Genomic DNA, 72,089 nt, shown 5'->3' with positions numbered 1-72,089 from the left:
AAGCTCACTTAATTATGCTGAGCTTTGTGATCTTGGTTGCTGTCTATGCTGCGTGCAGCAGCCAATGACAAACTCATCTTACCAGTAGCGTTCTGCATTAGCACCTCCAGGCAGGCATTCATTGTGCCTCTCCAAGAAGAAGTGGTGCTTGCAGTTGTCATTCAATTGACAGTTGGGGTAGTGTGGAAGAGAAGTGGGGAGGGCAAGATTTTGTGCCCCCAATACAATTTGGAGCTTGGGGCAACCACCCTCTAGTTCCCTCCATGCTAAATCACTGTGGTAAAAGTATAACTTGAAAGGGAATCTGTAAGATCAACCCCACAAACTACAGAATATATATGGATATACAGGTCTTTGAAATGTAAAATCTATCGAAACCTTTATATCTTCTATCTGTTGCTGCATTCCAGAGTAATTACAATTTTAATTCATATGCAAATTAGGTGGTAAGTGCTCTGGTGTGACAAAGCACTTTCCAAGGCTCTGCCTCTGGAGGTTGTTTGTTTAGCTTGAATCATAGCTAAGGTCATACTAATTTCTTGAGAATGCAGCAACAGATGGAAGATATAAAGGTCTCTATGGATTTCAATTTCAAAGACCTGCAAGCCCAGAAATTCAGTTTAGGAGAGTGGGGGGTTGATCTTACTGACAGTTTCTGGGCCCTTATGCAAAATCTGAAATGGGCCACATGAAGCAAAAAAAGGGGGAAACATAAAATAGCCAGTGGGCGACACAATGTGGAAACCTTACTGCAACGGTAAATAAACCCCTTACACTGTGCAGATAATTGATTTGAGTTCCCCTTTAACTTAAGCTTAGGTAGGAGTTCAGGTTATGACGATGTTTCGAGTTACTTTATTAATTGCTTTGCAGGTCAACTTATAATATATCAGCACATTGCCTTTGAGAGAAGTTAGGACCTTATGTAACCTGTGTACATATAATAAACTGACCGTATGGTTCTGGCCCCTTCATGGGAACATAAACTTCTAAAAGGGGACATTTAACTTTTCCCATAAGTAAATTGGCAGAGCAGAGTGCGGAGTCTCAATGATGCTTTTGTTGCAGATTGTTACAGAGAATAACAAGCGCTGAATGAGGGTCGTGATTCATTCTGCTGCACAAAGGACAGAAGTATCCATCTTGGTTTAAAACCAATGATCTTTTAAATAGTCAGAATATCTGCTAATAAATCTACATTAAGAAAATTTGTGATAGGGCCCCATCTGAATGCAGATTAATGCAGGGGCGGACATATTGGTGCAACCTGCCGCTCAAGGGTCCGAGAGGCAAGGGGGGCCATTTCTACCTCCAAAGCAGGTGCAATTTTGAATTTTTAGGAGCTCTTGGCTGCAAAGGGCCCAGATATTGTTCTTGGCACTCCCCAACCCAGGAGAGATATTTCTACCTCTGCAGATGTTTTGCGCAATAATATTTTAACCATATCATTATATTATTGCAGATTTTCCCACTCCGCACTGTATAAACTTTAATGCTTATTGGATGAAGCAGATCAGGTGATGTGTATTTGTGTAATGAGGAGGATGTGGTCTAAGGATATAACACCCTTCATCAAGGTGTGCAGAATTATTAGGCAGCTTGTTTCCCTCAGGTAAAATGGACCAAAAAAGAAATTTAACTAACCCTAAAAAGTCAAAAATTGTAAAAGTTTTGCAGAAGGACACAGCGTTCTTGAAATTGTTAAGTATTGGGGTGTGATTGACGCGCCCAGGGGATGGGGACGACTCAGCGCCCGGGCCTTGTTTCCTGGGTCTGGGGGATGTCGCGGTGGTCGGCTCCCCCGTAACCTGGGGTCACTCTTAAAAGAAGGGGGGAAGTTGTATGGGATAGGGATGTTCGTGACGCCACCTGTGGTGTCTGGTGAGGATCACCAGCGCTGTGACAGCCCTCTGTGGCCGTTGTTTAGGCAGCTTAGTTGGTGCGGCTCCCCACAGGTGGAGCGGGACCTCAGGGCAGCGTAGGTGAGGGGATGCAGGACAGAGTGGACCCAGCCCGGTCAGAGGAAGAATAGGCACACACACGACAGTTCACGACCTTTACTGGTGGTGTTTCAGGCACGATCCAGGGCACTTTAGGGTGAAGGCTGCATATCAGGACTCTCCCCAGTGAGCGGGTGTAAGGCCTCCTGTTCCTTGCCTTTCCTTGATAAGTTTCTGACCTGCCTGGAGCTAGGCTAACTTGGTCTCTGTTTTGCACCTGCTGACCTGGTGGTAGGGTCTTCTATTGGAGTTCACACTCCCTGGTCTCTGGGGCCTCCGTGACTCCTGACCCTGGTACGTAATCAGCTTTTGGTGTTCCTGGGACATATAGTTCGCCAGGGGTTCCGGTTGTTTCTGCTGGGTGTAAGGAATCCCTGCAGACGCGGACCCGGTGTCCGGTATATGTTCTTGGGGTGAGCGGGTAAAGCTCCTCTGCCCCCTATGTTACTCTCTTTCCACTCGCCTTCGGCCACACTCGGGGCCCTCACTAGGCTTCACACGGGCAGTAGGCCTCGCTACTCTTCACCGCTCTTTTGGCGTCGGCACGCCCTAGGCTCACTAACTCAAGCTCTCTGAGTCTGGACTGAACTGACTGAGCTCCACTGCAGGCTAGCTTCTGCAGGAGCTCCTCTCAACAGACTGACCTGACAACCTCTCTGGCTGCAGCAGACTCCAGAATCTAGACTCCAGACTCTAGACTGAACTGCCTAACTCCACCCTCCAGTTTATATATCCCTATCCGGGCACCCTCTGGTGGTGAGAGGTGGTAGGGTGGAGGTGTGTGAATGCTATGAGGGCCTCTTGTGGATAAATCCATCAATGCACCCCTCTCGGATCTGTGGCACCTATGCGCAGCAGGGCGCCACATGATCACAGAACCAGCAAAAGTTTTGTTACAATAAGTCTGTGTGCCCACGATGCATTTTATTAAGCGTTTCCGCAGCGGCAAAAACGCTGCAGAAACGCTTAAAAAACTCATGGTAGAAGGCCTGCCATGTTCCCCAATGATAATCCGCATGTGCTGTGCACATGCTGCGGAAATTTCCGCTGCGGATTATCATTGCGGAAAAAAACGCAGCACTACCAATTATTTTGCGGAAGTGCTGCGTTTTCACCGCCATTGACTTGCATTAGATCGCATGGATTACGCATCACTGTATATGTAGATGCGCATTCCATGCGTTCCAATGTGCGGATGGTACCCAGGTCTAGAAGAGAGGAGACTCTCCTCCGGACCTGGGTACCATAGAAAACTGTAAAAAAAAAAAAGAATAATATAAAAAATATATATATACTTACCTTCTGGCGGCACCAGATGCGCTCCTCCTTGCTTGCCGGCAGTTCGCGATGGACTGAAGGACCTGCGCTGACGTCATAGTCATGTGACGGGTCATGCAACGCTTCAGTCTACCGCTGCCGGCAGCCAGGACGGAGGGAATCAAGACTGCGGGGTCCATCGGAAGGTAAGTATAGACATTATTTTTTATTTTTAACCATTGTTTAGGTCACACTATATAAATCCATGCCATTTGCATGGATTTATATAGTGTGACCAAGATGACAAGCACTTTCCAAGAGATGCTAAAATCGCTTGGAAAGCGCTTGTCAACCCGCATGCGGAAATGCATGTGAAGAACGCTTCACATCCGGATGTCTCTGGCAGGAAAATGCATGTACAATCTGCATGCGTTTTTTTTCTGCCAGGGAGATGCAGAAATGCTCAGGAAAAATCCTGAGCATTTCTGCATCGTGGGCACATAGCCTAAGGTTGAAAAAAACATATCAAGGAAAAAAGATGCACAATAACAGCCAGAGATTTGAGAAAAAAAATCAAATGTGTTGTGACCAGGAAGCCATTAACCTCCAGTGCCAGTGGCGGACAAAGACTGTAGAGGGCCCCTGTGCAAGAACAGTACATGGGCCCCTTTATGTGTCTGTGATAGAAGCTGCTTGCTCCTTTGGAGATGGAAATGGACCCCTGTATCCCTTGCGCCCCTATTCGGTTGCACAGGTTGCACCAATGTTATGTCCGCTCTTATCCGGTGCTGTCATATTCCAGAGCTCCAACCTCCCTGGAGCCCAGAAGTACAAGGTGTTCAGTGCTCAGAGACATGGCCGAGGTAAGGGAGGCTGATACCCGACCACCACTGTACAAGACAGAAACGTCAAGACTGGGTCAAGAAGACAGATTTATAAAAGGTTTTATGAACTGATGAGATGAGAGTGCCTCTGGTTGGACCAGATGGATGGGCCACGGCTGGATCAGTAATGGCCACAGACCTCCACTTTGTACTCAGACACCAGCAATGTAGAGGTGGGCTCTGCTATGGGCTGGGATTATTAAAGATGAGCTAATTAGATCTTTTTGGATTAAACATGGTCTCAAAATCACCTCACAAACCTTCTGCCAGTCTAGAAGACACTTTCTTCAAGCAGTGGGACAGGAAAAAGTCTGCAGCTTTCTAGAAAACCCTGATTTTTCTGCAGGACCATGCTCCATCTCAGCATCAAAGTCTCCACTGCTCAGTAAAGGCCTTAAAGATGAAAGAATAATGACACGGCCCTTTCCTCACTGGACTTAAACCCTAGTAAGAACTTGTGGATCCTTTTTAAATGGGCGATTTATGATGATGGAACACAATACACCTCTCTGGTCAGTGTCTGGGAGGCTGTGGTTGGTGCTGCCCAAAAAGTTGATTGCAACAGATTAAGAAGCTGACAGACTCCTTGGATGGAGTTTATGGAGTTATTAGGAATTACTATATTGGTCACAGATTTTTGGGGAAATGTATTTTTTTTACTTTTTAAGCTGTTTGGTTAAAATTCTTACTTTAACAGTAAAATAAACAATTGAGATAAGAAAATTTGTATTTTTCATTTAGTTGCCCAATAATCCTGCTCACAAAGATATTCTCCTAAGGCTATGTGCGCACGTTCAGGATTTGATTGCAGAAATTTCTGCAGCGTTTCTGCATCTCTTGGCAGGAAAAACGCTGCGGAAAAAACGCGCATTTTGTCGCGATTTTGACACATTTTTTGATGCATTTTTTGGATGCGTTTTTGGACATCAATGAATGCTTTTTGGAGCTAAATAAAGATATTTGACAAAAGAAACGTGGGACATTGCTTCAACCCTTGGATTACCGTCAGAACTGGGGTGAGTATATTGGGTAATTTAAATGATTAAAGAATGTGTCTGCTGTATTTCAAATAAAGTGTTTACTCTGTGTCTGTGTATTTATTTAAATCTTTACTTTACTTTAATTAGCTTTTAGTAATGAAAGGGTCTGATTGACACCTTGTCATCACCAAACAAAAGGGCTAGGTGTCACCTAATCCCATATACCCAAGCTCATTAGCATTTCCATTCAAGTCATTTCTGGGGCACCTGAGAGCTGCTACTTTTAGCCTAGGAAGGTGCCATTAGGCAAACATGTTCCCTGGCTATTAATAACAGCTCACAGCTGTTTTGTTAGCCGCTACGTCCCCCGATCAGCACCCAGCAGCGCTTTGTACACAGCGTATTTTCGCTGCATCTAAAACGTTGTGTTCTAATGCCGCATGTTTATTGTGAATACTTGCGGATCAACCTCATATAATGACATTTCAATCGGTCAAAATCTGCAGCAGAGACTAGCTTGTCCGCTACAGAAATTGACATGCTGCGGGTGAGTTTGGGTACGTGGCCACGGTCAGGAGCCGCTGCGGGTTTGAAGCTGCGTATTTATACAGTGTTGAACCCGCAGCGTCCAGATGTTACAGCATAGTGGATTGGATTTCTAGAAATCCCATGTCCACTATGCTTGCATCTGAGGCTGCTGGTCACCTGCGGACAGTGACACGCGGCGCTTCTTTCAGGACCGTAGCATGTCAAATTCTCTTGCAGAGCCGCTCGTCTCTGCAACAGAAATTTGATCACTAGAATGTATTGAATGCGGTAAATCCGCATAGTTCAGTGAACACATGTGGATTTACCTGCGTTCAATAGAATGTAGCATTTTGGATGCAGCAAAAATATTCTGCATCCAAAGTGCTGCTACGTCCGGATCGTGGGCACATAGCCTAAAAAATAAAAAAAAAATAGTGTGGGCTTCTGCGTCATTTTTATAACCAGCAGAGGAAAAGCCGACCGCTGGGAGCTGATATTAGTAGCCGGGCAATTAGCCAAAAATGTTCCCTGGCTATTAATAACAGCCCGCAGCTGTTTGCTTAGTCTTTACAGTGGGACCCCTGAAAAAAATTGACGTAGGGTCCCCCTACAAAAAACTAACCAGAAAAGGCTAAAAAGACATCTGCGGGCTGATATTAGTAGCCAGGGAAGGGGTCATGGATACTAGCCCCCTCCGCGGCTAATAATATCACCCCTCAGAAGTCCCAGAAATGGCGCATCCATAAGATGCACCAAATCTGGTGCTTAGCCTCCGCTCTTCCCACTGCCGTGTAGCGGTGGCGAGTGGGGTAATGGGGTTGAGGTTCATGACAGCCTTGTATTGGCAGCTGACATGAAGCTCAGGTTAGTAATGGAGAGGAGTCTATAAGACACCCCCATTACTAAATCCGTAGTAAGGTTTTCACCGCTTTTTCAATAAAAGACTGCCAGAGTAAAGCATTTTATTGAAATTACACACAGTTTTAATAATTTTTTTATTGTGCTCTCAATCCCCAAAGCCCTCGAGCTTCTATAAAAAAAAATAAAAAAAATAAAAAACTATATACCTCACCTGTCCTCCGTCAGGACGTAATCCAGATTGTCCCATGGTGATCTGGGTCACTTCTACAGCAGCCACATCAATCACTGATGTGACTGCTGTAGAAGACAGCACTGTAAACTGACAGTGTAATCACTCCTGTCAGTGTATATGGCTGTGCTGCAGGCTGATGTCAGGTGAGTTCATCAGCTGAAGATCAGCTGATCAGCTCTGGTGACTTCATACTGCATCAATGGCAGTGTACGTGGGAACATTCTTGAGAAAGTTCCCAGGCAGCATCGGTGCCATAAACTGTGGTCCCGGAGCTCTCAGCTGATCTTCAGCTGTGAACTCGCGTGACCTCAGCCGGCACCGCAGCGATGTACACTGCCGGGAGCGAGCGCGCTCTCATCAGTGTACCGCCAGCTGTCGGGATGATCGCATCACCGGGGGACATCAGGAGTACGGCTGGACACCGGAGGACGCCAGACAGGTGAGGATAAAGGTGTTTTTTATTTTAATATTGATTTTTACATTTTTTATTTTTTTTTACCGCGCACAGACCCGGCTCGGCTGAGGAGACTACTTCTCCCCTCAGCCGCGAGGCTCTCGCTGTTATCAGCGGGAGCGGCGGTCGGATGGTGGGAGAAGTTGTCTTCTTCCTCGGCCTGGGTACCTTTCTTTGAGTCTTTTTGCGATGCAGAAACGCTACAAAGAATGGACATGCTGCGTATTTTAAAGCAATGACAATCCTGAGCAGAAAATTCCACATCAGGAGTGTCATTGCATTAGCTGGCAGACTACCTAGTGTTTTTGGTGCATTTCCGCGCGGAAAAAACGGCACGAAAATGTATCAAAAACGCACAGTGTGAACTATACTTAAGAAAAACAAATCTTTAACCCCTTTAAAGCTCATGACGTATTAATACACGTCTGTGCCCTGGACTTTAAGAGCCTGACCCGTATTAATACGTCATGGCGATCGCGCCCGCACACAGGCTGTACGGGCACGATCGCCGCTGGGTGTCAGCTGATTGTCACAGCTGACACCCGGTGCTATGTGCTGGCAGCGGTCCCGCACCGCTCCCGGCACATTAACCCTCGTAATGCTGCGATCGAAGTCGATCGCAGCATTGCGGTGGCTAAGGGGAGGTGATCGCAATACTCACCTCCTCTTCCGACCTCCAGCGCTGTCTGCCGCGGCCTCCCGGATGTTGCCATGACGACCCGATGTCGTCATGACAACATCCGGGTCACCAGACAGCAGGAAGATTTTTTGGTCATGCGCAGTACATGACCAAACTATCTTCTCACTGTGCAGCGCTGACAGCCTGCATAGCACAGGTATGGTGCTCCATTCCTGTGCTATGCAGGCGATCAGAATAAAAAAAGGTGAAAGTCCCATAGTGGGACAAAGTATAAAAATAAAAAATCTGTCAGAAAGTGAAAAAAAAAAAAAATTGAAAAAAAAAAAAAATAATCCACCAAAAATAAAAATATAATGTACCCATCAATAAATATTATTATGAAAAAAAAATAATCAAACAATAAAAGTACACATATATGGTATTGCCGCGTCCGGAACGACCTGACCTATAAAATTGTTCTACTAGTTAACCCCTTCAATGAACACGGTAAAAAAAAGTAAATAAAAAACGAAGCAAAAAACAATTCTTTATCATCATACCGCCAAACAAAAAATGGAATAACACGCGATCAAAAAGACGAATATAAATAAAAATGGTACCGCTGAAAACATCATCTTGTCCCGCAAAAATCAAGCTGCCATACAGCTCCATCATCCGAAAAAATCAAAAAGTTATAGCTCTCAGAATAAAGCGATGCAAAAAAATATTTTTTTCTATAAAATAGCTTTTATTGTGTAAAAGCGCCAAAACATAGAAAAACGATATAAATGTGGTACCGCTGTAAACGTACTGACCCGAAGAATAAAGCTACCTTATCAATTTTACCACACGCGGAGCAGAATAAAAAAATGTAAAAAAAACACAATTCCTGAATTGTTGGTTTTTGTTTATTCTGCCTCCCAAAAATCGGAATAGAAAGTGATCAAAAAATGTCACGTGCCTGAAAATGGCACCAATAAAAACGTCAACTCATCCCGCAAAAAACAAGCTGTCACATGACTCTGTCGGCCAAAATATGGAAAAATTATAGCTCTCAAAATATGATGATGCAAAAACTAGATTTTACAAAAAAATGCGTCTTTTAGTGTGTGACAGCGGCCAATCATAAAAACCCGATATGATTCTGGTATCTCTGTAGTCGCACCGACCCGAAGAATAAAGTCATCTAATCACTTATACTGCACTAGGAATGGCGTAAAAAATAAACGCTAGGGCTGGGGTTGGGGTTAGGGTTGTTGTTTTTTTTCAAAAGTAAAAAAAATAAAATTAAAAAAAAAGATAAAAAGATGACGATATGGCAACTAGTGTTGAACGCAAGTGCTCGCTACTTGAGTTTGCATCGAGTGCTCGGGTATGCATTGAGTATCGCGGGTGCTCGAGTGACATGCTCGAGTCTCCGCCCCATATGCTTCGCGGCCAAAAAAACCTTGCGGGGATTGCCTGCCATGCATGAGCGATCCCCGCATGTTTTTTTTTGGGTGTCTAATAACCGTGAAACATGCGGGCGGGGACTTGAGCATGTCACTTGAGCACACGCGATACATGGTGCATACCTGAGTTCCTGATGCAAACTCAAGTAGCGAGCACTTGCGCTCAAGACTAATGACAACTTATTCAATATGATGACCTAATGTTATCAAATTCTGTGTCGTACCTCTGGGTTCAAAATGTTCACTATACCCCATGATAAAATCCTTGAGGGGTGTAGTTTCCAAAATGGGGTCACTTGTGGGGGGCTTCCACTATTTAGGCACATCAGGGGCTCTCCAAACGCGACATGGCGTCCGCTCTCGATTCCAGCCGATTTTGCGTTCAAAAAGTCACACATTGCTCCTTCCCTTCTGAACTCTGCCGTGCGCCCAAACACTGTATTTTCCCCACATATGGGGTATTGGCGTACTCAGGAGAAATTGCACAAATGTTTTTGGCATCCATTTTCTCCTCTTACCCTTGTGAAAATAAAAAAATTGGGGCTAAAACATCATTTTTGTGGAAAAAGTTTGATTTTTTTATTTTCACGGCTCCATGTTATAAACTTCTGTAAAGGACTTGGGGGGGTTCAAGGTGCTCATCACACATCTAGATAAGTTCCCTGAGGGGTCTAGTTTCCAAAATGGTGTCACTTGTGGGGGGTTTCCACTGTTTAGGCACATCAGGGGCACATCCGCTAATTATTCAAGCAAATTTTACAATCAAAAAGTCAAATGGCGCTCCTTCCCTTCCGAACCCTGCCGTGCCCCCAAACAGTGGTCTTCCCCCACATATGGGGTATCTGCTTACTCAGGAAAAATTGCACAGCAAACTGCATGGTGCAATTTCTCCTGTTACCCTTATGAAAATGCAAAAGTGGGGGCTGAAAAACATTTTTGTGGGAAAAATGTGAAAATTTTATTTTTACGACTCAATGTTATAAACTTCTGTGAAGCACCTGGGGGTTCAAGGTGCTCACCACACATCTAGATAAGTTCCCTGAAGGATCTAGTTTCCAAAATGGTGTCACTTGTGGGGGGTTTCCACTGTTTAGGCACATCAGGGGCTCCCCAAATGCAACATGACGTCCGCTAATTATTCAAGCAAATTTTACATTCAAAAAGTCAAATGGCGCGCCTTCCCTTCCGAACCCGGCCGTGCGCCCAAACAGTGATTTTTCCCCACATATGGGGTATCTGCGTGCCGAGGGGAAATTGCACAACAAATTTTGGGGTCCATTTTTTCCTGTTACCCCTGCAAAAAATAAAAAAAATTGGGTCAAAAGTAACAAACAATCTCAGAATCAGGGGGATCCGTTGAAGCGTTCCAGAATAATTACCTCATAAAGTGACAGTGGTCAGAATTGTAAAAATTGGCCTGGTCATTAACGTGCAAACCACCTTGGGTTGTAAGGGGGTTAATGTCTATTATTAGAGCACTGTACCGTAATATTATATTACCACTTTGCATTGGCATTATTTGAGCACTTTATGAAGGGATCGGGCACTTGTGATGCTTTTAATTGAGCAAGGAAAGTCCGAGACGTTCGTGTGAATGAGTCCTGTCCCCTAAGCCAGGGTTCTCCAACTTCAGTCCTCAAAGGCCCACCAACAGGTCATGTTTTCAGGATTTCCTTAGTATTGCACAGGTGATTCAATTATTGCCTGTGCAGGTGATGCAATACTAAAAACATGACCTGTTGGTTGGCCTTGAGGACTGGAGTTGGGGAACCCTTCCTTAAGCTATTTAGACCCCTGTTGTCTGGATGTACAGATGTAGGTGCAGAGTTGAAGTCTTGCAGCACTAAATTGCTGAACTGTTGCATGACATTTTGGGCTTTTTTTTGTTAGTTGCACCCTCTACAGTGCCTCGCAGCAGCTTTTATGGTAGTACTGAAATTGCTTGTTCCACATAATTTCCATGATATCTGATTCGGGTGCCCTATAACTTGGCAGCAATTATAGGCATCAGTATAACACTTATGTCATGAGTTAAACTGGCAGAACATTGATGATATTTTTCTTGGACAGGACAAATAAAAAAGTAAACTTGTAAATGGAGGTTATGCTTAACTTTCGGGTATTTATTTCCAACAAAAACAAATCAAAAGACGATATGCCGATGTGACACTGAACGTTACATTTTCATTATGGTCAAACGAAATAATATATGACAAGATGGATTAGTAATAAAGCTTCGTTCCAGGAGTTAGATGGCTTTTTCTTCCCCATTTACGTCAAAAGCTGAATTCAGAACTCTGAATTTTCCTCTCTGTAGACGATAGTCATTAGAATCCCCAGCAATTCTCCTCCCTCCCTTCTCCATAGACTTCTATAGGCAGCAGAAATAAATTGATCTCCCTCTGGAGACAGAACTGTAGACAGATTTGAGCGTTTTTGTCATAGCTTTTACTGTTGATTTAAAAAATAAGTAAATAAATAAAAGTGTAGTTACTTTTTAACAAGCTACTTATCTATTCGTTGGCATCAAAGTTTAAAAATCACTGTGTAAATGAAATGCATAGATTTAAAAAAAAAATAAGGAAAAAAGGAAAAAAATAATAATTGAAAAACTATTTTTCAATAGTTATATTTAATTATAGAGGAAATCTGTTACTATTCTGGATTACTATAATTTTAAACTGGAACATTGCACTCTCCAAAAATATTCTCTCTTAATCACGGGGTCCTGTCGGAACACGTCATGTCAGTGAAATGAATGTGGCTGGCCTCGGCAAGTACAGAATGTTCATTTGGAGTCCATTAAAGCTGCAATCACTAATAAAAAATTAAAATCACAGCACAGTGCACATCCGAGGTGGAAACGTTGCCATCGCAACCGAGTGCTGAAGTCAATTCATTACAAAGTATTAGGTCTATGTAATTTAATGTGCAACCTGTCGCTCTCTAGCTACTGTAAGACTACAATCCCCAGCAGGCTCTTGCTTCTGTCATTTTTTACTCTTAAAGTTGAACTTCTCCAGTTGTGCCAAGCTATAAGCCTTAGCATGCCCTTGCAGCAGAGCCACAACGTGCAGACAACCAAGTCCCTGAATGGACATGTAGTTTCCTCCCTACTTTCGTCTTCCTGTCCCCCACCCCCACCTCTATATTAAACAGATGGCCTCCATAGCCAGCCACTGTTTGGGGGGATTTGATAGCCAGCCAAGTCTGTTCTTTGTAACCAGATCAAACCATATGGAGAGAATTAGGAATTGACACATTAAACGGTTAACCCTAGAAAATCCAAAAAAATGGAGTTTAGATTACAAATGAATGTAGCAGCCACTGAGCATAAAATATTTATCCATATATACAGTACAGACCAACAGTTTGGACACACCTCATTTAAAGATTTTTCTGTATTTTCATGACTATGAAAATTGTACATTCACACTGAAGGCATCAAACCTATGAATTAACACATGTGGAATTATATACTTAACAAAAAAGTGTGAAACAACTGAAAATATGTCTTATATTCTAGGTTCTTCAAAGTAGCCACCTTTTGCTTTGATGACTGCTTTGCACACTCTTGGCATTCTCTTGATGAGCTTCAAGGGGTAGTTACCGGAAATGGTTTTCACTTCACAGGTGTGCCCTGTCAGGACCCCTTGTGAGACCATATGCTGGTGCGGTTGTCCCTGGGTTCCTTCCAATGGAGGCCACACACAATACTGAGCCTCATTTTGACTTGTTTTAAGGACATTACATCAAAGTTGGATCAGCCTGTAGTGTGTTTTTCACTTTAATTTTGGGGGTGGCTCCAAATCCAGGCCTCCATTGGTTAATAAATTTGATTTCCATTGATGATTTTTGTGTGATTTTGTTGTCAGCACATTCAACTTTGTACAGAACAAAGTATTCAATGAGAATATTTCATTCATTCAGATCTAGGATGTGTTATTTGAGTGTTCCCTTTATTTTTTTGAGCAGTGTATATATTTATTAGGCTTACTTATATAGCACCATCATATTCCGCTGCACTTTGAGACATCATCATCAATGTCCTCATCGGGGCTCACAATCTACATTCCCTATCAGTATGTCTTTGGAGTGGGGGAAGAAACCGGAGAACCAGGAGGAAACTCACACAAACTCCTTGCAGATGTTGTCCTTCATGGGATTTGAACCCAGGTCCCCAGCAATCTTTTTCCACTCTTCCTTGCAGAAGCTCCACATCTGTCAGATTGTGAGGACATCTCCTTTGTACAGTACCCTCTTGAGGTCACCCACATATTGTCACTTGGATTCAGATTTGGGCCATTCCAAAACTTTACCCTTCTTCTGGCAAAGCTATTCATTTGTTGATTAGGTGGTACAGTATGCATCGTTGTTGAGCTGAAAGGTGAAATTCCTCTTCATCTTCAGCTTTGCAGCAGAGATCTGAAGGTTTTGTTGTAAAAATTGAGTTATATTTGGAACTATTCATAATTCCTTCCACCTTGACTAAAGCTCCAGTTCCAGCTGGTGAAAAATAGCCCCAAAGCATAATGCTGCCTCCACCATGCTTCACTGTGGGTATGGTGATCTTTTGGTGCCTCAGTGTTGGCTTTGGAATTAAGTCAAAAAAGTTCAACCTTAGTTTCTTCAGAAAATAATACATCTTTTAACCCTTTCAGATTCCAAAGACGCCAAACCGTTAAAAGAAATGAGTAAACCATTTCTTCAGATGATTACCGCTCTGAAGACACTTTGTACTTTACAATACAAATCAATGGGAAGGCTGAAAAAACGTCCAGAAGAAGCATTTAACCAGTGTTTCCACTTCAGAAACCACTAGCAGTTTCTTCATTGTACAGTACAGAAAAAAAAACAACAACCAGAAAACAACAGTCATAAATTAATCACAAAAACATCAAAAAAGTGCTCAGGAAACAACCAATAATGATTGAAAAAAGCTTGAAAAAAACCCCACCAGTGGTTAAACACAACAAAACCAGTGCGCAAACATCCAAAGAGACGCTTCAGGACAAAAAAATGTCGAGGTATCCAGAAGCGTCTTCCCCTTGAAAAACTCTGGTAGCACACGTCTGTTCCAGTTTAGTGGTGCTGAGCTGCAATACCACACGCAACCTATAGACATATGTGGCGCTATTTCTAGAAGAACGGAACTAAGTGTCAAATTAACTATTACATTTGCACCATTTTCACCTGTTTTTCATTTGTGCCTTATATGTTCTTTGATTTGCATCTTTTTTAAGTCTACTTTATATTTGTTCGCCTGTTTATTTTATGCTTGTCATGGTGTGCGGGGTTTGGGGTTCCCAGATGTTTGCAACTAATTCATTAATTTCGACTTTTTAAAAAGTAGTAACATTTTTGTACAAATCTACTCTAGTCCCTCCCTTCTTCGGTGGAGTGATTTTACATACGGCTGAAATTTTTGTGAAAATTTTGCAGCATTTTAACGAAAAATGCGACTTTTTGAGCTAAAAAAAAGTCACAAAAAAGTTTAAAATAAAGAGCATTTTATTTTTGTGCAATATTTATAAACCCCGAGTGCCATTTTTGAGAATTTGGTGCAAAAAAATGTCAACGAATAGCACAAGACAAAAGAGAAAAAACGTAAATAATAGATTGCGCATAAAGGGTCTTATCTAGGGCAACCTGCTACATAAACGAAAAAAAAAGAGAAAGAAAGAGAAAGTTGAATCAAGTTCACTCTGCAGTTTGTAGTTTCTCGCAGACAGAACTATCATGGGGAAAGCTGAGGTCAGTGTTAAGTGCTCAGCACCATGTGTTTGTGTTCCAGGCTGTCAGAACGTCTGCTCACTGCAGTCAGAAACCTCTTCAGACGTGTTTCCATCAGGAATGACTAGAGTATTAAAAGAAACTGTTCCGAAAACTCAGTGTGAATACAGCCTGTAAGGGTGTGTTAACAATGAATTTTTTTTTGCTGAGGTTTTGGAGCAGAAACTCTCCAAAAACCACAAGACTTGATTGGAGAGTTGGAGAGTTTCTGCTCCAAAAACTCAGCAAAAAAACCTCAGTGTGAATACGCCCTAACCCAATATCCACACGCAGCATTTTTGCAGCTTTTTTTTTTTCCTGCAGTCTTAAACAGCTGCAAAAACCCTACGTTCACAATGCCCATTTTGCAACTTTTTTTTTTTTTTGCAGCATTTTTTGGGTACGGGTTACAAGTATTCTTTGCCTACAGTATAAATTTAATAAATGTAGTTTTATTGACCAACACCGCCGCAAAAATTAGTTTTTGCAGCTTTTCTTCACTCTTTCATTCCTCTCTATGGGTGAAAAAGTGTTGCAAAAACGATGAAAAAAATTGACATTGCTGCAGATTTTAAAAACGCTGCGGTCCTGAAATGTAGTTACGATTAAAAAAAAAATTAGCAATATTGCATGAGATTTCTGAAATCTTATAGCTTTTACTCATATTGTAAAAAGCAGTCTTATTTGCATAAAAAGGCAGCAAAAAAACACTGCAAAAACGCTGCATGTGAACATAGCCTAATGGTGTGTGTGTGTGTGAAAGACGTTTTTCCTTACGTTTTTTTCATTGGATTTTTTTCCTTTTGTCTTTGTGTTTTTTTTTGTAATTTACATTTTAGATAGCAAAGTCGGCCAAATAATGAACATGCTACTTCTTTTAACGGCTTCATGGCTTTCGAACCCTGAAATGGTTGAAGGAAGTGAGCAGATCATTTTCTGCTAGCATTATGCTCAATACTTTATAAGTGAATGGTTATAAGTTGAAAAAAAAGTATAAGTTGAAAAAGAAAAGTTAAAAACAAATTAAAGTTTAAAAAAAGTTACAAAAAAATTAAAGTAAAAAAAAAAAGCCTTTGAGCCTTTTTAAGCTGTCTGCTTCTTCGCTTTAAAAAAAAATTCTAGCGTCTTCTTCATTGTTTAATGGATTAAAAAAAATGTCCAGAAAACGCCAATAAAAAGGCATCTAAAAATAACTAAAAAATGCTTAAAAAATAAAAAAAAACAAAAGAAGACACCAGTGATAAAAATGTTAAAGAAGTGCTCAGCAAAGAGCTACAAAAACATTAAAAAAAGAGACTCTTCAGGTTTACAAAACTCTCGAAAAAAAGGGGTATCTTTTGGACATTTTTAACCTGCTGGAAAAAGACGCAGTGTTAATATGCCCTAAAAAAGCAGTTACAAATTATAAGATGAAGTGGTTTTCCGACATGTTTAGGAGGACACAGGAGCGTGGCAGAGTCAAAAGTGACTCCATCTGCCTCATTATAGTGGATGGTACTGTCGAGGTTCAGTCCCGTTATTGAGGTATTTAGATGGAAACCCCAGTGCAGTGCTCAGCGAACAGAAAAGTGTGAATGGTAACCTACCAGTAGAGGGCTTTATACTATGTAATCCATACGCTAAACTTAAGGAAATTTAAGGAAACCCTACAGGAAAAGCAGATCCTTTGCAGCATAGTTATCAAGCGAAATGTGCAGTGCGCGCTGCGAGGAATCACAAGTCTGCAGTCACATAGGGCCACAGCAGACATGAGCCCCAAGCCTGGATAACCCCTTTAAATAAAAGCCAGTCCCGATGTAATGAATGAGCCGGTCAGTTTGCTTGGTGTCAACATCACTGGCAGAGGATAAACACTCCCGACCATTGTTTGCACTTTCACATTTTGTCGGCTCAGTAGACTGAGAGTGATTTATGTTCTGCGCAGAATTTAATGGGCAGATTGCTCCGTAGGGCAATGAAAATTATATAGTATCAGGAATAAGAAGGAAGGATAGTTTGAAAGTGCTCAGCCACCGGAAGCCAAGGAGTGTATGTGGAAACCAGCACAGAAAACACAGACGGGTAAAAGAAGAACAGAACAATCAGAGGTTTGTAAAGAAGTAAAGTAGAAGCAAAGATGGAGAAGAAAAGAGACGAGGTTACCACCTCTGACCGGCATTTAATAGTTTATATAGGAATACAATAAGTATAAGGGGGAATTCACACATGGCAGATTTGTTATTGATGGTGGGCCAAGTTTAGGAGGCATCCAACAAGACACTAAGTGTGCAATCCCCCGGATTGATTGTTGCAGCGCCATCTACAGACCGGATTCCCTCCTATCAGATTACGCCCATATAAGGTGCTCTCTACAGTAGTTTCCCTATCTCACATGTGCATTCTACAGCTAGCCAATCAGAGCGCTCGCTCTCGATTGGAGCTGGTGCCAAAAGAAACCACAAATGGCTTTTCAATGAATTTCTCCTATGTGGTCAGCAGGGGAGGGTCCCTGTGTCAGCAGGGGAGGGTCCCTGGGTCAGCAGGGGGCGGGTCCCTGGGTCAGCAGGGGGAGGGTCCCTGGGTCAGCAGGGGGAGGGTACCTGTGTCAGCAGGGGAGGGTACCTGTGTCAGCAGGGGGAGGGTCCCTGGGTCAGCAGGGGGAGGGTACCTGTGTCAGCAGGGGCGGGTCCCTGTGTCAGCAGGGGAGGGTACCTGTGTCAGCAGGGGAGGGTACCTGTGTCAGCAGGGGAGGGTACCTGTGTCAGCAGGGGCGGGTCCCTGTGTCAGCAGGGGAGGGTCCCTGTGTCAGCAGATCACTTTGGATTTTTTTTTATTAGTAAAGTAGTCTTTGTGCTCAAATGCAACAGTAATGCCCGCTCCCCACAGTAACGTGCACCATTTCTGCCCCCATACAGTAATAGCTTCCACCTTTTATGCCTTGATGTTGGAACATCTCAAATTGTGCTCCCATAAAGCATACAATTGATTAAAAATGTATTGGTATGGGAACAAAACTGCTCTGTATTTACACACCATTGTAGTCCATAGTTGTATATAGTGATCATCATTGGAAACAGTCAGCAAGCTTGTCAGATCAGTACACCCCTGAAAGCTTAGCAGATTATGAAACCCTCTCTTCCCCAAGAATAAATGGCAATTGCAATCAATCAGGGATGTGATAATCTTTAATTGCTTCAAGTTTAAGAGAAACATCGAGACCTTAAAGGGGTTGTCCGAAACCTAACTATATTTCATATGATTCGTTATTTAACGTAAAAAAAAACAAAAACCTAATCACTTTTTAATATACAGTACAGACCAAAAGTTTGGACACACCTTCTCATTTAAATATTTTTCTGTATTTTCATGACTATGAAAATTGTACATTCACACTGAAGGCATCAAAACTATGAATTAACACATGTGGAATTATATACTTAACAAAAAAGTGTGAAACAACTGAAAATATGTCTTATATTCTAGGTTCTTCAAAGTAGCCACCTTTTTCTTTGATGACTGCTTTGCACACTCTTGGCATTCTCTTGATGAGCTTCAAGAGGTAGTCACCGGAAATGGTTTTCACTTCACAGGTGTGCCCTGTCAGGTTTAATAAGTGGGATTTCTTGCCTTATAAATGGGGTTGGGACCATCAGTTGTGTTGTGCAGAAGTCTGGTGGATACACAGCTGATAGTCCTACTGAATAGATTGTTAGAATTTGTGTTATGGCAAGAAAAAAGCAGCTAAGTAAAGAAAAACGAGTGGCCATCATTACTTTAAGAAATGAAGGTCAGTCAGTCCGAAAAATTGAGCAAACTTTGAAAGTGTCCCCAAGTGCAGTTGCAAAAACCATCAAGCGCTACAAAGAAACTGGCTCACATGAGGACAGCCCCAGGAAAGGAAGACCAAGAGTCACCTCTGCTTCTGAGGATAAGTTTATCCGAGTCACCAGCCTCAGAAATCACAGGTTAACAGCAGCTCAGATTAGAGACCAGGTCAATGCCACACAGAGTTCTAGCAGCAGACACATCTCTTCAACAACTGTTAAGAGGAGACTTTGTGCAGCAGGCCTTCATGGTAAAATAGCTGCTAGGAAACCACTGCTAAGGACAGGCAACAAGCAGAAGAGACTTGTTTGGGTTAAAGAAAACAAGGAATGGACATTAGACCAGGGGAAATCTGTGCTTTGGTCTGAAGAGTCCAAATTTGAGATCTTTGGTTCCAACCACCGTGTCTTTGTGCGACGCAGAAAAGGTGAACGGATGGACTCTACATGCCTGGTTTCCACCGTGAAGCATGGAGGAGCAGGTGTGATGGTGTGGGGGTGCTTTGCTGGTGACACTGTTGGGGATTTATTCAAAATTGAAGGCATACTGAACCAGCATGGCTACCACAGCATCTTGCAGCGGCATGCTATTCCACCCGGTTTACATTTAGTTGGACCATTATTTAATTTTCAACAGGACAATGACCCTAAACATACCTCCAGGCTGTGTAAAGGCTATTTGACCAAGAAGGAGAGTGATGGGGTGCTACGCCAGATGACCTGGCCTCCACAGTCACCAGACCTGAACCCAATCGAGATGGTTTGGGGTAAGCTGGACCGCAGAGTGAAGGCAAAAGGGCCAACAAGTGCTAAGCATCTCTGGGAACTCCTTCAAGATTGTTGGAAGACCATTTCCGGTGACTACCTCTTTAAGCTCATCAAGAGAATGCCAAGAGTGTGCAAAGCAGCCATCAAAGCAAAAGGTGGCTACTTTGAAGAACCTAGAATATAAGACATATTTTCAGTTGTTTCACACTTTTTTGTTAAGTATATAATTCCACATGTGTTAATTCATAGTTTTGATGCCTTCAGTGGGAATGTACAATTTTCACAGTCATGAAAATACAGAAAAATCTTTAAATGAGAAGGTGTGTCCAAACTTTTGGTCTGTACTGTACTTCAATTAGAAATTCCCTCTACTCTAACTTCTCATTGCGGTTTTTAATTTTCTTACTTTCAACGATGTTTCATTCGAGTCTCCTAGCATGCACTGGTGATTGTGAAATGATTCTGAAACGTCATCAGGGGGCTGACATTGCGGTCACTGCTGTCCCCAACTGCAATGGATAATCATGAGGAACGACCCTTTCAGGGGCAGGGCTGTCCTCTGCCATACTGAGCATGTGCAGGCAGTCAATACCAGCACATGCTCAGTGTGCTGTCCCTGCTCACCACTGTGTTACTTTCATTGCGCTCTCTCACCAACTCGAAGGACGGCTGCAGACGAGCGTAGGAATAATCGTCCGAGTTTCATCCAGAAAATGCAAATGATTTTCAACTAATTTCCATCCATGTCTGATCAGTTTTCATACATCTACATTAAAAAAATGTACATGATCAAATAGTTTCCTGGGTTTATAATAAAAAGGTGTCTGTAAAAATCGAGTGCCACATTGATGATGTGTGTGAGATCCAATTTTTTTTTTTTTCCCCCCACACACCCATAGTCTAGAATGGGCGAGTCTCAAGTCTCAATCGATTTTTTTTTTCTCCTGGACAGACAAATTGTTGATCTGAACAGCCCTACTGAGTAACATGGGTCCGTGTGCTGTCCGATGTATTCGCTCGTCTATATGAGCCCTCAGGGGAATTACTATTTATGCAGGTCGTTCAAACGGAAGTGACCATTTAAAGAATTACTAAACCTAGAAATGATTGAAGCAAATAACAGAATAATTTTACAGGATTTTCCCCATACCTCTAATGCAATAACGGGCGATCAAAACATCGGATCTATCTCAAAATGGTATCAATGAAAACGTCAGCTCGGCGGGCAAAAAATAAGCCCTCGCCCGGCCTCATCATTCCTGTGCAGCTCTCACATTACACTTTCTTATACGTCAACATCATAGACATTTTCCAGAAATCACTGTGGGTGCGATTGCTAGATGACCTTGGATGAATGATTATCCTAACCAGGATCTGATGGACTGTGTTGCTCAGTGGAACGCATATAACACTGTGTGGAACGCATACACATGTCACTTCCGGTCACGTGACCGGTTTTTCCTTACAGGACCTGAATAGTGTCATTTGACGCTACTTCCGGTTTTCAGGTCCTATCCCAGAATCTAGTAAAGCGCGTTCCCACACCACTACCACCAATGATTGGCTCCTATTACAACCTTTCACCCCTCCTACCCCCTATTTAAAGACCCCTGGTGCCTTATCCTGCCACATGCTCTTGGACAAACGGTGGATACCGCGTCCTGCGTCCTTTAAAATACAGGTACGCCTCCTACCCTGGTCCCCTTATCCTTAATACTTATTGGGGCTTCATTTAATGTGCCATTTTTTTTCCCTTAGCATACTACTTCCTACCGGGCTACTGCCTCTGGTTATTTATTTTCTTCTACGGGTATGTTTTCCTTTTTTGGCTCCTACTATACTTAATGCCCCTATATCTCATAGATATTATATTAATTACTCCATTTTCTATACAGCTTACGGCACCGACCAGGCCATTACCTTTAAGTACCTACCGCAAGCAACGGGTACGCTTTTTTTCCTCTGCCCTCACACATTATGGGCTCTTCATTGTTCCTCATCCCACAGCACCTATCTGGGTATTTCTTACCTCATAGCCACCGATTACACTAAGTGTCATCACACATCTTACATTGTTCTAGACCTCTTTATTTTTTAAAAATTTTTTATGTGTTCCCCTAGTTTACAAATTTCTACAGACAGCGGCCCAAATGCATCACGCCTTTAATAAATCCGGTATGTCACTTTTTATTTTTTTATTTTTCCCTTTCCCTCCTAACCTAGTCCTCCTTCCCATCCCCTTTCCCCAGATCCTCTACTTTTTTTCCCGATGTTGTATTTTCTGTATGTACATTATCTATGACCAATTGAATGTTGATCTCATTCTGTCAAACTTATGTTATATGAATTGCATATTTCTATGTGGTACTCACTATTATATTTTTTTGCTTTTGTAGTACACCGATGAAGGCCTATTGTGACCGAAACATCTGTTTATTTGTTATTTACTACATTACTCTATTAAAAACCACTAAAAGAACCCATGAGTCTTCTGAGTGCCAGGTTGTTTTTCTGTATCTATACGGGCTTGAAACCCTACCTGGGCACCACCACCACTCCAGGAGTGCGGTAGTTTTTATTTTATATATCTGGTTTCTATATACCAGCACCCTGTGGTGTCATGACAACTAACACCTTCTTCTACAACGCCGAGGAAACTTCCAGTATCATCTCCAACTCCAATTTTTCTTGTGACTTCCTGAAAATACCACCCAGGGAAACAAGAAGCAGGGATTGGGAGAAGGAACTACGCCATTGCACCAATCTTGAATTACACTGTGCGACTCTTTCTGAATACGTTCGAGTTCAACGTATTCCAAGGGGACTTAGGGTCCCATTACGCCCTACTCTTTTTAGCAACCAAGAAGACTACTGTCTAAAGTTTGAACGAATGCTCGTTTGATTTGATGACCCTAACAATTGAATCTTTACAGAAGGAAATAGTCATATCGAAGGAACAAATCTCTAACATTGAATCCCAACTGACGTCTACGACCTCCGCGGAAGAGTTAAGCTCCTTAAAGATCAAGGTGAACCAGAACCTTGAACAGCATCGTCGAGACACAGAAAACAGGAAAAGGCTGAAATTTATCCGTGGTACGGAGGACTACCAGAAAAATCGAGTTTACAAATGGCGCGACTTTTCTACCATAAAACATGGACCGGGGTATCCTGGACGCTCCTCAACCGATCTATCCTCCTCCGGCTCGGAGACGGACAGACGAGATCAACCTTCCACCTCTACTCATCATTTTTTAGGTTACCGGAAGAAATACAACAGAAGAGGAGGAGGACGAGGAGAGGCGGCACCAACAGGAGGGGACAGGAACTTCACCAGAGTCACACGTTCCCAGGTACGACCCCATTGGTTGTGAACATTTCTTCTCGATCGCTTAGTATAGCGGAACTAACGGTATTACAAAAAGGCCTGTCCTTTTGCCCATCATATAAATGTAATACATTTGGCTTAGAAATGGAGTTGCAGAGGTTCTTTAGGTCCATCAGACTGAAGGCACATTTCTCCCAGACAACTGGTACTGACACCACCATACCCACTAACAACTCCGTTAGCATCACAGCAACCAGTTTAGGCTTGAAAAACAAAAGCACATATCGACCCCCTCAACATTATCACGCAGCAGAGACCTTTATCGATTTCATTAAACAATCCTTTCTAAAACTACGGTCGGACATTGACCTGGGCCGGGTACACTACCACCAGAATCTATCTTCTTTGGATAGACAGGCACTCAAAACACTTCAATCCGACCCCTCAATTACCATAAAACCGGCAGACAAGGGGGGAGCGATAGTGGTGATGGACACATCCTTCTACCTGGGTGAGATCCAGAGACAACTGAATGACAGCTCAGTTTATCAGAAGCTCTCACATGACCCAACTTTCACGATCAGGGGGGCCATTTCCGAAACATTGAAACACCATTCCCTAAACGGGACGATAGATATCAAAACCTGTGAATTTTTAACTAACAAATTCCCAATTACTCCAGTGTTCTATATACTACCCAAAATACACAAGAACATGGAGAATCCCCCGGGACGTCCCATCGTCGCCGCCACTGATTCTATTCTTTCACCTTTGGCCATTTTTCTGGAGAAAATTCTGACCCCTCTGGTTAAACAAACTGCATCCTTTATTCTAGATACAGGAGCTTTTCTTACCATTATTAGAGAAATCAAACAGGTCCACCCAGACTCCCTACTGGTCACTTTAGATGTAAACAACTTATATACCTCGATCCCACATGAAAAGGGTATCATTTGCATCAAAAATCTATTGGAGTTGTCCCAAACACCACCTGAAATTAGTCACCTCTGTCTAGACCTTTTACATTTGGTCCTGTCCAGAAACTTCTTCCTCTTCCAGGATACCTTCTACTTACAGAAACAGGGCACCGCCATGGGATCCAATGTAGCCCCACCGTATGCAAACTGCTTCATGTCATCGTTTGAAGAAGAGGTGGTATATACGAACCCACTCTTCCAAACCTATTCCAGGATGTGGAAACGCTATATTGACGACATTTTTTGTATCTGGGCGGGACCCATAGAAACCCTATCACTATTCTTTGAGACCCTTAACTCATCCTGGGAGGGCCTACGGTTCACCATTTCCTCTAGCAAGGAATCCATAAACTTCCTCGACACTACCATTTTAAAAGATAATCTAGGACACCTCTCATCGGACCTTTATGTTAAACCCACAGACAGAAACGGCCTCTTACATTATACCAGCCTCCACCCCAAATCCATCTTCACCTCGGTGCCCAAGTCCCAATTCCACCGCGTTGAACGAATTGTTAGCAATCCTACCACACGGGACATTAGGATCACCGAGATGAAAGAGAAGTTCCTCAACAGAGGTTACCCACCTGATACATTATCTCGAGCCCTAGAACCCACCAACAGACCCAGTCTTTCCACCAATAACTGTATGCCGTTTGTCCATACCTACCATCCTGTAGTCTCGATAATACACAAGAAAATACGACAACATTGGAACATACTCCAAACAGCCTACCCTACAGTTCAAGAATTCAAAGTTCCATTTTTACCATGCTACAAGAGACCTACTAACATCCGTGACCGCCTCGTCCATTCCGACGTAGGCACCCCCATCACTAAACCTCGACAAAGATTTCTGTCCACACCCAAAAACGGGACATTCCCATGTCTTCAATGCTACCAATGCAACAATATCATCCGAGGCGACACTTTTTACCACCCACACTCGGGGAAACAGTACAAAATTAAGGACTACTTTACCTGCAACTCTTCCTATGTTGTTTACATCCTTAAATGTCCTTGTGGTCTCATTTATGTGGGGGAAACCACCCAGTGTGTTAAAGATAGGATCTCAAAACACAAATCGACCATAAGTTGTAAAAACCATCTTCTACCGGTTCCATCACATTTTGCGTCAGCTGGCCATTCAGTGGCGCAGCTAAAATTTCAAGTGATTGAACACGTACCCCCTCCCAGACGGGGAGGCGACCGTATTCGCCTTCTTAAATATAGAGAGGCTTTTTGGATCCACGAGTTACAATCGTTATCCCCAAGGGGCTTAAATAAGGAATACGATCTCAGCTCCTTTACCTGAACGACTATAGCCATCTCGGAATGGGTGTGTATATAGATATATATAAATGTATATGTGTGTGTATGTGTGTGTGCCTCGTAACCAATTAAGTTCTTCCACTTCGACTGATTCTTACCACACAACACGGATTGCATATATACATGAATTCACTACCAAGACCACAGGTATATTATTTGTTGGAACCGCTTTTATTTGTTGCTTAGGGGGTCGTGATGATATGACTACACTTTATTGTCGTTTTTATGGTATACACCGTGTTTTCTGCCTTAATAACTTATGCTATCATTTTCTGTTTCTCCAGATCCCATCCTAATATGGCATCCCTCCTCCTGATCCCTATCCTTCCTGGACTCCCATCCTGGCTTTCCCTTGTTCTACTATGCCGTCACAAGTAATACAGCGTTCCCACCGTTCTGTGGAACGCATGGTACCTGCGTGGAACGCAACCACACATCTATTAGTGGGTCTCCTCTGCTCTACAGCGCTGTTACAAGTATTACAGCGCTCCCCTTGCTCAGTGGAACACATATAAAACTGTGTGGAACGCATACACATGTCACTTCTGGTCACGTGACCGGTTTTTCCTTACAGGACCTGAATAGCGTCATTTGACGCTACTTCCGGTTTTCAGGTCCTATCCCAGAATCTAGTAAAGCGCGTTCCCACACCACTACCACCAATGATTGGCTCCTATTACAACCTTTCACCCCTCCTACCCCCTATTTAAAGACCCCTGGTGCCTTATCCTGCCACATGCTCTTGGACAAACGGTGGATACCGCGTCCTGCGTCCTTTAAAATACAGGTACGCCTCCTACCCTGGTCCCCTTATCCTTAATACTTATTGGGGCTTCATTTAATGTGCCATTTTTTTTCCCTTAGCATACTACTTCCTACCGGGCTACTGCCTCTGGTTATTCATTTTCTTCTACGGGTATGTTTTCCTTTTTTGGCTCCTACTATACTTAATGCCCCTATATCTTATAGATATTATATTAATTACTCCATTTTCTATACAGCTTACGGCACCGACCAGGCCATTACCTTTAAGTACCTACCGCAAGCAACGGGTACGCTTTTTTTCCTCTGCCCTCACACATTATGGGCTCTTCATTGTTCCTCATCCCACAGCACCTATCTGGGTATTTCTTACCTCATAGCCACCGATTACACTAAGTGTCATCACACATCTTACATTGTTCTAGACCTCTTTATTTTTTAAAAATTTTTTATGTGTTCCCCTAGTTTACAAATTTCTACAGACAGCGGCCCAAATGCATCACGCCTTTAATAAATCCGGTATGTCACTTTTTATTTTTCCCTTTCCCTCCTAACCTAGTCCTCCTTCCCATCCCCTTTCCCCAGATCCTCTACTTTTTTTCCCGATGTTGTATTTTCTGTATGTACATTATCCATGACCAATTGAATGTTGATCTCATTCTGTCAAACCTATGTTATATGAATTGCATATTTCTATGTGGTACTCACTATTATATTTTTTTGCTTTTGTAGTACACCGATGAAGGTCTATTGTGACCGAAACGTCTGTTTATTTGTTATTTACTACATTACTCTATTAAAAATCACTAAAAGAACCCATGAGTCTTCTGAGTGCCAGGTTGTTTTTCTGTGTTACTACAGAGGTCAGTGCACAAACTGTATTCAGCAAGGTCCTACAGCTCCCTCTAGTGGTGGCAGGAGTCAGTACTACTAAAGAAAGAGTTGTCCATTACTTTTATACTGATCGCCTATTCTTGTGACGCCCGTCACCCCCACCGATCAGCTGTTCCTTGTGCTGGCTGGATGTGATCAGTTGCAGAGCTGCACAGCTCCATCACCTGTATAGCGCCACAGCCAGATACTGCACAACTGCCCCGATTTGAATGAATAAGTGTAGCTCTGCAGTAATAAAATTATGTTTTATTCTCCAGCCGCTCGATTCCAGTGATCAGGAGGTACAGGGAGCACTTACAGTCACCGCTCTCTATACACTGTTATCACTTCCCGGCACTGTGATTGACAGCCTGCTCTGCAGAGTACGTGCGCAGCGTATGTGCAGAGACAGCTGTCAATCCCAGAGCAGGGGGTAACTACAGCAAGATCACAGTATGGTAAGTGTTAACTGTAACAGCTCCCTGAACCGACAGGACTGGAAGTGAGTGGGCGCAGGGAGAACATAACTTCATTTTCTCCCAGTAGCTGCTGCTTCAGTAAGGCAGCCAGTAAGGATTTAAACGCCATTTACCTGCAGATTATCCCTATATTTTTATATTATTTGGAGGTGACAGGTTCCCTGTAAAATAAAGACTCAGGATATAAAGCTTTTTAGAGGGCAAGCAACCCCGGTGGCACAACGGCAAAATAAAGATCAAGTCGGCATTATTTTTCTTAACAAATCTTTATTGCAAAACTCCAGACGTTGGAAAAGCTCGGTCCTTGCAATTTAAAAATATTTACATAATATACAAGTCGACTTAAAACCGAAGTGTGAGCAGATAAACACCGCTAATCCCACAGAGCGCCCTATTACACGCGCCTTAAATTACCGTTAATGACAGGATTAATAAAAAACAACTTTGATAGAAAATATTTACAAGAGGACGGATGCTGCCATTTATCTAGTGGGAAGCTAAAAAGAAAAAAATTAAGAAAGCAGCTTGCAAGGAGGATCTCTCCTCTAAATACTTGTATTCCTTCTAATGGGACAGAATGTTCCTCGTCAATAGGGTGAGTCCCTACACAGCCTGAGAAGACCAGCACTGATTATGTGCAGCCGTCTCACTGGAAGTGCAGCTGCAAGGAGAAAATGAAGTTATATCCTCCCTGCAGCCGATCGCTTCCGGTCATCGGGGCAGCACCGCAGCTGTTAACAGTCAGCACTCACTACAAAGTGACCGTATTGCAATCACTCCCTAGGCTCCCTGACTGACATCCTACTCTGCACAAATACGCTGCAAGGCACAATGTGAGTAAAGAAGCGGCATATGTGATTAATGCACGCTCACTGATTAATGCATGCTCCTGTTCACAGCCCCGATGCCGTCCTGATGCCTGGAAGCGAGCAGCTGCAGGACGATATAACTTATTTTTCTCCCTGCCGCTGCACTTCCAGGTAGATTGCTGCATATGTTTAAAATGGTATTTAGCTGCAGCCATAGAGATAATTTGTTTGTTTTTTTTACTGACCATTTTCCTTAAAGGCAAGTGCAGACGGCCGTAGATTCCCTCATACGAGAGAATAGGGCCGATTCTGCAAATGACACTCTGATCAGAGTGTCCGCACAGTGTGATCTGATTCTATTAGATGAAGAGAAGTTGGAGAAAATAACGTCTTCATCTTCTCCATTGCGTCAGTGTACGGAAATTAGACGGCACTCAGATATCATCCGAGTGCAGGCCGATGGTTTACACGCACTCAATGATTTGCATGTCTGAGTGCGATCCGATAATTGGATCAAACTCATGATGCAGGGATTTTTTTCCTTGGCCAAGAGAAAAAAAGATCTGACATGTGCATGGCCCCATAGAATAACATTGGTCCGGGTGCGATCTGATGCTTTGTCGGATCGCACTTGGACCGATAATACGGCCGTCTGCACCCCTAAAGTAACAAAATAAAAAGTTTGTTTCTTATAGCTGTTCCCGTCTTTTCAGATGTTTGTTCAGTTTTAGCTTTCCAGATCCGTATATAGAGAAGTCGTATTCGGTGGTTACATAGGGGAGGTCGCCCTGCACTCCGGGCTATATAGAAAGAAAAAACAACGTAAACATACAGAATATCTACTATATCATTACATCCATTATGGAGATGCCACATCTTTTACTAGGAGCTCATACCTGATGCTTGAAGATGCTATGTGGTATAGATATGTTGCCTATCAGAAAACAATTGACCAGTCGAAGAGTTTCGGGTGGCAAAGGGGTCAAAACGTGGTAGATCTTTTTTGTGATATTAACCCCTCGAATAATACCTGGTGATAAAGACATCACATTAGTATAGACATAATAACAAGGGGAACAGAAGGAGTAAATGTAGAATATATACATCAGACATAACATTAAAGCCTAGTGCCGCCAAAACAGCTGGGAACGCCACCAGACCCGATTTCGCATGCAGGTTGTCAAGCGCTTTTCCAAGCGATTTTAGCATCACTTGGAAAAGTGCTTGACAACTTGGTCACACAATATAAATCCATGAAACTGGCATGTTATGTAGTGTAACCAAGTTAATAGTTAAAAAGAATGGTAAAAAATAAAAATTATACTCACCTTCCGATGGCCCCCGGTCTCCTTCTCCAGTGCATCCGGTGTGTTGGGCAGCTCGCGGTGGTCTAAAAGGACCTTCCATGACATCATTTAGTCATGTGACAGGTCACGCAACCGCCGACGTCAACAGTCGCGTGACCAGTCACATGACTAAATGACGTCATGGAAGGTCCTTTTAGACCATCCCGAGCCGCCGGGAAGCCAGGACACCTCACTATAGAGACCGGGGGCCATCAGAAGGTGAGTGAGTAGAATGTATATTTTTTATTTTATTCTTTTTTTTACAGGTTCTATGGTACCCGGGTCTGGATGAGAGTCTCCTCTTCTCCAGACTAGGGTACCATCCGCACATTGAATCGCTTAATATCCGCATGTGCACATGTAGTGATGCGATTATTATGCATTTCAATGCAAGTCAATGGCAGTGATTACACAAAATTAATGGTTGTACTGTGGATTTTTCCGCAATGATAATCCGCAGCGGAAATTTTGGCAGCATGTGCACAGCAAATGCGGATTATCATTGGGGAACATTGCAGACCTTCTACCAAGCGTTTTTTAAATGTTTCCGCGGCAAAATTGCCGCTGTGGAAACGCTTAAAAAAAACACATCGTGAGCACACAGCCTTATAGTATACTAAAAAATGGCAAACAAAATCCCATGTGCAGTGAGAAACTGCAAGAGACAAAAAACAAAAACTATTCCGTTATTACTTTTTGGTTTTTATGGCGTTTGAAATGAAGGACCTGGCAAGTTTCTGATTTGTGTCATCACTTTCATATGTGACAATCTGATTTTTATTGATACCATTTTGGGTTACATATGACTTTTGAGAGATTTTTTTTTAATTTTTTTTTTTTAGGGCAGTGTCGAGACTAAAAAGTGGCATTGCTGGCATTTTATTTTTTTCTGTTTTATGGCGTTTATTATACGATTTAAATAATTTTAGATTTTAATAGATCCTGAAATCTAGCAGTTTTCACTGTGACCTTTGACTCATATTGGGCTGATACTTTGGGGCCAATGAAAGTGTTTACATGTAAAACACTTTGAATATTCGCAAAATTTTTGCACCATTTTCAAGCAGCTGCGCCAAAATAGCCGTAGCTGGGAAAGTGCAGGGGGCATGGTTACATCTGTCCATCAAATTCATGGTAAGTGGCGACGTTTCTACCACCAGAAATGTCACTCCAGTCCCTGACCGGAATAACATTTGGCGCACGCCATTGAGAAGATACACCAAATTCATTAAGTGATGTGCGCCTCTTAATAAATATAGCGCATCATGTTAGGGCTGATCAATAATTCCTTATCATACAGCAGACAATTAAAGGTCACAGAGTTGGGATGACACAGAATATCTTACCAAACCCCAAGCAGTCACAGATTGGCGTCTGAGTCAATAAAACGGGGCCGCTGTCCTGACTGCTGATGTCGTCCAGAATATGGCAGAGGCCGACCCAGCTGGCGTTTGCCGAATACATGATGTGAGACGGGGCCACGTCTGCATGGATCACACGCAAAGCAACCGCATTAAAAGGTACCTGCAAAAAATAAACACATAAATGAGCCAAAAAATGTAAACTTAGGGTTATAAAAAAGCGACAGCACAGTCCGTTTAAACTAAACATTTACATTTTCCATAAGATAAATCTTTCCTTGGAACTCTGTATTGTGCCGTTCCTCTATTGTTCCTCCTGGAAGTGAATGAAAAATAAATAGAATTGACAACTGGGTGCCACCATTCCTCTTGTCAAGATTCACACACTGCATTTACCAGGAAAATGTCATGTTAAGCCTTTATATATTCATATATTTCCAGGAAGAACAACAGAGGTGGATTTAAAAACTCACTATTTAATAGTAAACATGGAACAAGCATCTTAGTTCACATGTTAAGGGGCATGTAAGAAGCATGTAGCAGTGCAAAAATATTAGTGTGGGGAATGGGGTGAATAGCTGGCGCACGGGTTTAACTCTTTAGACCAAGTTCACAATAGTTTTTGTTCATGGTGTGGCCTCCAATACGTGCAAATCGCAGTCCAGGACATGCGGGTCTAAGCATGCAAATCCGAAAAACGCCGTACTCCCTGGGGTTTTACACCGAGGACTATTATCTCTCTTAAGTTATTCTTGTTGCATTCTAGATTTTTTTTCTGCTTTGCATCAGACTTACAAAGGCTCCGATCTGATCCTGTGCAGACACAATGCAAATAACATAGGAAAAACATTTAAAGGGTCGGCCACTTTACCTTTATTTTTAACTAATGTACTGATTATATGATTTTATGGCACTTACTAACTAACCCCTTTATGCCACAGCTAATTTCCGTTTTTTTCCTCCCCTTCTTCCCACAGCCATAACTCTTAATTTTCTGTCCACAGACATATGAGACGAGCTGTACTTTTGAATGACACCATTCATGTTACCACATAGTCTTCTGGAAAAGCAGGAAAAACAATTTCAGGTGGGGAAAAATTGTGAAAAAAGACCCCAAAAAACTGACATTTCTTGGGAATTGTTTTTATGGTGTATATTTTTTTTGGGGAGGGGTGGGGGGTAGAAATGACCATGCAATAGGATTCTCCTCATCAGTATGATTACGATGAGGCCCAACATGTCCAGTTTTTTTTTATTATATTAAAAAATCAGAAGTTGCAAAAAAAAAAAATAAAAAAAAATTTGGGGGGTTGTATTGCCATTTTCCGAGATCCATAAAAAAATTTCAGTCGATTGAGCTGAGTGACAGCTTATTTTTTTGGGGACTAGACAACGTTTTTATGAATACTATTTTGGTATAGATTTTCATCGCTTGTTACAGAATTTTTTGTGGAAATGCACAACTTTGGAGTTCTTGATTTTTTTTCCCCGTTTACGGCATTTAGAGATTGGGTTAATTATTTTGACACATTGGACTTTTCTGAACGCGTCGATACCAAATATTGGTATTTTTTAATAACTTTATTTTTAATAGGGGAAAAGGGGAGGGGATATGAACTTATGTTTTTGGTTTAAACATTTTTTCTTTCTCACTGTTCTGATTAGTCCCCTTAGGGGACTTGAAGATGCGATCGTCTGATTATTGTGGCATCGCAGTATATAGTAAAAATCATGGTTACAGTCAGGGTTTCAAAGGAGTTCCATAATGACCATCACAGGGGTTCTTCAGCAGACCCCCGGCTGTCATTGCAACCCATTTTATGCTTGAAAACGCAGCCATTTTTGGCCTCTAGTACCTGAAAAATGTATGGTTACCTTTTTTTTTCACCTCAGTATTCTGGTGGCCAAAGGTTTTTTAATTTCAGGCTAATACACTTGTATGAGGCCTTGTTCTTTCTTTTGGGTACATATACAGTACAGACCAAAAGTTTGGACACACCTTCTCATTTAAAGAAATTTCTGTATTTTGATGACTTTGAAAATTGTACATTCACACTGAAGGCATCAAAACTATGAATTAACACATGTGGAATTATATACTTAACAAAAAAGTGTGAAACAACTGAAAATATGTCTTATATTCTAGGTTCTTCAAAGTAGCCACCTTTTGCTTTGATGACTGCTTTGCACACTCTTGGCATTCTCTTGATGAGCTTCATGAGGTAGTCACCGGAAATGGTTTTCACTTCACAGGTGTGCCCTGTCAGGTTTAATAAGTGGGATTTCTTGCCTTATAAATGCGGTTGGGACCATCAGTTGTGTTGTGCAGAAGTCAGGTGGATACACAGCTGATAGTCCTACTGAATAGACTGTTAGCTGCTTTTTTCTTGCCATAATACAAATTCTAAGTAAAGAAAAACAAGTGGCCATCATTATTTTAAGAAATGAAGGTCAGTCAGTCCGAAAAATTGGGCAAACTTTGAAAGTGTCCCCAAGTGCAGTTGCAAAAACCATCAAGCGCTACAAAGAAACTGGCTCACATGAGGACCGCCCCAGGAAAGGAAGACCAAGAGTCACCTCTGCTTCTGAGGATAAGTTTATCCGAGTCACCAGCCTCAGAAATCGCAGGTTAACAGCAGCTCAGATTAGAGACCAGGTCAATGCCACACAGAGTTCAAGCAGCAGACACATCTCTTCAACAACTGTTAAGAGGAGACTTTGTGCAGCAGGCCTTCATGGTAAAATAGCTGCTAGGAAACCACTGCTAAGGACAGACAACAAGCAGAAGAGACTTGTTTGGGCTAAAGAACACAAGGAATGGACATTAGACCAGTGGAAATCTGTGCTTTGGTCTGATGAGTAGAGATGAGCGTTGTTCTACTCGAACTGTTCGCCAATCTCAAATTCGAGCTGTTTTGGGCGGTGTTCGAGCCGGTCGGCGAACACGAACAATTTGAGAAAAATTCGGCTGTTCGAGGTTATGTTCGATAACTGTTCGTGCACCAAAATCATAACTGGATTTTTTCTCAGTAATGATGAAAATTAATGTTAATACGCAGTTTGAGTGTACAGCGGGGCGGGGGGAGGGGCAGGGGATGGATCTCTGCAGGAACAATGAAGATCTCCATTTTTTTTTCTCTTTCCCGCATTTGCAGTGGGGAGGTGCAATCTGTCAGCCTATCAGCAGCGCACACACGGAGCGAAGTGCTTTTTTTCACACAAGCAAGGGCATGTGTGATTGGCAGTGTATGTCACATGTCCTTGCCCTATAAGACCAAGCCATTTTCCCCGTCGCCACCATTTTCTCACTGCTGCAGCTGCGTGTTAGACGGCACCGCTGTTGCTGTGTGCGCTATACCTTGTTAATTTCAAGCCAATTTTCGCACAAATATACAGATAGCTTGGGAGTAGGGAATAGTTGTGATTGCAGTCCTTTTAAGGACTAGGTTACAGCATTTCCTACGACTTTTATCAGGCAGGTCTGTGCTCTTAAATAGATAGATTGTGGGAGTAAAGACTAATTGTAATTGGAGTCCTTTTCAGGACTAGGTTACATCAGTTCCTATCAGTTTTTGCCAGGCAGGTCTGTGCCAGTGCTGTGCAAGTTTTTTTCACAGCATTTGGCTGAATCTAGCAAAGCTAATCCTTTTTGGCCTATTGCAGAGTGTGTTAGTCAGTGGAGTAGCCTATCTGTGTTGCAAGATATACCACCTGTGTATAGAATACCAATTTTTTTACTGCACCTAGTGAAGTAAAATCTTTTGGGCATAGCATCATTCTATTAGTCCATCTATACTGACCTCCATCAGGTTGCAAACTGAATATAATTTTTTTCTGCATCTAGCTCTGAAAAAATATTTGGGCTTCTAGCAGTGTGTGGGACTTGGTCTATTAGTCCATCTATACTGACCTCCATCAGGTTGCAAATTAAAAATAATTTTTTTCTTCATTTAGCTCTGAAAAAATATTTGGGCTTCTAGCAGCGTGTGGGACTTGTTCTATTAGTCCATCTATACTGACCTCCATCAGGTTGCAAATTAAAAATAATTTTTTTCTGCATCTAGCTCTGAAAAAATATTTGGGCTTCTAGCAGTGTGTGGGACTTGGTCTATTAGTCCATCTATACTGACCTCCATCAGGTTGCAAATTAAAAATAATTTTTTTCTGCATCTAGCTCTGAAAAAATATTTGGGCTTCTAGCAGTGTGTGGGACTTGGTCTATTAGTCCATCTATACTGACCTCCATCAGGTTGCAAATTGAATAAAAAAATTTTCTGCATCTAGCTCTGAAAAAATATTTGGGCTTCTAGCGGTGTGTGGGACTTGGTCTATTAGTCCATCTATACTGACCTCCATCAGGTTACAAATTAAAAATAATTTTTTTCTGCATCTAGCTCTGAAAAAATATTTGGGCTTCTAGCAGTGTGTGGGACTTGGTCTATTAGTCCATCTATACTGACCTCCATCAGGTTGCAAATTAAAAATAATTTTTTTCTTCATTTAGCTCTGAAAAAATATTTGGGCTTCTAGCAGTGTGTGGGACTTGTTCTATTAGTCCTCCTATACTGACCTCCAGCAGGTTGCAAATTGAATATAATTTTTTTCTGCATCTAGCTCTGAAAAAATATTTGGGCTTCTAGCGGTGTGTGGTACTTGGTCTATTAGTCCATCTATACTGACCTCCATCAGGTTGCAAATTAAAAATAATTTTTTTCTGCATCTAGCTCTGAAAAAATATTTGGGCTTCTAGCGGTGTGTGGGACTTGGTCTATTAGTCCATCTATACTGACCTCCATCAGGTTGCAAATTAAAAATAATTTTTTTCTGCATCTAGCTCTGAAAAAATATTTGGGCTTCTAGCAGTGTGTGGGACTTGGTCTATTAGTCCATCTATACTGACCTCCATCAGGTTGCAAATTGAATAAAACAATTTTCTGCATCTAGCTCTGAAAAAATATTTGGGCTTCTAGCGGTGTGTGGGACTTGGTCTATTAGTCCATCTATACTGACCTCCATCAGGTTGCAAATTAAAAATAATTTTTTTCTGCATCTAACCCAGCCAATAGTTTTGGCCTAATACCACAGTTTGGCCACTCAGCTCTGCTCGGTTACCATCCATTGTTTTTTTGTGCAAACAACTCCAGAGTTGTGAATTAGTTAACCACCAAAATGAGTGGAAAAAGGCCTGCTGCTGGTGGAAAGGGGAATAGGCGTGTTGGGAAGGGGAAAAAAGGTTGTGTCCGTGGGGTAGGTGCAGAAGAAAGACCATCTTCCAGCCAAACTAAAATGTCTACTTCTTTTAGCGGACAATGTGATAAGATCCCTTTCTTACGGCCACGCCAATCGCTACAAATTCCAGATGAGGCACAAAAACAGCAGGTGCTTCAACGGATATCAAGTGCTCCTTTAAGTGGGCTCTCCTCCACATCAACTTCAACATCACAAATACTCCAGTACTCAAAGGTGTCACCCAAATCGCACTTGCTTCCTCACAGCTCCCAAATCTCCAGCTGCCCGTCTGAGTATGAGGTAGAACAGATGGTTGAGTCTGCAGAGCTGTTTACTCATACTATAGCCTGGGAATCAGAGGTCGACTCCAGCGCTTCTGTGAATCCAGACGAGGAAATGATCTGCACTGATGCCCAGAATCTTTATGAGTCGGATCCAGGACCAGACGCAGAAGGTTCTGACCATAATGTAGACCCTCATTCCCAAACTGTAACTCCTGTTGGTGGAGACAATGAGGAAGACGATGATAAGACTCAAATACCTGATTGGAGCGACAACTTTAGTTTTTTGTCAGGGCAGGAACAGGTTGGCTCTGAGGACGACGGGTGTGATAACGCACAGGGTGATGATGATGAGGTCGGAGATCCCACTTACTGTCAACCCACAGTCAGCCAAGAGATGAGGTCAGCAGAGGAGGTGGAGGAAGATGCTAGTGACGACGAGGTCAGGTTGCGCCTTCCTGGACAGAGACGTAGTACTGGAAGCACGTCAACAACTGCATCCTCAAACACAACTCTGCCTCTCACCACAAGTCGTGGTGGCTCTTCAGGTCGCATGGGTGCTAAGCCTTGCATAGCCTGGGCATTTTTTCAGATCGATAAAGATGACCCAACTCGTGTTATCTGTAACATTTGTCAGCAAAAGCTAAGTAGAGGCCAAAAAATACATAGTTTGAGTACTTCATGCATGAACCGGCACATGGACATGAAGCATAAGTTGCAGTGGGAAGCTCAGTGTGCTACAATGCGGTCTAGCCGGCCGGGCCAACCACCGTCTGCCATATCTTGTGCATCCGCGGCCTCTTCATCCTCTGTGACTGGGGGGACAGCAGTCACACCTGTTTTGGGGCGCAGACCTGCCACCTCTTTACCCGCAACAGCCAGCGTGATTGGCAGGTCATCATTTTCTTTGGAGGTGGTAACACCAGCTGGTCTTGAGCGCTGTCCGACATCGATAGCACCACCTTTGGATCAAGGCAACCTAACATGTCCGCCTGCATCTTCCTCACAGACCGGCAGTTTGCCGGGGACACCCTTATCAACCCCGTCTAAGCACAATAGCCAGCCCTCGGTCCCTCAGATGTGGACAAGTAAAAGACCATTTCCTCCTAGCCATGAGAAAGCTAAGAGGTTGAATTTCACCATCTGCAAGCTCTTGGCTACAGAAATGCTGCCTTTCCGCCTGGTGGACACAGAGGATTTTCGAGACCTTATGTCCGTCGCAGTGCCCCAGTACCAGATGCCCAGTCGGCACTACTTCTCAAAGAAAGGTGTGCCTGCGCTCCACCAGCATGTCGCACACAACATCACCGCTTCTTTGAGAAACTCTGTGTGTGACAGGGTGCATTTCACCACAGACACTTGGACGAGTAGGCATGGACAGGGGCGTTACATGTCGCTGACTGGGCACTGGGTAACTATGGTGACAGCAGGACAAGGGGCTGCTGTCCAAGTCTTGCCGTCCCCACGAGTTGTGCGTCAATCCTCTTTATGTCATTTTTCCTCCACTGCTTCTGCCTCCTCAACCTCCTCTCGGTCTTCCACCTGCACCCAAAGCCTGTCTGGTCATGCCACAAGCTTTCTAACTGCGCAGAAGGGATCCTGCACACCTCCTTACTATGCTGGCAGTAGGGCTCAACGTCATCAGGCGGTTTTTACATTGAAATGTCTGGGAAATGTGAGTCACACAGCTGAGGAGTTGTGGTCAGCTCTGGAGAACCAATTTCATGAATGGTTGTCTCCACTGGACCTGAAACCAGGGAAGGCCGTGTGCGACAATGCTGCAAACCTGGGTGCGGCCCTTCGCCGGGGCAATGTCACACACGTGCCTTGTATGGCTCACGTGTTGAACCTGGTTGTCCAGCAATTTTTAGCCCACTATCCCAGACTAGATGGCCTTCTGCAGAGGGCACGGTCGCTGTGTGCTCACTTCCGCCGTTCGCATCCCGCAGCTCAGCGACTTACATCTCTACAGAAGTCGTTGGGCCTGCCACTTCACCGGCTAAAATGCGATGTGCCTACCCGGTGGAATTCAACTCTGCACATGTTGCAGCGACTGTGGCAGCACCGACAAGCCCTGGTGCAATACGTTCTGACGTATAGCCTGGGCCAACGAGATTCAGAGGTGGGGCAAATCACGCTGGAGGAGTGGTCTCAGATCAGGGACCTATGCACCCTTCTGCACAGTTTTGAAATGGCGACGAAGATGTTTAGTGCTGACGATGCCATTATCAGCATGACTATTCCGGTGATTTACATGCTGGAGCACATGTTAAACAGAATTCGGAGTCAGGTGGTGGCACAAGAGGAGGTGGAGGAAGTAGAGGAGGAGGAGTTGTATGCGGAAGGGCTAACATCTGCAAGGTCCAGACGGTCGGCAGCACCAGGGCGGCAGGCATGTGAGGGTGGGGGAGATGATTTTACCAGGGCGCATGGTAGCAGCCAAACTAGTGAGGAAGGTGCAGGAGCCCAGGAAGAAGTGGAGGACGAACTGATGGAAGACTCATCAGATGAGGGAGACCTTGATCACATTTCTGTTGTGCGAGGTTGGGGGGAGAGGACAGAGGAAGGAAGCATGATTGTTACCTCGCCACCAACACAACAGGGACTTGGTGCTCCTGGATGCGCAACACACATGAGTGCCTTCTTGCTGCACTACCTGCAACATGACCCTCGAATTGGGAGAATTAGAAATAATCCTGACTACTGGGTTGCCACACTGTTAGATCCCCGGTACAAAAGTAAATTTGCAGAAATTATTCCTGCCATAGAAAGGGATGCACGCATGCAGGAGTATCAGCAGAGACTGTTGCAGAATCTTACATGTGCTTTTCCACAAAATACCAGTGGTGCACGTAGTGAATCTCACAGTTCCAACTTGCCAACCGTGGTCTGTATGGAATTGTTCAATAAAGGGCCCAAAATTAAGATAACATAGATGGGAGAGGTCTCTATGAATAGGAATTCCTAAGTATTTGATACCCTGTGAGGGCCAGGCAAAGGGAAAGTTGGACTGGATGGAATCCTATATGGATTTAGGGAGGGAGACATCGAGGGCCTCAGACTTCGCTGCATTGATTTTAAAATTTTACCATGTAACAAAGTGATCTATTTCAGCCATAACAGCAGGGATGGATATATGTGATTGAGTGATATATACTAGGACATCATCAGCAAATAGAGAGCACTTGTACTCGGTGCCTCCCACCTCAATCCACCTAACATTGGGGTTATGGCGAATTGATGAGAGCAGGTGCTCCGTCACTAGGATGTATAAGAGAGGGGACAGAGGACATCCCTGCCTTGTCCCATTGGTGATTGTGAAAGGTGATGAAAATGTTCTGACGCACCCCCTGGGCCTTGGGACACCCGGAGCCGGACCCTTTTTGGTGGATGCTGGTGGTTGTAGTCTTCGTGGCGGCGATCCGGTTCCGTGGCTCAGGGCGGTCAAACCAGTGGCGGAACTATTTATGTGGTTTTGATGTTTAAATGTCCGACTACGCCACCCGTGGATTGCGGTCAGAGTGAACCGCCGCTACAGGGCAGACCGCTAAGGCTGGTGTTGTGGGTGCAGCAGAGCGTAGCATAACTCCCCACGGGAGGAGTATAGCCTCAGGGCAGTGTATGCGGAGGATGGGGGTGATGGTGCAGGGCAGCAGCAGTAACGACACGGAGTCAGTGATGCAGTTCAGGGCCTTTACTCACAGTTCTTATTATCCAGACCACGTCTGCAGGTAACGGCTGCCCACGTCGTACTGTGCTCACCAGGTGAGGGGCTCAGACAACTCCCAGATAACTTTGGAGCGCTTCACAGGACCCCCTTTGTGTGTCCTTTGTCTGGCCTTTCTTACCAACACTTCTGTCCGGCTGCCTCGGGCCTCCTCTTGGTAAACTTGGCGCCAGTTTCCCTGACCCTATGTGGTGCCTTCCTAGCGGGTGGAGCAAGGGGCTACGCCACATAAAATGTCAGAGCCTCCGGTTTCTAGCTGAGGGTCGTTTCCTGCCTCCACTAGTTCGGGGACCGGTCTCCCCCTTTGGCCTGACCCCTCCACGCAGGTGGATTCGGGCGTGCGGTGGCGACTCGCCCGTCCGCACCCCTGGGATCCCTTCATTCCTCGTTCCTGGAGCCTTCTCCGCTCCTCTTCCTTCCTTCTCCCTCTTGCAGGCCTGGGCCTCTGTTACTAGGCCCGCCTCCGGAGCAGAGCTCATGCAGAGCCCCTGCTCCCTGCCACTTCTGCTCAGACTTCTCTGCACTGAACTAAGATGGTGCCCACCTTTTATACTCCCTTCTCAATGCACCCAGGAACTTCTTCCTCCCTGCTCCTGCACTGCAGGGTTCCCCTTCCTCAGTGTTCCCTCCCCCCACTCCAGCCAGGGACAGGGACTGTCGTGCCCATCTCAGGGGCATATTGGTCGCCCTGCCCCACGGCAATGTGGTGTAATGCATGCAGGTGTCGGGTCCTGATCCACACTCCATCCTTATCTGAGAGTGAGATATCACACCTCTGGGTGAGGTGCAATACGTCTGTAGCAACCGAGCCCTCGGTGCTACAGTTCCATTTATCTTCAGCCTAGGTGACGTATTGTGATACAGGGCCGTGATTTTGGCTATAAAAGGGTCCCCTAGACCCCTACCCCAAGCTTTTTAAGAGAATCATATATGGCGTGCCAGGAGACTCTATGGAATGCTTTCTCAGCATCCAACGAGAGTATCTACTTACAAATTTTTAACTGCATCTAGCCCAGGAAATACTTTGTGCCTAGTAGCAGTGTCTGCTAGTCAGCGGATTATCCCGGCTGTTAAGCAAGCTACACCACCTGTAGTTTGGACACTTAATTTTTTCAAAGGAAATGCTTCGGGACCACGGGATACTTAGTGACGAGCATCAGGAGGCACCCCAAGGCATAGGGGCTGGGACTGGCACTAGGATGCCTTGCGGTGGACAGCCGAGCTCGATCCTTATAAAAGCTTTTTAACTGCAGCAGCTTTAGTGGACGCTACTGGAGCTGGAATTACGCGGCTGCTGGCATGAGACTTGCCCTCCAATAGATCCTGGTAAATGGATTTAAAGTGTATTCATTCAAATTAGAGGGACAATTTAAATTAAAAAGCTTAGAGCTGCCTCCACCACAGGGGGGCTCTCTCGACCCACCAGCGGACAGGCACCAGTATTGGGAGAGGGGGGCTGGCCGTCAGGGTTCACCGCGGCTCTGGCACAAACCCGGCGACACGGAGGTGGCACGGGCAGGAGCGGACTGGCCGTCTCGGCTTCTCACTTTTTGGATTTTAGAAGGACATGACATGCCTATATCTGTGTCTCCCCCTCCTTTTACTCCTCCACCTCTTTTCTTTTCGCATGACTATATGTACTTGTCACTTTTCCATGTGTTAGTTGTGTCTTCTGAGCAGTTTGTCAGCTTTTGGACACCTTTGAAGGTGTTTTCTATGTGTTTCTATGTGTTTTTGTTTGCCTGCCATTGGTTTTAACGGTGTTCGACGAACAGTTCGGCGAACACACGGGTGTTCGACGAACCGAACCGAACTCGAACACTACGGGGGTGGCTCAACACTACTGATGAGTCCAAATTTGAGATCTTTGGTTCCAACCACCGTGTCTTTGTGCAACGCAGAAAAGGCGAACGGATGGACTCAACACGCATGGTTCCCACCGTGAAGCATGGAGGAGGAGGTGTGATGGTGTGGGGGTGCTTTGCTGGTGACACTGTTGGGGATTTATTCAAAATTGAAGGCATACTGAACCAGCATGGCTACCACAGCATCTTGCAGTGGCATGCTATTCCATCCGGTTTGCGTTTAGTTGGATCATCATTTATTTTTCAACAGGACAATGACCCCAAACACACCTCCAGGCTGTGTAAGGGCTATTTGACCAAGAAGGAGAGTGATGGGGTGCTACGCTAGAATGACCTGGCCTCAACAGTCACCGGACCTGAACCCAATCGAGATGGTTTGGGGTGAGCTGGCCCGCAGAGTGAAGGCAAAAGGGCCAATAAGTGCTAAGCATCTCTGGGAACTCCTTTAAGATTGTTGGAAGACCATTTCCGGTGACTACCTCTTGAAGCTCATCAAGAGAATGCCAAGAGTGTGCAAAGCAGTCATCAAAGCAAAAGGTGGCTACTTTGAAGAACCTAGAATATAAGACATATTTTCAGTTGTTTCACACTTTTTTGTTAAGTTTATAATTCCACATGTGTTAATTCATAGGTTTGATGCCTTCAGTGTGAATGTACAATTTTCAAAGTCATGAAAATACAGAAAAATCTTTAAATGAGGTGTGTCCAAACTTTTGGTCTGTACTGTAGCTATCAATTATTCTAATTTATATGTTGACAGAAAAGTAAATCAAAGAATAAAAAACAACTCTTATTATCAAGACATATGTAAGTATAAAGCAACAAAAGAAATCCTGAGCACGAAGTCCTCGGCCCCTGGAACGGACTGTCCCAGTATAGGATCAGATCATTCCTTTGTGCTTTTCTTGTCTGCTGCAATCTGCTTTGATCGTGGCATAAAAGGGGTGAAACAATGGAGAGCAGAGATTTCTTTGTGTTTTTACAGCCTTGATCTTGCTTACTAGTGCCCAAATGATCAGACTGACTCCCACCTGCACTCTAATGTTATACCGCAGGTTGTCAAGGGGTTAATCAGATATCAGAAGAACCCTAAGGGAGTGTTCACACAGGGCATTTCGAAGATGTTGGCAGGAAAACCACTACACATGTACATTTTTCATGCACCTTTAGGCATTCACTGCAGATTTTTAAACAAAAAGAAAGCAGCACATGGTTAATATTTTTAAAATTACTTACGATTTTTCTGGGCTTGTAAAACTGTTTTTTGCGCACAAATAAAACACTGCAAATACTTAAAGCATGAACAAGCCCTTAAGAGGGCTTCCCGAAGGTTCTCCATCCTTACAAGACTGTCTCATTTTCCATCATCGCTCAGATCTGGTTAATGCCGTTACGATAAGAATTTTATTATAGGCCAAACACTCACCTCATAGGGTAACAGCCCGTTCAATGGGATTATCTGGTCGGGATCAAACTGCTGTAATTTACTGATGTATCCCGACATGGCCAGGTCACGCAGGATCCAGTTATGGCAAGGTCTAGATGGAAGAAGAAAGTCATAAAACATTAGTGCTCGGATGCGGGACATTACACAAAGTGTGCAAAATGTTGTGGTGCCAGATTAGGTACCAATTCAGGACCATAAAAATATGCGGGGACAGGTCCTTTCCTTGTGTGCTATGGTGGCATCCTAATGTGTTGGGGGAGTGAGATCAAACGAAACCTAGTGGTCCCAGAGGAGTAATTTGTGGCCCCCAGTGTTGTCCGCTTACATGTTGTCAGTATCTCCGGCGCCATTAAAGGTGCTCTCGATCTGTATGAGATGATGGCCATCGGATGCTCTGGAGTGGTGCTGGTCATTGTAGTCCAGCTCCTCTCTATCTAAGTAGTCCACGCTTCGGGTCCTGCACTGCGCCTGAGCTTTTGTCATGAACCCCGAGGAGCTCCTGACGTATTCGGGCGTCAGTGGCTCCATCATGTTTTTGTCTTTGATGGTCATCTGGACTATATGACTTGGGGAAAGGAGATGTATGAGATCAATCAGGAGCAGCAATCCAAAGCCTAAAAAAGAAACAAGTAATGGCGATGTGATAGACAGTATACCACTGTGCAGCAAATACGGAGGAAGAACGGAGGATGCTCACCTTTAACCCATCCCATGGTATTGATGATGAGCGGCTGGTCTCGCTTATAACCCGTAATGACGTATTTCACCGACTCAATAAACCGCTCCATGTCCTGCTCACAGGTGGTCTCGCCAAAGTAAACCATTTTGTGAGGGTCCCGCAGCTGAGTAAATGGAGGCCCTAAGATCAAAAAGAGGTAAGTTATTACAAGAGAGGGGGCTTCCTGGGCATCACACTGGTGACCGTGTCACTCCGCAGAAACAAGTGTTAAATGGATCTTTTCATAACAAGAAAAATAGAAAGTCAGGCAGCGAATGACGACTATGAAATTGTGCAGAACCAATGCAGGACTCTGTCTTTATTAATAGCTGCATCATTAATGTCCACTACTCGGAAAATCCCATCAGAAATGCTTAATTCCCCCCCGTGTAAAATAAAAAAAATAACAGATACTCACTTCCCGCACCGACACTGCTCCAGAGAAGCTGTCACTGGTGGTTGTGTGACATTGTTACGCCAAGCGAGCCCTGCAGGCAATCAGCGGCTGCTAACAGATACTTTGCTCAGCGAACGGTCGCACATTAGCGGCCGCTGACCGGCATGTCACGGGAGCGCTGCAGCCACCGTCACGGGAGCGCTGCAGCCACCGTCACGGGAGCCAAGTATCTGTTCTTTTAATGTAACAGTAAGGAATATAGTACATAAGTAGGGATTGTCTGAGTGGCGGACAAACTCTTTAAAGAATTTGAATGTTTCATACATATATACAATTAGCTTGGTAAAACCTTGTGGTCACCCCTACTAATCATACGTTTCAGATGTTCTCTCCACATGCATTATAATCCGGTACACGACCATGTAATCCCCATAGAATAACATTACTGATGGTATTGTTCGTTCTAAACAGCTCTGTCCAGAACACATTTCCCCTGCCCTAGAGTCCAGTGGCGCAGCTTTACATTACTCCATCCGACACTCCGCATTGTGCTTGGTGATGTACGGCTGCATGCAGCTGCTAGGCCATGAAGCTCCGGCGGGGGTGCAGAGCCAGAGGAGGTCTGCACTCTGCACGTATGGAGTCAGCAGAGCGTTGGTGACTTTTCTGCCCTCTGCTCCTCAGCCCCCTGCTCTGTAACGTTACGGGGTCTGAGTTGCTGCGGTTCCTTCCACTTCTCAATATCATCACTCACAGGTGATGGGGAAGATTTAAGAGGGGAGAAATGTCATGAACGGACTTATTACCCTGGCTCCTATTACAGGATCGCGCTGGTATTAGTGAGCTCTGCACCACCGGCCATTCTGTCACATGCAAGTAATGTCAGATGGCATGGCGGGGGGCCTGTGGTTTTATCGGTCAAGGGGGGGGGGGGGAACAAGGGGTGGGATGTTATAAATGGGGGCTCAGCGGGGGCCAGATCCGGATGTTATTCATCGGAGGGGGGGGCGAGTGGATGAGAAACCTGAATATAATGATTAAGACCGGTGTCCCAACACTTTGTTCAGGGCGAGTCCACATAAAAGCCCTTCGTTTTGGATTATGATGGCGCACATGCACATATAGATGTGATGGTCAGTTATCCTCATAATTTTGGCCATGCAGTGTAATGTATACAGTTACTTACCCAGAACTGGCTTAGTGACACTCATCAATGAGATACAACCAGGAGGAGTGAATTCAGTCTGTCCCAGGTCACAATCTAGGTAGTCAATACACGGGATGCTGAAAAGCACAGAAGATAGATGGATGAACGAGTCTAGATACAGACGTTGATCGGGTCGGTGGTTAATTAAAAGCCCGAAAAAGTTTTGGCCACTTGTAGTCTGTACTAGAGTTAATAGAAAAAAAAAATCTACTCACTGCTGTAGCAGCTGGTTGATGAGGAATCTGTTGAATGTTGATTTTCCGACATTTTTGGGACCACATACAAGAACAATGGGGCAGCCATCATCTTCCTCTGAAAAGAAGACGACACCCTGAATATAATTAACCAGCAGAAAGCGACATTACAGGGTCTTCAGGAATCCAGTACTTGGAGACCCTCGTTCTTCATCTGCACAGCAAGTGATCTGATGTAACCTGCCGCTCTCCTGTTGTTGCATGCTACAACACAGAACATGCTGGGCGTTGTAGTTCACAACAACTGGAGTGCCACGAGCTGCAGAACTTTAATGTACAGAATGCTGAACAGCAGGGGTAATCGCCACATCAGAAAAATTATTTTGACAGTCACATTAAGGCCACGTTCACACCTTCAGCATTAGGTCAGAATTCTACCTCAGTATCTGTAAGCCAGGAGTGGGTGAAAAATACAAAAGTGGTGACGTGTTTCTATTATACTTTTCCTCGATTGCTCCTCTCCTGGTTTTAGATTACAAATACTGAGGTAAAAAAAATAAAGTCACCAAACAGTGAAAGTGTGAATGTGGCCTAACAAAAAGGAAAGAAGTAGCCCACGTGGCGGCTGCACGGACCAGAACATTATAGTATTTCTGAGTTATTATGGTTTGTCATGTGTCACTGATTTGGTAAAGTGAGATATATTCATAGATAAACAGGAAAGAAAAGCCACACAGGCCCGAACCTTAGAAAACATCTTGGATACAAACATAAAGGAACTTACTGCTCCTTTATAGTATAACTGTCCGTTTAATTCATTTTTTCAGAAATCAATAGCACACATGAAAATAAGAAACTTTGTAATATATCTTATCAGAGAAATCTGCTTCTTTCTCTGATCATTCATTCTGAAGTCACAGGTAAAATCGGCCTTCAGCAAGTACAGATGTTCCCATTACTGAGATATCTAAAAAGTGACTGTAAAATGAAGTTTTGATTTGTGAGATGGCAGGACATACCGAGGCAGGCGCTGACCAATTGCTGGGCTGCTGACGTCACGGCCTCTGACATAGTGACAGCGATCTCTGGATCACAACTGTACACTCCAATAGATTGCAGAACCGGATCCCTCCCCGAGGACGAATGCTTCTTTTTCTGAAAAACAAGCAAAGTGTTTCTGAGATGTTTTCTTACAAATTCACTAAAGAGGTCAAATCATACGGAAAGCAGAGCGAAAAATCTATTTAAAGGCTCTTTCACACGCTAGTGTTTCCAGTACGTGTGGTGACAGTTTCCACACGCACTGTAGACACTGACACAGGTAGACCCATTCAAATCTATGGGTCTGTACACATGTCAGGGTGTTTCCACATACCGCGTGTCTGGGGGCAAAACACGCTGATATGTCTGTTTTTTACCCGCAGAACGTGCTGTAAAACATCCCACACACGTGCACACTGATGACACACAGATGCCATCCGTGTGACACATACCGGCACCTGGGAATCAGTGTACAATTAGCGCTGTTCCCAAGCGCCGGGTGCTGAACACTGACCTCATCATTGTCCCCTGCTTGCGCTACGATCAGCGTGAGCAAGGGACAATGTTGAGAATTGTATTCTGCCCCTGCTGTGTCCAGCAAGCGTAAAATAAAAAAAAAATAAAAAACATTATACTCCCCTTTACACCTAATTCCCTGAAGCCATTGTCCCCTGTAAAAAAAAAATAAAAAACAAACATAATACTCACCTGTCCGACATATTGTCAAACGCCATAATCCATCTGACCGACATTTCTTCATCAGCGTCTGCGGTGGCTTGAGGCGACCACACACGCTTAGAAGCAGAGAATGACTTGCTGCAGCGAGCGGGCCCCTGAACTGCACTGAGCTCAGTGAGTGACAAGACACCGCTCAGTGAGCTCAGTGCAGGTCAGGGGCAAGCTCACTGCAGCGAGTCATTCTCCCCGGCTGCTTAGTGTGTGTGTCAGGTAGATTACAGCGTGGGATACTTACTTCATCTTCAAACAGGTGAGTATAAGGATTTTTTTAATTTTATTTTTACACTAGGAGACAGCAGGAGCAAAATACTACTCTCAACATTGTCCCCTGTTGGTGCTGAGGGGAGCAAAAACAGGGAACCATGATGAGGGCAGCGTTCAGCGGCCGATGCTTGGGAACAGCGCTAACTGTACGCTGATTCCCAGGCGCCGGTACGTGTGATACTGATGCGGCACACGGTTGCCACATGTATAATAGACACGGACACAGATATCTCTGGTACTGTTTTTTCCAGTACCAGAAATATCTGGATGTGTGAAAGAGTCCTAAGAGTCACTGAGGCAAGGCAGAAGGAAGCAGGGACCCCAGTCATTGTAAGGGGTCAATGGTGGTCTTCTGACCAATGAGCACCTGTGGCTTATGGCTCTGATTAATATATATGGATGGAGCTCAGAAAGAATCAATGAGACATGTCAGAAGACCCCACAAGAGTGAATGGGGTCAGTGGCACATCACATACTACCTTGTACAACTGACTCAATGATCATAGGGGGTCCAACCCCCAGAAACAGGGGTGATGGGTGCAGTAAAATCAAAACGGACATATTTCTGTTCCTCTGTTATTCCTCCTGGAGAGGTTGGCATACATTTTGACATTCTTAGTAGGACACTTATTGACAAGGAGAACAGTGACCACTCAGGCGCTGATTTCTGCCAGGAGAAATAAAAAAGAAATGGAAATGCAACGTTACTACAATTTCGTACCACTTCTGTGCCAAAGAAGCTGGCATATTCCGGGTGACTCAAGATGAAGTTGACTGCTGTATCCTCCAAGCGTTCCAGCAGCAGGATGGAGCAGGAGGATTTGAAGTTTTTCATTACTGCCCGTCTGCAATCTGCAACAAGAGAAGGTCTGGATTACAATGGCGGCTTTATAAAATCAGACGTGGCTCTGACATCAGGAGCCAGGCTGTGACTGACACGAACGCCCAGGATTGGAGAAAACTCTGATCCTGTTCGTTTTACCCATAAAACAGTGATAATGCTTATAAAGCGGAGAGGATCTCTGTGCAGTCTACTAGCTGCTATAAGAAAGCCAGAGAAGGTCTGGCTGACAGGTGCCACATAATAGTTGTGCCCCATACTCAGTTTTTCAGGTCCAGTATCAATATTAAGATGCCACTGACCGCGGGCGGAGGAGTAATTTCTTACCTAAGGACAGATATGCGCGGAGCAGCATCCGGGCCTCCATTCGGATCTCCTTGCGCGTTTTATTCTTCTTCTTCAGCTTCAGCCCTTCGATTGCAAGGGGCGCATGGGTTTTTGGTGAAAACAGCTCATAAGGTATCTCGCTGGAGTTGATTGTTAAGCCCAGCACTTTCACGCTGCCGTACAAACAGGTCAGGACACATTTACCTATGAAAGTTAATTTCTGGGGGGGAAAAAAAATGCAATATTGGGTTTTCATATAGGAATTTAGAAGGAAAATCCTATAATCAATCAGTAGGAAGGCATCTGGATAGACCCATATGGTATAATTAACACTTTAATTGTCTGCAAGGTGACTAGAAAAAAAGTAAACAATGGCAGCAATGCTGTTTTTACTTCATTGGAGAAAAAAATAATTAAAAAAGTAGCAAAGAATTTCTTCCCCTCACCAAAAAAACAAAAAACAGAAAAAACACACACAACAGGTCTGATATATACAATAGAGAACATAAAAAGATAAAGTAGTTGTCCGGCCGGCGGTGCTCACTTCTGCATCGGGATGGGGGAGAGGACATGGCCTGTACATAGCTATTGGGCCGCAGGTGTGGACGGCGTATGGGGCACCTGTCAGTATAGACATGCTGCCTGAACCACAGACATGAATCTGAGCCTGGCTGTGGATAGCAAACAGGTACATAGCCTTCCTTCAACCTTAAAAAAAAAAAGTCCATCTACACTGCATGCAGAATTATTAGGCAAATGCGTAGTTTGATCACTTTGATACTTTTTATACATGTTGTCCTACTCCAAGCTGCATAGGCTTAAGAGCCAACTACCAATTAAGTAAATCTGGTGATGTGCATCTCTGTAATGAGGAGGGGTGTTGACTAATGACATCAACACCCTATATAAGGTGTGCTTAATTATTAGGCAACTTCCTTTCCTTTGGCAAAATGGGTCAGAAGAGAGATTTGATGGGCTCTGAAAAGTCCAAAATTGTGAGGTCTTGCAGAGGGATGCAGCAGTCTTGAAATTTCCAAACTTTTGAAGCGTGATCACCGAACAATCAAGCGTTTCATGGCAAATAGTCAACAGTGTCGCAAGAAGCGTGTTGGCCAAAAAAGGCGCAAAATAACTGCCCATGAATTGAGGAAAATCAAGCGTGAAGCTGCCAAGATGCCATTCGCCACCAGTTTTGCCATATTTCAGAGCTGCAACGTTACTGGAGTATCAAAAAGGGGTGCGATACTCAGGGACATGGCCAAGGTAAGGAAGGCTGAAAAACGACCACCTTTGAACAAGAAACATAAGATAAAACGTCAAGAATGGGCCAAGAAATATCTTAAGACTGATTTTTCAAAGGTTTTATGGACTGATGAAATGAGAGTGACTCTTGATGGGCCAGATGGATGGGCCAGAGGCTGGATCAGTAAAGGGCAGAGAGCTCCACTCCGACTCAGACGCCAGCAAGGTGGAGGTGGGGTACTGGTATGGGCTGATATCATCAAAGAGGAACTTGTGGAACCTTTTAGGGTTGAGGATGGAGTGAAGCTCAACTCCCAGACCTACTGCCAGTTTCTGGAAGACAACTTCTTCAAGCAGTGGTACAGGAAGAAGTCGGTATTGTTCAAGAAAAACATGATTTTCATGCAGGACAATGCTCCATCACATGCATCCAACTACTCCACAGCGTGGCTGGCCAGTAAAGGTCTAAAAGAAGAAAAAATAATGACATGGCCCCCTTGTTCATCTGATCTGAACCCCATAGAGAACCTGTGGTCCATCATAAAATGTGAGATCTACAGGGAGGGAAAACAGTACACCTCTCGGAACAGTGTCTGGGAGGCTGTGGTGGCTGCTGCATGCAATGTTGATCGAAAACAGATCAAGCAACTGACAGAATCTATGGATGGAAGGCTGTTGAGTGTCATCATAAAGAAAGGTGGCTATATTGATCACTAATTTTTTGGGTTTTTGCACGTCAGAAATGTTTATTTCTAAATTTTGTGCACAGATATTGGTTTACCTGGTGAAAATAAACAAGTGAGATGGGATTATATTTGTTTTTTATTAAGTTGCCTAATAATTCTGCACAGTAATAGTTACCTGCACAAACAGATATCCTCCTAAGATAGCCAAATCTAAAAAAAAAAACACTCCAACTTCCAAAAATATTAAGCTTGGATATTTGAGTCTTTTGGGTTGATTGAGAACATAGTTGTTGATCAATAATAAAAATAATCCTCTAAAATACAACTTGCCTAATAATTCTGCACACAGTGTTGTTCAACCCATAGCCTAACATGTTGATCCAGAGGAAGGCAAAAAACTCCATGTGGCAAACACTAAGCTCCACATTGGGGAAAAAAATTCCTTCCCGACTCCATACGACAATCAGACTAGTTCCCGGGATCAACGCTCTATCAAGGAATCTAGTATATATAACCTGTAATATTATACTTTTCAAGAAAGGCATCCATGCCCTTCTTAAATATTAGTAGTGAATCACTCATTACAACATCATGCGGCAGAGAGTTCCATAGTCTCACTGCTCTTACAGTAAAGAATTCGCGTCTGTGATTATGATTAAACCTTCTTTCCTCCAGACGTAGAAGATGCCCCCTTGTCCCCGTCTCAGGCCTCAGAGTAAAAAGATCAGTAGAAAGGTCTTTGTACTGTCCCCTCATATACTTGTACATAGTAATAAGATCACCCCTAAGCCTTCTTTTTTCCACAGTAAATAACCCCAAGTGTAATAACCTGTCTTGGTATTGCAGACCCCCCCCAGGCCTCTAATAACCTTGGTCGCTCATCTCTGCACTCGGAGACCAGAACTGTACATAGTATTCTAAGTGTGGTCGCACTAGTGACTTGTATAGAGGTAAAATTATGTTCTCCTCATGAGCATCTATGCCTCTTTTAATGCATCCCATTATTTTATTTGCCTTTGCAGCAGCTGTCTGACACTGGCCACTAAACGTGAGCTTGTCATCCACCAATACACCCAGGTCTTTTTCAGTCACAGTTTTGCCCAGTGTTTTACAATTAAGCATATAATTATACATTTTATTTCTTCAACCCAAGTGCATTACCTTACATTTATCACCATTAAAGCTCATTTGCCATTTATCAGCCCAAGATTCTAGTTTACATATATCCTTCTGTAATATAAAATTGTCCTCCTCTGTATTGATTACCCTGTAGAGTTTAGTGTCATCTGCAAATATTGAAATACTACTCTTTTTGCCCCCTACAAGGTCATTAATAAATATGCTAAAAAGAAGAGGGCCCAATACTGACCCCTGTGGTACCCCACTGTTAACTGAGACCCAGTCTGAGTGTGTTCCATTAATAATCACACCTTTGTTTTCCATCACTGAGCCAGTTCTTAACCCACATACATAAAATAAGAACAATGGGGATAGGGGGAAATATATGTATAAACCTTTTGTGTAGAACCGTATCAAAAGCTTTTGAAAAGTCCATATACACAACATCCACTGCATTTCCTTGGTCCAGTCCAGAACTTGCCTCCTCATAAAAGCTGATCAGATTAGTTTGACAGGAACGGTCCCTCGTAAACCCATGTTGATATTGGGTCATGAGGTTATTCTTCTTCAGATACTCTAGTATAGCATCTCTTAGGAAACCCTCCAGGATTTTACCCACAGTAGAGGTTAAGCTTACCGGCCTATAATTTCCAAGTTCGGTTTTTGTCCCCTTTTTGAATATTGGCACCACATTTGCTATACGCCAGTCGTGAGGTACAGACCCTGTTATTATGGGATCTTTAAAGATTAAAAATAATGGTCTATTTATGACATTACTTAATTCCTGCAGTACTCATGGGTGTATCCCATCCGGGCCCGGGGATTTGTCAACTTTAGTGATTTTTAGACGCCGCCGTACTTCCTGCTGGGTTAAGCAAGTGACATTTAATGGAGAATTTTTGTTATCACTAATCATGTTTTCTGTCATGCGATTTTCTTGTGTAAATACGGTTGAAAAAAAAAAATCATTTAGCATACTGGCTTTTTCCTCATCCACCATTTCACCCAGACTATTTTTAAGGGGGCCAACACTATCATTTATTACTATTTATGTAATAAAAGAATATTTTGGGGTTATTTTTACTTTCTCCGGCAATGATTCTCTCTGCCTCAATCTTTGCTGCCTTGATTTGGTTTATACAGAATTTTTAATTTTCTATATTTATTTAATTCCTCATCACTACCTACTTGCTTTAGTTCTCTAAATGCTTTCTTTTTGTCACTTATTGCGCCCCTTACAGCTCTATTTAGCCATAGTGGTTTCCTCCTATTTCTAGCATGTTTATTCCCATAGGGTATATATTGTGCACAGGTCCTATTCAGCATGCTAATAAATGTCTCCCATTTGCTTTGTGTAGCTTTATGTCTCAGGATATCGTCCCAGTTTATTGCACTAAGATCATCTCTTAACCGTTGGAAATTTGCCTTCCTGAAGTTTAGTGTCCTTGTAACCCCTCTACTACACATCTTATTAAAGGATACATGAAAACTTATTGTTTTGTGATCACTATTACCCAAGTGACCCCCAACTCGTATATTTGATATGCGGTCTGGCCTATTGGTTAATATTAGGTCTAGCAGTGCCCCCCTTCTTGTTGGGTCCTGAACCAGTTGTGAAAGGTAATTGTCTCTCATAGTTGTCAAAAACCTATTACCTTTGCTTGAACTACAGGTTTCTGTCCCCCAATGTATATCAGGGTAGTTGAAATCCCCCATAATGACTTCTCCTTGAGTCGCTGCTTCACCTATATGCTTTATGAGGATATTCTCCGCTGCTTCCATTATTTTTGGAGACTTATATCAAACCCCTATCAGTAATTTATTATTTTTTCCCCCTCCCCTTATCTCCACCCACAGGGACTCTACATTTTCATTAGATTCACATATATTCTGAAACAAGATGGGTTTTAAGGATGATTTTAGATATTAACACCCCCACCTCGCTTGTTTGTACAGTCATTTCTGAACAGACTATAGTCCTGTAAATTAACTGCCCAGTCACGGCTCTCGTCCAGCCACGTCTCAGATATCCCAGCCATGTCATAATTATTTTCCAACAAAATTAATTCTAATTCCTCCATCTTGTTGGTGAGGCTTCTGGCATTAGTGTACATGCATTTTATGTATCTCTCTGTACCTCTATTCCTTCTTACTATATTGACTGTTCTAACCCCACCCCCAATTTCTTTACTTGTGCCCAGGTCACTATGTTTCCCACCTATAAAATGAATACCCTTCCCATGATTGACAGGTGTCTCCCATGTGTATACATAGTCAGACAGCCGCCAATCACCAGGAGTGGGGCGGGGAGAAGCCGGCCAGGGGCGGGGCAGGACTAGTCTGGTCTCTATTTATAGTCACCAGACGGATAGGTCTCTAGTTTTCTGGTGTAAAAAAAAAATATATAAAAAGGTTGCAAAAGTTTTGTACAACTTGATTTTGTGCAAAAAGTTTGCAACTTTTGCATCAATTCCAGCCGCCTTTGCCAAAGTAGCAGTGCTTGGTGAAGCCCATCAAAATATATTCCACTTTAATGGTGTAAATTGTGGCAGAAATACACCCCAGATCTCTGACGGATGGCAGTGGTAAGATGTGCCCGATGCAGGACATGGCCTGTACTTCTGACTGAATATGGTGCGCCTTACTACAGTGCAGACTTCATTTAAGGGAATCTGTCACCAGGTTTTTGCAATGGAATCTGAGAGGCGCACGGTGTAGGGACAGAGACCCTGATTCCAGCGATGTGTCACTTACTGGGCTGCTTGCTGAAGTTTTGATAAGATCACAGTTTTATCACTAGAGGACTAGTAAACCTGCTGCCATGTAGTCCAACTCTGCCCCCGCCACTGATTGGCAGCTTTCTGCCTATGCACAGTGTACAGAGAGCTGCCAATCAGTGGTCTGGCGGGGTTGAATAGAGCTCAGCATTTAGAGAACTGCAGCAGAGAAAACAGTGATTTTATCAAAACTGGAGGAAGCAGAGCAGTAAGTGAAATCGCTGGAATCAGGGTCTCTGTCTCTACATCATGAACAGCACTGGGCCCTGTAATCACTGGGGCCCCATGTGGTCTCATTCGTCACAATGCACACGACCTCTGCTTGCAGTCAGTGACTGTGAACACATACGCTAAAAGGTGTCCTGCAGCCGCCCCGTCCCCGGCACTGACCTCCCCGGGCTGCAGCACGGTCACACACACGCCCTCCTCCACCAGCAGCGCGCCGCGGCTCGTCTCCTCCTCACTGGCAGCGCTGGAGCGAGACGTGTGCGGCTCAGAGCTGGCGGCCAGCTTACAGCGCTCAGCCAGGGCATTCCTGCTTCTAGCGGATCCGCTCTTCCCCGGCCGGATCCTGTAGGAAGGCCCCGGACGAGCAGTAAGCGGCTGCTGCTTCATAGCGGAGATTCACTGTAACCGGAGGAGCGCGGCGCCGCAAGAGCGGGTATGAACAGTTCAAGGAGAAAGGGACAACCATAAATGTCCCTGGGTGATATTACTTCTACTGTAAAAGAGACGCGACACAACCTCCATAACCCAGGGTTAGATACTTTTTGTCCCTTACGCTCTGACGTCGCTAGGCCCCGCCTACCAGTGAGCGGCAGATGAGGAGGAGGGACTGTAGTGCGCAGCAGCGACCTCTAGTGTCTGCTGGTGGCAGGTGGTATTTTTTTAAGGACACAGCATTTTTTTTTACTGTTGCATCACTTTGTCCTGAAAGTAATAACATTTATTTTTCCATCCTTTCCCTTTTTTTTTTTTTTTTTTACAAAAGGAGAAGCTGTATTTTAAGAGCACTATTTTGGGGGTGCAAATAATGTTTTAACTTTTTGTTGATGGGAGGGGGCGAAAGAAAATGCTGCCATTATTTTTGGAGTTTTGTTCTTCTTACAGCATTTTCTATAGGGTAATACCAACGTTTTATATTCATTGTTAGTACTCGTTTCTGCGTGTCAATGTGTTTTAAGACATTTTTTGGGGGGAGGACAAAACAGCTTAATGATCTTTTTTTAATTCTTCTGATCTGAATTAAGCCTTGGTGGAATTTCGCACTATATGGTGGTGAAAGAAATTTCCACTAAAGAGATCAGGACCGATTCATCAAAGCTTTTACACCAGAATACTGTTGTAAGGCTATGTGCCCACCATGCAGAAATGAAGCGGAAAATTTCCTTGCATGTCCTTGCGTGGAAAAACGCATGCGGAATTTGACATGCGTTTTCTAATGCATTGTAGATGGCAATTCCCCATGCGTAAACGCACAAATAATGGACATGCTGCGGAATTTTCCGCACATCAAAAACGCTGCAGAAAATTCCACAGCATGGGCATTGCAATTGCGGAATTACTGAGGGGACCATGGGAGAAGGCTTACCAAGCGTTTCCGCTGCAAAAATTCCGCAGCAAAAACGCTTGAAAAACGCATCGTGGGCTCGGACCCTAAGGCTATGTTCGCACATTGCGTTTTGGCTGTGTTTTTTTTCTGCTGTGAAATCTGATCTCTTGGCAGGAGGTTTGTTCGGGATTTTTCTTGCTTTTTTGGTGCGTTTTTGCTGCGGTTTTTTTCACTGTCCTATTGTCTCTTTGTGCATGAAAAAAAAAAAATCTCATTCTGGTTTTGGCACAAAAAAACGCACCAAAAATGCCGGTGTCAGGTTTTTCAGCATTTTTTTCACCACCCATTATTTCCAATGGGTGAAAAAATGCTGAAAGAAGTGACATGCTCTGTTTGGCAAAAAAACACGTTTCTGTGATATCACTCTCTCCTTGTTTGGTCACATTCACACATTCAGTATTTGGTCAGTATTTTACATCAGTATTTATAAGCCAAAACCAGGAGTGGAACAATCAGAGGAAAAGTATAATACAAACACGTCACCACTTCTGCATTTATCACCCTGATTTTGGCTTACAAATACTGATGTGAAATACTGAACGTGTGCACATGGCCTTTACCTACATGCACCTTAAAGGGCCATAACTTATACAGCACTGGCTATTTTGGCTAGTATATATAACCTGTAATATTATACTTTTCAAGAAAGACATCCATGCCCTTCTTAAATTTTAGTAGTGAATCACTCATTACAACATCATGCGGCAGAGAGTTCCATAGTCTCACTGCTCTTACAGTAAAGAATCCCCGTCTGTGATTATGATTAAACCTTCTTTCCTCCAGACGTAGAAGATGCTCCCTTGTCCCCGTCTCAGAGTAAAAAGATCAGTAGAAAGGTCTTTGTACTGTCCCATCATATATTTGTGCATAGTAATAAGATAACCCCTAACCCTTCGTTTTTCCAAAGTAAATAACCCCAAGTGTAATAACCTGTCTTGGTATTGCAGACCCCCCAGACCTCTAATAACCTCTCTAGTTCAGCTATGTCTTTCTTATACACCGGAGACCAGAACTGTACACAGTATTCTAAGTGTGGTCGCACTAGTGACTTGTATAGAGGTAAAATTATGTCCTACATTCTTCCCCTCGCTCCTCATACTGTTTCCCAATATATTTCACCCTCGCTACTCATACTGTGTGTGCACCCATCTCCCCACTTACCATACTGTGTCTGCACCCATCCACTCCCTCGCTCCCCTTCCTGTGTTCGCATACATTCCCCATTCACTCTCCATACTGTGCCCGCACCCATCGTCCCCATTCTATGTCCGCATACATTCTCCCCTTTGCTCCTCATGCTGTGTCTGCACCCACCCCCCACTCACCATACTGTGTCCGCACCCACCCCCCCACTCACTATACTGTGTTCGCACCCACTCACCATACTGTGTCCACACCCACCCACCCCACTCACCATACTGTGTCCGCACCCACCCACCCCACTCACCATACTGTGTCCGCACCCATCCCCCCACTCACTATACTGTGTCTACACCCATTCCCTCCCTCGCTCCCCATACTGTGTCCGCAGAACATTTTCCCCTTTGCTCCTCATACTGTGTCCACACCCATCCCCCCTAATACTGTTTCCTTATACATGCCCCCCTTCTCCCCTCTTGCACCTCCTACTGTGTCCTCAAATTTCTCTTGCTTCCCATATTATGTCCGCACCCATGGTTTTCTCGCTCTCCATACTGTGTCCTTAAATCTTCCCCACTCCTGTTACAATAAATCTTCGGTGTCTTCAACTCCAATGGAGCACTTACCACCAATGTTGTTTGCGCCTCTGTGGCTCCGGTGAGTGACGTCAGCAGCGTGATCACATGACCTCATCACGCTGCTGATATTGCCCTGCCCTGTCCATCAGGTATTCAATTCTACTCACCTCTGAAAGACGCGAGTACAATTGATCACTGGGAGCTGGTGCGCTGCACCTTCTCTGATCCAGCTGCCAGCTTGACAACCAGATCAGAGAACGGCCTACTCCCAGTCCAGGGGGGATATAAGTATTCTTAATTGTATACACTGTATAGATCAAATTATTGGGACACAAGTCTTAAAGGGATTGCCCACTACTTTTATATGGATGAACTTCATTTAAAAGTCACAGCAACCTTTTCTAAAGTGTAAATCCAGCTATAAAAAACTTCTGCCGTCTCTCTTGAGTCCCTACTATCACCTTCACCCTACCATCACCTTCGCCCTTCCATCACCCTACCAGCTCCTCCACCCTACCATCACTCCATCGTCACATCCACCCTACCATCATCTGCACCCTACCATCACCCTATCATCACCTCCACCCTACTATCACATTCACCCTACTATCACCTACACCCTATCCTTCCATTACTGTACCATCTCTTCCACCCTACCATCACCCTACCATCCCATCCACCCTTCCATCACCATACCATCATCTCCACCCTACCATCATCCCCACTGTACCTTCTCCTTACCATTACCACCTCCCTACCATCACCCTATCATCACCCCACCATCACCTCCACCCTAGCCCATCATTACCCTACCATCACACCATCACCTCCACCCTACCCTACTATCACCCTATTATCACCCCCACCCTAGCATCACCTTCACCCTACCATCACCCCATCATCACCTCCAACCTACCCTCATCTCCACCCTACCATTTCCTCCACCCTACCATTTCCTCCACCCTACCATCACCCTATCATCACCTACACTGTACCCAGGGCTGTGGAGTCAGTCGACTCCTAAAATATATAATAAATTGGGTTCATTAGCACAATGTAGGATGTGCTGTAAATGTTTTCATAATAATTTGGGAAAGTTATGAAATGTCCTATAAATGTCTGTTCTGTTCCTGATCTAAGGATTTAGGCTTTTAGTTGAGATAAATCTGAGCTGCACTTTATGTACATACTGAGTAGTGAGGCAGTGCTGTGGAGTCGGAATTCAGGGAAATTGAGGAGTCGGAGTCGATGGTTTGGCTTATCGACTCCACAGCCTTAACTGTACCATCACCCTACCATCACCTCCACCGTACAGTACCATCATCCTACCATCACCTCCAGCCTACAATCACCCTACCATCACCTACTCCCTACCACCACCTCCACCCTACCATCATCCCACCATCACCTCCACATTACCATCATCCCACCATCACCTCTACCCTAACATCACCCTACCATCACCTCCAACCTACCATCCCCATATTGTTACCTCCACCCTGCCATCACCTCCACCCTACCTTCACCCTACTATCAACTCCACCCAATCATCACCACTACCCTACAATCACCATACCATCATCTCCATCCTACCATCACCTTATCATCACCTCAACCCTACCACCATCTCCACCCTACCTCCACTCTACTATCACCTCCACCGTACCATCACGTCTACCCTACCACCAACTCCACCCTATCATCGCCTCCACCCTCCCATTACCCTACCATCACCTCCACCCTACCCTACCATCACCCTAGCACCTGCTCCACCTTGCCATCACTTGCATCCTACCATCATCCTACAATAACCTCCTGCCTACCATCACTCTACCATCAACTCAACCCTACTATCATTGTACCATTACCCTACTTTCACCTCCACTCGGACCCTACCAACTTCTCCACCCTGCCATCTCCCTACCATCATCTCCACCCTACCATCACCTTCACTCAACCATTTCTCTGCCATCACCTCCTCCCTACTATCACCTTACTATCACTTCCGCACTACCATAAACTGCACCATACTCTCACCCTACCATCACTGTACTGTCACCCTAGCATCACCCTACCATCACATCTACCCTATCATCACCTTCACTGTATCATTACCTCACCATCACCTCCTGCCTACCGTCACCCAACCATCACCTCCACCTTGCCATCACCTCCACCCTACCATCACCTCCACCCTACCATCACCACCACCCTACCATCACCCTACCACTCATTGCCTACATGGAGCTGTAGGATTTTTCAAAAAGCTTTGGTTATATAAGAGTTTTGATTATTTTTCTTAGATTGTAAGCAGGAAAGTGCAGGGATCTCTTGGAAAGGGACACACAATATGTTATAATCCTTGATTCTTTGAAGGGACGTTGATCCAGGAACTAGTCTGATCGCCACACGTGGGGTCGGGAAAGAATTTTTCCCCTAATATGGGGTCTTTTGACTCATGGGGTTTCTGCCTTCCTCTGCATCGACATGAATGGGCTTCTTTAGATCTTGAACTCACTTAACATGATGTCCCTTATATACAGTGTCGGACTGGGGTGCAGAGGGCCAACCAGTAACCAACTCCAAGGCCCCACCTTTCTACTACATGCAAATGTAACATTATCCTCAATCACAAATTTATAGATTGTTAGATGAATAAGATGCTGCCTTTGTCTGTACATAGTGATTCAAGTATATTGTGCCAAGTACTGCTCATATAAGAGGGTGGTGGCCAGTCTTGTACAGGGGCCCACCAGAGGATTCTCCTGTTCTCCTGTGGGCCAGTCCAAGCCTTCTTATATATAACAGGTTACATTGTACTAGGCGTCTTATAGTGATTGTCTATTCTATTGTATTAGTTATGTGTTTAGTGAGAGGATTCTTTTCTTTAGATTGTAATTTAAACTCTTAGTAGCTGGGTCTATCTATCCTGTTGTGTTAGTACATTGTGAGCCATGGTAATAAATACAACGTAACCTCAACTAGTTCTCTGTGATTTTTAGATCACATAATTACCAGGATTATTATAGATGAAGACGATGATTATAGATGATGATGATTATAAATGCTGTTTCTTCATATTCCATGAAGATCTGGAACACAACCTGACTATTCCCTGTCCATCATCCACTCTCCAGATCCACCGTGTCCTTCCTATAATATAAGCCTGCAGTGACATATTACAATTTACTACTGTAGCCAGAAGAACCACATTAGAGAAGGGAAATGTAAGAATTCCCGGTCACACATTGCATTATCCTCCTCCCAGTCTCAGTGGCTCCTTATGTGTGCTCGGTGCATGGTTGTGGAAACTGTTATAAACATCCATGCCCTATATTCCGCTGCTTTCCGCCACTTTTTGTTGGCTGGGCTGCAGCCAATTACTGTCTCAGCATTTATGCAAAGGTAGCATAAGACTGATTGGTTGCAGTGGTCACATGTTGTAGACAGGATGTCACCAATGCAGTCAAAGACCAGTGGGAGGTAGCGGAGAGGCAGCGCTGGAACAGCAGGGGCTTGAATAGCTAAGTAATGCTCGTTTTCAAGCATAATATGCATTTGCCTAATTTTTTTCCCCTGAAATGGACAACCCCTTTAAGTGCAGTTCTGATCTTAGCACATTGTAACATTTAAAGGGAATCTGTCAACCCCTGAGATGTATATAACCTTTTAATATGGACATACAGGTGATAAAAATATTTCATTAGCCCTACCTGTATGTCTTATATTAATGGTCTTGTTGTTGTGAAATCGTATTTTATATCTTTGTTAATGATTCCTTCCAGGCTCTGGGGCATAGGGTGCCTGTAAGAAATCCCCGCCTCCTCTCTTCATTATAATGCCAACCCCTCCCATGCACATCACAGTGCCCTGTGACGTGCTGTTGCGGTGCCGTAATCCCACACCTGCGCCCTCCACTCCCTCCACGATCCGTACCTCTTCCTTCCTTCTATGGGAGGAAGTTGCAGTGACTTGCCTGCGCAGAAGATCACTGAATAGTATATGCTTTTCGTATGACAAGCTCTGTACTGTTTCTTCCCAGAAGAAACAATTGACAAGCTGGTTTCCAAACGTATTCCTAACAGATTGGCTTATTTGTAAACTGTCCCAATTTGCTGGGACAATACCACCAACCAGACCACAAAAGTAGTGGGGGATTATGTAAATATCACACAAAAATGGGCACTTTGGGTTCATTACTGGCATGGATGGGTTTAAATGTTCACATTTTGGAGATTAAATTGTTGATAAGGATTGTTTATCTAAACAGCTGTTATGTACAGGACACAGGCATGAAAGCTGAATGAAATAAAACAGATACTTACAATTACATCCAGTATACAGGACAGGAAAAGTGGTACTGTGCAATGTATATATACAGATACTGAGAATTACACCCAGTATACAGGACAGGAGACATGGTACTGTGCCGTGTATACATACAGAATAATACAGATACTGAGAATTACACCCAGTATAAAGGACAGGAGACATGGTACTGTGTGTGCAGTGTATATATACAGAATAAGACACATACTAAGAATTATGTGGCACCCCAGGGGTCTGGTTTCCCACAGTAATGTAATGTTATGTCTGAGAGCAGGTGGGAGGTCCTTTGGTCAGGGATCCTGTGCATGCCACACCTCCTGCCCAGTCTTGGGAGGGGAAGAACTTCCCCTATATAAACCCGGGGCTGAGGCAGGGTGAGGAGTAGAGAAGAAGTAGAGACGAGAAACAGTCATAGGAAGAAACAGCAGAAGCTCAGTGGGAGCAATACTACTACGAGTCAGGGGCTGGCAGCTGCAGAGCTCGCCCTGACTGAGAAGCTTTCTTACCGGACCCGGCGTCCGAGGCTGTGGGGACTAACTCTTACCCAGCAGCAGAAGCCAACCGGCAGGGGATTTCAGGTCCTCAGGCCCAGAAACCCGAAGGCACGGTCACACGCGTGGGACCAGCACCGCCATCATGGAGCGGAAGCCATTAGAAGGCCCCGAGTCACCGGCCATACAGGTGAGCACCACACGGTACACTCAGGGACGTGGGCTACTTATATCCGCTTCTAGCAAGGTAGCCAGAAGAGTACAGTCAGTTTGGGAGGCCTACAACTCTGCCTGGCCAGGGGAGATCCCATCTGCTGAAGGACTGACCAGGCCCCGTTCGCTAGCAGGTACTCCGGGAGGGTCTATCGTTGTTACCAGTAAAGACCCTGAATTACACCGCACCGTCTCTGAGTGGTTCCTGCTACCCCCATCTTCCACGTCGGCTGCCCTGAGGCCATACCCCTCCCGTTGGGGGTTATACTATCACGCTGCACAATTCTACACCGGCCTCAGCGGTCTGCCCTGCAGCGGCAGCTCCATAGCTGCAAATCAACGGGTGGCGTAGTCGACACTCAAATAACATCTATCAAGACTGCCACACACTGAGTTTGACTCCCTGCGCACGGACCGGGTCCCCGCCACTCGGAGACTACAACCCTCATCTGATCCGGTTCCGGGTAAGCCCCCGTGCGCGAGACGCTGCGCGACACAGCAGGCCCAGGGGCGCGTCAACTTTGGCGTAGTCGGCAGGATTTCGTGCCCGCAACCACCGGGTACTGCGTGCCTGAAAAAGAGACTTTTAAAACTTACCATCCGTGAAGTTTTCCCGCCATCGGTGAAGATTCCCGCCATCCGGCGCCATCTTCAGCCTTCTTCCCGCCATCCGTGGAGTTTTCCCGCCGTTGGACGCCATCTTGAGGACGCCGCGCGGGAAGAAGAGGGGCGTGGACTCCGAAAAGCCCGCGAGAACTGAAGCCGCGCCTCACGTCCGGACGTTGCGTAAGGTCCTGGAAGGAGCCCAGCAGACGCCGACGTCACCGGAGCGCGACGGAAGGTCCTCAACCCTGACGATCCACTGCGGAGCCGCGGCCTACGGAAGAGGATCATCGCAAGGTAGGCCACGGTCCACTAGGGGGGAGAAGGATGTCGGATACGGAGGAGAGCTTCACCGCTTCAACCCCCGCCAGCGCCACCGCTGTCGCGGTCATGCCTTTCACCATGCCCTATATCCCGGGGGCAGCCTGGCTACCCCAGTACTCAGGGGAGTCACATACCCTGCAGGACTTTAGAGAAAGGCTGGATAGCCTCTTCCAGGTGTACCCCCTCACAGAAGAGCAAAAAGTGAGCATCCTGGTGGCCCAATTAACCGGAGCAGCCCGAAGGGAGGTAAAGTCCTGGCCACCTGGGGGGAGGACTGTCGCAGGGATACTAACCCGGCTTTGATACCCGCACCTCAGCCGAGATCAAGCTTAGATTCTACGGGTGCAAACAGCGGGCCCATGAGAGTATAAGGGACTATGCCCTGAACCTACAAGAGGCCCTGAGAGCCGTTAAGCAGACCGACCCTGACGGCGTGGGAGACGAGGACAGGCTGTTGACTGAACAATTTATAGAGGGTTTATATTGCAATGCCCACCGAACCCAGTTGCGGGCAATGGCCCTACAGGACCCTCATCTGGGATTTGCACAGTTCAAGGACAGAGCCATCTGGGTGCTCCGAGAACCGGCACCGGATGGCGTTGTGACCCACAGGCGCCCAGCTATCACTTACCACCAGGAGGCGGCGCCCTTGTCGGCAGGGCCTGTAGGGGCTGATGCGCAGGCTTTGAACAATGACCCGGCTCCAGACCTGCACCATCAGGTCCAAGAGCTAGCTAAAAGCGTTGCTGCGTTAACCCGAACTGTGCAGTCTTTACAGGCTTCCACTCCAGGGAAGATCCAGCTGGCATCCGGACCGGAGAACATCCCGTGGCGTCGACCAAGGAGGACCCCACCGGCCAGAGGAAGACCCAGTGACCGGTACAACGAGGACGGACGACCCATCTGCCGCCGCTGCAATCAACCCGGACATATGGCAAGGTACTGTCCTTTAAACTGGCACAACCTGGGGGTAGAGGGCCAACCCCCAGGAAAAAGATCACCAGGCCCATCGAACTGGCGCGACAAATATGTCGGAGGACGTCCAGTCTTGCCTGTGGTACTGGATGGCATCCCTATGAGTGCCCTACTGGACACCGGGTCACAGGTCACCACCATCCCGTACGTGCTCTTCAAGCAGTACTGGAATGACTTGGATATAACCCGCTACCCTGACGACGACTTGAGTATCATCGCCAGCAATGGTCAGCCCGTGCCACAGATCGGATTTAAAGAGGCGACCATTAAAATTGGTAGAGTCGAACTAGCAGCACAGGGACTGATTATTGTAGACATTGACAAACACGAGAGTCACCCAAAGATAACGCTAGGAACTAATGTAATTGAAAATTGTCTTGCAGAGGTGATTTTCCTTTTACAACAGGTTGCCAAGAACGCCAGCTCCAGCGAGCAGCGGGTGCTCCAGAAAGAGATCCGGGCACTGATGCGACGGCAACAGGTGGAACTCTCCGGCGGTGAGATTGGTAGCGTAAGAATGTGTGACCCTTTTCCTATTGCCATGCCCCCAAAAAGTGAAATGATGATTTGGTGCCGGGCAGCTATTGGTCTGAGAGGTAGAGATTACCAGGCAATGGTAGAACCAGTTTACTCAGACAGTAGGCCCACCATCTTGACAGCACGGGGGGTGGTTAATGTACGCCATGGGAGGGTGCCCGTTCGCATAATCAATATCGGGAAGAGGGAAGTGTACCTGCCCCGGTATGCCACGCTAGCCAAATTATATACCATTAACCAAAATGCTATACAATCTGTAGAACCCTTGCCTCCATCTCACCCGGAGGAAGGTAACGGCTCTAAGAAAACAATGGAGGACTGGTGTCAGCAACTACATTTGGGTACTGACTCCACTCCCTCACATCAGAAACAGGGAGTCTATCGGGTGGTTCAAGAGTACGAGAGAGTGTTTAGTAAACACCCGTTAGACTTCGGGCGAGTCAAGGGGGTAGAACACCACATCCCCACGGGAGACCATCCTCCCATAAAAGAGAGGTATCGACCCGTACCCCCTGCACACTACCAACACGCCAAGGGGATGCTTAGAGACATGAAGGAGGCTGGGGTGATCAGGGATAGCTGTAGCCCCTGGGCAGCTCCACTAGTCTTAGTCAGAAAAAAAAGACAACACCATGAGGATGTGTGTAGATTACCGGAAAATCAACCGTATCACACACAAGGATGCGTACCCCTTACCAAGGATAGAGGAGTCATTGGCTGCTTTAAGATCTGCTAACTTCTTCTCTACCTTGGATCTCACTAGCGGGTACTGGCAGGTTCCTGTAGCAGAGGCGGACCGGGAGAAGACTGCATTCACCACCCCGATGGGACTTAGCGAGTTCACCTGCATGCCGTTCGGACTCTGCAACGCACCAGGAACCTTCCAACGACTAATGGAGTGTTTTCTGGGCCACAGAAACTTCGAGACGGTCCTGTTGTACCTGGACGATGTCATCGTATATTCCAAGACATATGAGGACCACCTGAAACACCTGGCGGAAGTGTTCGAAGCTCTGGCGAGTTACGGCCTAAAGGTGAAACCCTCCAAGTGTCACCTCCTGAAACCAAAGGTGGGACACGTGGTGAGCGCTGACGGAGTGGCTCCCGACCCTGATAAGATCACCGCAATTAAGGAATGGCCAAGCCCCTCCAGCGTAAAAGAAGTGCGGCAGTTCCTCGGGTTGGTAGGCTACTACCGAAGGTTTATTCCCGGTTTCACCAAAAAGGCAGCACCTATGCAGGACCTCCTGATAGGCCAGTCCCGGAAGGCCAAGAACCAGAAACCGCCCTTCAAATGGGAGGAGCTGGAAGAAGAGTCCTTCCGCCAGCTGAAGATGGCCCTCACGGGGGACGAAATCCTGGCGTACCCGGATTATAGCCAGCCCTTTATCCTCTACACCGACGCCAGTAACATCGGGCTAGGAGCCGTACTGTCCCAGATCCAGCAGGGGAAGGAACGAGTAATCGCCTACGCCAGCCGAAAGCTGCGACCCACCGAAAGGAACCCCGAGAATTACAGCTCATTTAAGCTGGAGTTCCTGGCCGTAGTATGGGCAGTCACCGAGCGCTTTAAGCATTACCTCGCTTCTTCCCGGTTCACCGTGTACACGGATAACAACCCGTTGACACACCTGGACACGGCAAGACTCGGTGCCCTGGAACAGAGGTGGATGGCCCGTCTGTCCAACTACGAGTTCACAATCAAATACCGGGCCGGACGCTCCAATACCAACGCGGACGCCCTGTCCAGGATGCCCAACCTGCCGGACGAAGGAGAAGATCCGGAGGGACTGGAAGAATTTGAACTCCCTGCGTTCCACCGTCATGGGACTATCCAGTATTCCCACCGGGTAAGGAGTAAGCAGGCTGCTACGTTGAACCCCTTACCTCACTACAACTGGGCGGAAACGCAAGACAGCGACCCTGCCGTCCGACTGGTGAAGGAGATGCTGACTCGCCCGGAGGCTTGCCTTGAACCAGACGCTCCGGAGGAAGCCAAACAACTATGGGCAGAGAAGAGTCGACTGTTCCTTTACAAGGGGAAGTTGTGCCGCAGAATGGTTAACTCCCGGACGCATGAACTACTCTGGCAAGTAGTGGTGCCACGAAGAGACGCAGCCATGGTGATGGAGGCATACCACGACGGAGCTGGACACTTCGGGTGGAAGAAGCTGGAGTTCCTGCTGCGCGAGCGATTCCACTGGGTAGGCATGAGGGGAACCATTGAGAAGTGGTGCAGAGACTGTGGCCCGTGCAACCTGAGAAGGAAGGACCGTGCCAGCCAGAAGACTCCCCTGCAGTCCATCGTCACCCGGCAACCGTTGGAACTGGTAGCCTTGGATCATGTAAAACTGACCCCAAGCAGAAATGGCTACGTCTACGCGTTAACCATCGTGGATCATTACTCCCGGTTCTTGGTTGTCGTCCCCGTCAAGGACTTAACAGCTCGGACAGCAGCGAGAGCCTTCCAGCAGCATTTCTGCCGTCCACACGGGTACCCGGACCAAGTGTTGACAGACCAGGGACCTGCCTTTGAAGCGGAGGTCTTCCAAGAATTCTGCACTCTGTATGGCTGCCGGAAGATAAGGACGACACCCTATCATCCGCAAACTAATGGACTTTGTGAGAAAATGAACCAGGTGGTAATGGATCTTCTGAAAACGTTGCCCCTGGAAGAACGCAGTCTGTGGCCTGAGAAGCTGCCCGAACTGGTGGACCTATGCAACCACATCCCGGTAGGTTCCACCAACTGTACCCCGGCTTACCTAATGAGGGCAAGACCTGGTAAGTTACCTGTTGACCTGGAAATGGGAGTCCTGACACCCGAGGACACTTCACCAGAAGCAGACTGGGACACAGAGAGGCAGCAGCAGTACCGGAGAGTACAGGAGAGCGTGGAGCGAAGTCTCTGTCAGGCTAGGGAAAGACAAGAGAAAACTTACAACCAGTATGCTCCCGCTGTTCCCCTGGTACCCGGAGAGCAGGTCTTGAAGAGGAAGAGACGGCTCCACAAGTTGGACGACCAGTGGGAGAAGGACCCGTACACCGTACTGCCCTCAAGCCACGAGAACCCGAAGGTTTGTACCATCAGTAAAGACGGAGGGGAAACCACAGCCATTGTATCCCGGGACCACCTGAAGAAGTGTCCCGAACAACTGAGGAACCCTGAAGAGGAACCAGAAGACCATCGACCCGTAGAGGAAAGGGAAGATATGGTTAGTACTGTGCTCGGGGACTTCCCTCGGTCTTGGACTCAAGTCAATGGTGCAGTTGTGGTACCCGTACTCACCTTCCTCCAACCAGCATCCCAAGCACCTACGGAGCAACAGGTAGAGCTGGAAGAACAGCCGGTCCAGGAGGCAGAAGACCCCACACCCGCAGACCAGGAGGATCAACCCTCTGCTTGCAGTGAGCCTGCCATATCCCTAGTGAGCCAAAGAGCCGGTAGACAGCTGCCCAGTTTACCCTTGACAGCTCCTACACCCTGTAGTTCAGGGCTAGACAGTCAGCTCCGTAGGTCCACTAGGGCCACTAGAGGCCAGTTACCCGCACGTTGGAGGATTTGAAGTGTATAAATTGTTTTATTTATGTTTACCTGTGTATTGTTGCTTGTGTATAATTTTGTGTTTCTAGTTATTTGTAGGAGTCCTTGGTGGATTTACCGGGAATCCTTTGTACATAGTTGGAGCGTAACCCAGGACGGACTAAAGACTGTTAAGGACTCGGGGCAGGACAAACCCCTACCTGGCTACGTCTCCCTGTTTTGGTGAAATGGACACCTTGCTTTTCTTCAAAGACTACACCCGGTTACGGACATGCCGTGACCACCTTTATGTGTTTCTTCTTATTGTACTATTATTGTTGTTATATCTTGTTATGTTTTTCTAAGATATGTTTAGTCCCGGAGTACTAAATTTCACTAGGGGGGAATGTGGCACCCCAGGGGTCTGGTTTCCCACAGTAATGTAATGTTATGTCTGAGAGCAGGTGGGAGGTCCTTTGGTCAGGGATCCTGTGCATGCCACACCTCCTGCCCAGTCTTGGGAGGGAAAGAACTTCCCCTATATAAACCCGGGGCTGAGGCAGGGTGAGGAGTAGAGAAGAAGTAGAGACGAGAAACAGTCATAGGAAGAAACAGCAGAAGCTCAGTGGGAGCAATACTACTACGAGTCAGGGGCTGGCAGCTGCAGAGCTCGCCCTGACTGAGAAGCTTTCTTACCGGACCCGGCGTCCGAGGCTGTGGGGACTAACTCTTACCCAGCAGCAGAAGCCGACCGGCAGGGGATTTCAGGTCCTCAGGCCCAGAAACCCGAAGGCACGGTCACACTCGTGGGACCAGCACCGCCATCGTGGAGCGGAAGCCATTAGAAGGCCCCGAGTCACCGGCCATACGGGTGAGCACCACACGGTACACTCAGGGACGTGGGCTACTTATATCCGCTTCTAGCAAGGTAGCCAGAAGAGTACAGTCAGTTTGGGAGGCCTACAACTCTGCCTGGCCAGGGGAGATCCCATCTGCTCAAGGACTGACCAGGCCCCGTTCGCTAGCAGGTACTCCGGGAGGGTCTATCGTTGTTACCAGTAAAGACCCTGAATTACACCGCACCGTCTCTGAGTGGTTCCTGCTACCCCCATCTTCCACAGGAGACATGGTACTGTGCAGTGTATACATACAGAATAATAAAGATGCTGAGAATTACACCTAGTATACAGGACAGGAGAAGTGGTACTATGCAGTGTATATATTCAGGACAGAAGACGTGGTACTGTGCAGTGTATATATTCAGAAAAATACTGATACTGAGAATTACACCTAGTTACAGGACAGGAGAAGTGGTACTGTGCAGTGTATATACAGAATAATACAGATACTGAGAATTGCACCCAGTATACAGGACAGGAGAAGTGGTACTGTGCAGTGTATATATACAGGACAGGAATGGTGGTACTGTGCAGTGTATATATACAGGCCAGGAGAAGTGGTACTGTGCAGTGTTTACATGCAGAATAATACAGATCAGAGGTGGGGAACTTCAGGCCCGCAGGACGTTTACGGCACTCGATGATCTTTTATCCGGTCCCCCGGCAGATTCACAGGGACCGCAGTGCTTGGGCCGGCAGCTATATTTTGACGGCTGCCAGCCAATTAATTTCTTCTTGCTCTGTGAGCACACGCACGCAGTGTTCACTACTGAATGCTGAGGCAAGTGCGATGAAAGATTACATCCTGACACCATTGTTAGGCCAAAAATTTCACATGAAACTCCTGTAGGACTCAGCCTGGCATATTATACCCAGGATACTTCTGTGCACCTTTCACAGAATCACAGACTGACAAGTGACGATTCTTTCATGCGTGCTCATTCAGGGATCTACTTCAAGTCGATTTTTTTTTTTCTTCTCTCATGTAGAGTCCCTTATCTCAATCACTCCAAAGTGAGTTGAATGTCCTCTGTCACATACAGTGGACCACGCCTAATGGAACCCCTTATATCAATCAAGGACTTATTTATTTGTCCCTTATTCTCACTTACTTATCGCTCATATCATTCAGAGGTTCTCATAAACATATATACAAAAATTCACACAAACCTCACAACCTGACTATTGAATCTAGGAATAAGTACAAACTTATAAACGTATAAGGACTTTAGTTCTCACTGATGCTTTGGTAACAACTGAAGCCAATTACATAAACATAAATACAGCCTTAAATAATGTACTACCAATCCGAGATGGCCACACCAATAGAATCACACAGAGACTGCCCCAACTCTGCAGCTCTGCACTACGCAATCAGTTAGTAGACAGATAAATAATACAGATTATACTTATAATCTTATTACTCTATTATTCAACTCTCATACATGAAAACTCACTGGTGATGTTGGTTCTTGAACGGTGGTTTTTGCAGCCTTTACCCAGAGATATTGCAACAGTTCCAAGAGATTGAAAGCACAAAGACAAGGTGTAAGAATAAAGGCTTCTTACCTTGCTGCAGCTGGAATTTGAAGTTTCAATCTCTCAGGAAACTCCCACATATGGCTTCCGAATAGGCTGGTTACCATGGCCCCACGTTGGGCACCTCAAAGTGTTGTAGCTGTTTTTATTCTGACCCAAAGTCAGATATGCCAGATCACCAGTGAGGCCGAATTAAGAGGTTAAGCCCTCCAATATAACGAGTGCTCGGAGAAAGGACTGCACACAGGTCATGAGCAAATCAATGTCTGTTTATTCCAACAAAGAATACCATTTCTTATACCATTTACAAGCAATGCAACTCAATGCAGCCCGTATGGCCCCTGTTGTCC

General features: G+C 45.0%; 1 protein-coding gene across 1 annotated transcript; it reads right to left on the bottom strand.

The window, feature by feature from the left end:
- Positions 1–27,607: 27,607 nt before the first annotated feature.
- NOL9 (nucleolar protein 9) lies at positions 27,608–55,697 on the bottom strand. The gene is made up of 12 exons (XM_073656678.1): positions 55,367–55,697; positions 49,153–49,372; positions 48,706–48,836; positions 46,961–47,096; positions 45,963–46,059; positions 45,727–45,824; positions 44,123–44,284; positions 43,751–44,039; positions 43,405–43,516; positions 30,862–31,039; positions 29,066–29,199; positions 27,608–28,969 (listed from the first exon to the last, which is right to left on the bottom strand). The coding sequence occupies exons 1-12, from the start codon at positions 55,589–55,591 to the stop codon at positions 28,859–28,861; spliced, it is 1,893 nt and encodes a 630-aa protein (XP_073512779.1). The 5' UTR covers positions 55,592–55,697; the 3' UTR covers positions 27,608–28,858.
- Positions 55,698–72,089: the final 16,392 nt, after the last annotated feature.

Source organism: Phyllobates terribilis, unplaced genomic scaffold (assembly GCF_046119375.1).
Source record: "Phyllobates terribilis strain yellow unplaced genomic scaffold, ASM4611937v1 Scaffold_12__6_contigs__length_324123572, whole genome shotgun sequence".
NCBI lineage: Eukaryota > Metazoa > Chordata > Amphibia > Anura > Dendrobatidae > Phyllobates > Phyllobates terribilis.
This window is presented reverse-complemented; position numbering and strand designations above follow the sequence as displayed.

Bases quoted from the DNA above. Each gene is read 5' to 3' on its own strand.
- NOL9 (XM_073656678.1), bottom strand. From the start codon at position 55,591: ATGAAGCAGCAGCCGCTTACTGCTCGTCCGGGGCCTTCCTACAGGATC. The intron at 48,837-49,152 runs GTAAGAAATTAC...CTCTTGTTGCAG, and splicing joins CCGCGCATATCTGTCCTTAG to ATTGCAGACGGGCAGTAATG. The intron at 43,517-43,750 runs GTAAGCGGACAA...TCTTCCATCTAG, and splicing joins GCCGGAGATACTGACAACAT to ACCTTGCCATAACTGGATCC.